This window comes from Gymnogyps californianus, chromosome 10 (genome assembly GCF_018139145.2).
Source record: "Gymnogyps californianus isolate 813 chromosome 10, ASM1813914v2, whole genome shotgun sequence".
Taxonomy (NCBI): domain Eukaryota; kingdom Metazoa; phylum Chordata; class Aves; order Accipitriformes; family Cathartidae; genus Gymnogyps; species Gymnogyps californianus.
In genome coordinates this window covers 14439827-14511915 of record NC_059480.1, presented here as the reverse complement: position 1 = coordinate 14511915, position 72089 = coordinate 14439827, and the positions used below count along the sequence as shown (strand labels likewise).

At 38.9% G+C, this 72089-nt stretch overlaps 1 long non-coding RNA gene across 1 annotated transcript; it reads left to right on the top strand.

Annotated features, from left to right (window-relative positions):
* Window positions 1–16173: 16173 nt before the first annotated feature.
* Window positions 16174–59791, top strand: LOC127020354 (uncharacterized). The gene is made up of 3 exons (XR_007767063.1): window positions 16174–16287; window positions 57583–57715; window positions 59664–59791. It is a non-coding gene; the product is annotated as an uncharacterized LOC127020354 (long non-coding RNA).
* The last annotated feature ends 12298 nt before the right edge of the window (window positions 59792–72089 follow it).

Genomic DNA, 72089 nt, shown 5'->3' with positions numbered 1-72089 from the left:
GTGTTTTGTGCATGAAGTAGTATACTATCTCTTGTCAGAGTAAAATATTGCCAGTATTTTCACACTGGGCCCAAATTGTAAAGATTTGAAAATACTGGGGAGAAAAGGCCATGAATGAAATAAACTTTTTTTTTTTTCTTTTTCCCCAGTGAATAAAATTTAGGTTGTGGTCTGAATAAGGTTCTGTTATTTTGGACAGAAAAAAATACTTTGGTAACTTCATGACATTAGATTACCAAAAAGAGTTTTTCTTTAAAAAGTTCCTGATATTTTTTCATCTTTCTGAAACTGATTATTAGTCAAGCAGTTTGTTCTTATTAAAGATTTTTATAAGGTCATATATTGTGATACTATCTGTACGTTCCTTGCTTTCACTGATCATGTAAATGAAAAGATATGAGTGCTGGCTTCTCCGATTGAAGCCCCATTGACTTCAAGGGGAGCAGCGCTGGGCCCCAGTCATTAACAGGGGTTTTTAAAGCCAGACGCTAGGATACTGGGCAGATTTTATTGCTGTTGAGAGATGCAATGTTCTTTGTTATTCTTAGCCTCTGACCATTGCTAAAGCTGAATGTTGCCCACAGTTGTCTGTTGTTTATCTTTTGATATCTTGTGAAGTCTGCTATGCCTCTAGGGTACCAGGCAACGGCTGGTACATTTATGGGACTTTTGTCTTTGTGTGAATGTCCCGTTCTGGTCTTGAGCACCATTTTGAGATTGCGTGTCTGCACATATTAGATTTTCATTCTGTAGTGTGATGTACCCATAGTCGTCTAAAAAGTAATTTATAACACAAAGAAGAATTTTGGTCTTGAACAAGTCTTTTCTTGTTAAAAGCATGTCTTACATCTTATGGCAGTGTTACAGTTCAGATCAAGTAATTAGGTTACCATTTTTGTTTTTATTACTTCCTTTAGGTCTAGAGCTGAGTTCATCACATACAGTAACACTTTTATGTAACTGACTGATAGCATAATTAATTTTTAATGCCTTTGTATTAAAAAACTAGATATTACCAGAGACTGAAAGAAATCGCATCTGCTGTGGTAAATGTTTTTTCTCTGTACTATTGCTGTGGTTTCCATTAAGGTGACACTATTCCATTTCATGCTAACAAAGTATTGTGGTTTCTTAGTATTATGCTGCAAACGGGACGCTCTTGGACAAACAAGAACGCAGATTTTGTAGAGTCTAGACTTGCCCTTTTCCTGGTAGTGATACATAGCACTGAACTGTTCCTCCTGAAGTTTGTTGTGTACGCAGCGATGAATGAACGTCTTTCAAATGGGTACTTGATACAGGAAAAGTAGTAAGCTAGATTGCATTATGTTTTCTTAATTGGATTAGATAAAGATGAACATGACTTGGCAGAAAAGCTGCCTTCTCGAAACAAGGATATCCATCAGTTACGTGATTCATCCACACACCCTCCTCCACAAACGCCAAGGAGACACATCTTTCAGTGTCCTCATCTTAAAGTTATACAAATCACTGTGATTGGCTGCCATTAATCTTATAACTTGCTTTCTTTTGAAATAATATTTATGACTTGAAAAACAAAATAACAAATTCCATATGCCTATCTATTTCACATTTCTGAATGTCAGCATAGTGGTCTAGTATTAGAAGCAGGTTGTCTGTGTAAAATGTGACTGATTTATGACATTATTAATTGATGCACTTAATTTCATAAGTGCATCAAAATGGCCATATAGAATCAGCCCACTGTCTGTCTAGTGCTGATATGCTGCCTCTGTGGCCAGGAGAGGAGACTTTGTAAAAGAAAGTAAGAAGATGGCTAGTGTATGGGTGACTGCCAGCTTCTGGCTGTCTGGTTCAGATGCTTCATTTTCAAATCGAGCAATGAAACTGTTACCTCACAATGTGCAGCTCAGACAGGGTACTACTTAAAAATTTGCCATCAGTAACAAAGTTGCATAATTTCAACTGACTTTCATCTGAGAAAAATATTAACAAAACAAGACCTGGATAAATAATGACTGTATGTAATCAGATATAAGCATTAATGAACAATCTGCACTTTTATTTATTATTGTTATTATTAGAAAAGTCAGGTAGAAATTCGTACAGGACTGACTGCATAAGTTCAGCATGGTATTTAAACAGCCCTTGTTGGTCCTATTGACATTAAATAGTCCTTGTTTCAAAATTTATGTGGTCATCACTGACTTTCTGGGAAGACTGCATCTCTGTGCCAAGGTTGTAATTCAGACTTATCTAATGCTTAAATGAATTAAGCGAGGCAAATGAAAATAGTAACACGGGAAAAATTAAGGATCATATTTGAACCTGAATTCCAAGAACAGTTTTTTTGAAAAATCTGTGTGTTTAATATTAACAAGGTTGAAGCTTTGAGTGTTTGACATGTGGAAGCATATTTCAATATTTGTCTTTAGCTCTTCAAATGTATCATTTTGCCTCTGTGAGCAAGTGGAATGATGGAAATCTCTATTTTTATTTGTGAGTATTAATGTACTTTAGGTTTACGTTTCTTCTTATTTTTTATTATAAAGTACACTCAGACATGTCGGGGATTACTGGCCTCTGCTGTGCTAGAAAAACAGAGAGCTGTGCTGTTTGGGTGTAGGTGAAGTGATTATTTAATTGCACTGTGATAATAGATGGTTACTATAGCTTGTAGCTATATACAACAGAACTGGATTCTGCAATGCCATAGACAATTGTATCCAGTTTAACTGAAGTTTTCATGTGGCAAAAAGGAAGAATAAACATCCCGTGTTTAAATTGGGTTAGAAGACAGAGTGAATTGTGAATTTTCTACAAAGGACTTAGATGACGTAGTAAGCAATTAAGCCTTGTGATTACTGCAGTAAACTTCATGGAAGATGATGTGTTAGGTGGGGTACAAGTGCTTGTGTGGCCTTTACTCTTTTTTGATGCAAATACAAAATTATTTTCGAGAAGTGGGATTCAAGTAGTTAACAAATACTAGAATACTGCATCTGTTTCTGGGGTCAACATCTTCAAAAGGTATGAAGAACTGGGCAACATCTGCAGAAGAGCTAGAAAGAAAGATTTGTGAGCTGGAGAAATGTTATTGTGTTGAGGGATATCAGAGTCAATACAAGTTTTTTAAAGGACAATGAAGCAAAGCAGTGAGTTTTTTTATAGAAAGATAAAAGCAACGTTAAAAGACTCTTTAAATCATGTGGAGGAATTCAGAACAATGCTTGGAAGCTGGACCCTGAAAAATTCAACTGAGAATAAAGGAAGAGGTTCTTGTTTTAAAACAAACAAGAGAACACTGCAGTTTTCATAGAAACCAGCACACAGTGAGAATGGTAGACTTTTGCTTTATGTCTTCAGACAGTATGCATTGCTTTGAGAGATACACCAGCAACAAACACAAACAACTGTAGCAGGACAATAGGATAAGACATTACTACCCATAGGTAATTTCTATGAATCCAAGGTATAGAGAAGCTGAGAATCAGGCCTAGTGATTGTGGTAACTACTGTAAATTTATATTAGCTTAGATTAAACGAAGACATGTCACATGTAATTGGAGAATCAATCCTTCACTCTCTAAGCATATATTTTCTTAAACAGATTAAACCAAAGAATGTATTTTTGAGTATTAATTAGCACAATATAAACAATAGCTGGCAGAGTAGTCTACTGGGAAAAGAGGCAAAATTTTTCAATTCTTTGAACAGTCCAGTAAAAAGAATTCTGTTTCTGTAAGGAGTTCTTGTAGTAAATCATTACAAGCAATAAACAGCTCTTTTTCTCTATATAGTTGACTAGTTAAGTATTACTCTGAGGGAGACTTTAAAGGACTCCAAGCTCTTATGTTACATCTGTATAGGAGTACAGATGTAGAGCTAAGGGAAGCACAGTGTCACAGAGAGCCTCTGGGGGCTACTTTGCCTGAGAAGAATGATGGGAATTTGTTAACTGTGTGTTACTAAGAATAAGCAGTTAGTGACTAGTAGGAAGTATCTCCCTAGGGAGGCAGATAACTTCCATCGCCTGTCGATCACAGCTTTTTCCTCTGTATTTAGTTTGAGTAGATGTGCTTGTAAGAGGTGCATATGTACCCTGGCAATTCGGTAGAAGAGAGCGGGCTTTTTGGAAGGGAACACTGTGTTTTCAGTCTTATCAGATAGAAAACCTCTATCCGTAAGGTTGCACCAAACCCAAGAGGGCCTTCAGAAAGGCATTTCTGTGAGTTTTTGCACAAGTATGCAGCATCATTGCTCTTTTGTTGCTAAAAGAAAGGCAAGTCTGTATGATGAAATTAAGAATTTTGTTTTCACAGATGTGAGTTTGGGAATGTTTTTTCTGTCAGGTAACATAACTGAGGTAGAAGCAGTGAGATGCTGTTTCACCACTTTTTAATAAGAGACTCCAATCTTAGCTGATTGTATGTGGAAATGGAGTGACTTTGTACTTGTTGAAGGTTACTAGGGAAAAAAACTGGCGAGAGGAAAATCATTAATTTTTAAAGATGAATGATACTAGTGAGATAAGGGAAAAAAGGAAGAGAGCAAACTTTGGAAGTACTTAAGACCGTAGAGAATTGGACTGTGACCTTTTATATAAACATGAGTATGATTTGTGAAGAGAATCTTGAGTAAAGTATTTCCTTCCCTTTTCAATTATTTCAATTAATCTACAAGAATATGCAGTGCGTTAAAACCATCGTGTGGCTAAGAAACACTGAGGAGCTCAGACTTCAGGCTGAAAAGAGGCCAAATTTTGAGGGCGTATGAGTAGTACTGGAACCTGTGGAAGCAATGCACAACATCATGTTGTTTGCTTGAGCACACTTGTAAAGACAGTGAATGGTCAGGGTAGAAAAAAAATCCTTCAGCAGAAGTTGCCAAGTCTAATGTCTGTTTTGTGTTAATGAGGGGGAAAGTATTCATTCCTGCAGCAAAATCAAGTGGTGTAGGAAGCATAAAAACCTCCAAGGTGCTTTCATCTCCTCTAAGGACAAACAGAGGGAAAGAGGAGGAGCCGTCAAGGGGTTCTTTACTCTCACAGGAGGAAACAGGTTTTGGTAAGATCATCCCTATTTCATTTTCCTCATGTTACTTCTCTTGGATGATGATGACTAGAGATTCAGAATATCAAACTCAATCTGAATTATTGGTTAAGTGATAGAAACCTTGCAACCTACCTTAAACCTTTGATTGAAAGGCTGAAAAAGGTGTACTTCCCCAGAGTTAAATGGGTAGTAGTTCCTGTTGCTTGACTCACTGTTTCTTTCTTATTCCAATCACCCACAACATTAAACGGCTTCAGCATGTAATAACTGGAACAACAAGAGGAGACAGAAAATATAAGACTCACGTAGTGAATTTTAAAAATAAATAGCTTCAGGAGGGCTTCTGAGCTGTCTGTCATAGCTGGAACATGCCTTTATCAGAATTGCAATGAAATACGTAATTTCTGTAAATACAACATGTTTAATTGTAATTCTCAGTGTAGACTCCTTGTCTCAATATCTTTACGCTGGGGTTATTGTTAGGCTGAAGTTGCCATGAAGTCTTTATTTTCTTGTTTGTAACATTCTCATCATTTCACATTTAGTTGTCACTCTAGTAACATCATAGTGTGGGGGTTTTTTTTAAGAGTGTTCACATATGCTTTTTTATCTTCAGGTTACAATGTTGACAGATTGTGAATACTTTAAATCTTGGCATATCACAATGTCTGTTTTGAAAGACAATTCCTTTTGGAGAAATAGAGAGACACTCAAATCCAGCATTGTGGAGCACATGAGTTTGTGGCCTCAGCCATTTACTTTAAGGGACTGCGTGTAGCCTGCACTCTTCTTGAAGATCAGGGATTTAGTTTCCAAAACACCTATATAAGTAAGCGAAGACCTTAAGCTAAATCATGAAATTATTTCAAAGCCAAATTCCCCATTAACAGGGTTGTTCTTTATTTGCTTTTACAGTTAGCTCTTTGCTCTTAGTAAATGAATGTGTACATTTTTGTAAGAAGGCTTTCAGAACTGTTTTATGTAGCATTATTCCTGCTGTCTAACAATAATTATTCATGGTCCTCTATCACAAGTGCTCTGTTGAGTAAAAGAGGTCCAAAATGTTCCTTCCCTTTAAAGGACTGTGTGTGCATAGTCTTGTTTTAAGTAGCTTTAGCTCTGTATTCATCAGAGCTCCATAAACGTAATGGGAATTCGTGTTTTCATAAGGCCAATCCACAAGCCTGCTACTTCTGCCAAAATCACTTTCAGAGAAAAGTAGTTATGTGCTCTAGAGACATAAATGGCTATCACAAATAGGTAGCAAGAAACAGTTCAGCATTTGCGTTAATTTAAATTCCTTTTCAAAATTTAGAGAGGTGGAGGGAAATATAAAAAAAAGGATGAATAATGTTAACTATATTACATATGATTTTCACAGGGACTACAAAATGTGATGAGGTAAACTTTCTGAAATTAAATTCTTATCATGATGCATTCTGCCCTGAAACAATTTAATATAAGCAAAAATATCTACAAATCAGTGTGAAAAGCAGCAGTCATGCCATGAAACAACTTATGATATAATTTAAAATACGTGGTTGGCAAAAGCTCCGATATGAATTTGGTATTTCACTTGGAGTTTCTCTTAGGAGTAATTTAGTTGCTTTTAAGTATGCTAACAGTGAAATTAAATGCCTACACTAAATAAAGTAAAAAGTAAAGTTTTTGGGTGTGGAAGGAGAGTTACTGGATTACTTAAACTTCTGTGTGCAATTCTTTTATGAAAAGAATTTGGACCTTAGCTTTAAAACTCTGAAGAAAAATACACACTTGGGGTATAGAACAGGTAATTAATGGTTGCCTGTAACACTGAGCCTGTTCAATCTGTGTAATTAGAGCAAATCAGGCAGAAACACTATTATCAGCTGTTAAATGCTATTGTACTACTTCATTTCTCTTTTTCCACTTGAGATGAGACGTGACACCTTAATTGAATACATCTTGATGTTGGTGTCGAATTTTAAAGCATATACAAGTGTGTCTTCCTCTTACTGATTCATGGTGAACAGTTTTAAAGTAGCTGACACCACCTTCCAGTGACTAAAAGGTATATAGACCATGCTGCTCAATGTATGAATCAACATTAGATAGTTACAGGTTAAGGTCACTGGTGGTCAATGTCCTTGTGGTACCATCATTGATCAGGCTTTTTCTCTAGGTTTGTTAGCAGATCTTGGTATTATTGAATATCAAATATTCATGGGGTTATGGATGTGCTGGTGGATCTTGGTGGGGAGAAACAGAGTCTGTCTGCAGTGGTCAATCCTTCTTCACAGGCAGGCTCTTGAGGATGCTGGTGACCTGTGTATATTAAGTAGGAGCTGTGTTACACACAGTCTCCTTTTCTTTCATCCTAGTCAGTCTATGAGGCAGCAAGGGTGAGGGATGGAGGGAGAAGGGGCTTTGGGCTGCAGTGTTGCAAATGACATAAAATTGTACAGATGTGCCAAAATATCCTTGTTTGGAAGACAAGGCATGCACTACAGCAAGGGGCTCAAATTTGGTCCACAGAAGATGGTGAAGAGATTTGTATGCTAGGTTACTATACTATATCCATGATATCTCATTAGAAAGAAATAATTACAATTTTCTACCTTCAGTGTGAAAATGTTTTCTCTCTTTACACTACTTGTATCAGTAATAATAAATATTACATTATAATGCAAGTCATCTTTAGCATAATTTATTTTTACATCAAGACTGCCCACGTTTACCAAAATAGACTCCAAACTGGCACCATTTTGTGTGTGTGTTTTGTTTTTTCAAACTCCTTTTTTGTGAAAGATCATATGAGAATTTGCAGTCAGTGTCTTGCAATGTGTTGAATTCTATGCTTGAAGATATTTGCTGTATGTTATTTTAGTCTAGTGCTGGATTTTCCCACAGCAACAGAATCCTTATATGTCTAAATTATAACATCTAATGACTGTCAGGATTTTCCTGTTTGCAGTGGTCAATTGCCATGACAGCAGCATTGAGCAGGATGATAAAATGTGAGCATAATGCTTCTGGGATACTCTTTGACCCATTGGGTCAGAGCTGAAGACTAGCTCCAGTTAGGAGCTCTTGTCTTCTCTGTAGCAATCTTAAAAATCTAACCTGCTTACATGAATGTTTAATAGGCAGAGAAAGTGTCAAGAGTGTGTGTAAGCAGGGAACGCATTCATGAGAGATTAGGCTTCAGAGAGCTAGAGTTTCTTCCATTAATGTCAGAAAAAACATCAGAGAAAAGGGGAACCCCTTTGCCTTCCTTAAGGCAGTTGGAAAAGAGATACACTTAGTCATCGTCTGCCAAAAAAGGCACACACACAAAAAGCTGTTGTTTGGGGGGGGGTTTTGTTTGTTTTGTTTTGTTTGTTTGTGTGTGTGTGTTTTTTTTTTTTTTTTTTTTTAAACCAATTGTCTAAAACCAGATAACAACAAAAAGGAATTGAAATTGAAGTAGGTCAGTACAGCAATCATCAAAAGGAAAGGTAACCACTGTAGGAACTTGCCAACACCTGTGTAGTTAGAAATACTCTTTGTAAGCTGATGCTGGAAATCAAGGAAAGGCCAGAGGAAAAACTGAACAGATATGGGCTACGAACCTTCATGGGTCTGTCTAAGTGATATGTACTGTCCTCCAAATCCATGATGCTATCTTCCACCATTGCAGAAAGGCTAAAACTAAGTTGATCAACTAAATTTTTTAAAGCACAAGATGGTGTTAGCAGCAAATGAAGATGAATAAATACATCCACTGTCAGCTTCTTTCCATGGTTTGTGGGAGAGAAAGTGTCTTGCAGCAGCAGCTCCCGAATTCCAGCATTACATGGCAAAATCCTCTGAAATTAGGGGAAACAACCATATGTTGGTTGTGCTTTGTGAAGATAAGGTGGAAAATTTGGATGAATAGGAGTATGCCATCCTATTTTTGTAAGATCCCTCAAGACCCCTCACTTTGGCTTGATTTTTCAGAGAGGACACTGCATGCTTCTGCATTACAGTACTTCAGAGTAGCTTTCCCTTCTCCAAAGGGCTGCAGGGCCTTAGAAAGAAGCAGTAGTTTCTCTTTGAAATACTGCCAGCAGAGAAATGCTATTGGTAGCCCTTCAAAAAGAGATGAATTCCTCTTCAAGCCTAGCTACGCTATTCCTCAGCAATGATAGAAGAGAATACTTTGAAAATAGCTGAGATCACCTGCAGATGCGTTGCTTGCCAGATGATAAATGGTATTTGTTAGTTGTGGAGTGGCAAAGCCTGCAATAGAAACACCACCAAAGATCAGAGTCATGTTGTGCTAATTGATGCTGAAATAGGCTCTGGTTCAGAGCTTTCTACTCGGGATGTTTGGTTTTTTCCCAGTCCTGTGGAGATAGTTTGGGTGTATCTGTTCCTGAGCTTCAGCACCTAGCAATGTAAATAGCGTTGTCTGGGTATGTTCCCCTGGCACAATTCAGTTTCTTTTCTTGAATGTTAGCATGCAGTTATAGTTATTTATTTAAACTCAAAATAGACAATGAAGCATTTTTCATCCTTAAATCACTTCTAAGATCCTGAACTATGAATGTGCCCCTATATCTTTCAAATGAATATAATAGATATTAATCTTGGTGGAAAAAATACTTTCACTCCAGATCCTATGAATATTCTAAGTAGGATCTTTAAAGCTATTCTGACATCTGAGGAGAATTCTGGTCATTGAATATCTGATTTTGCTGTCACGCATATTGATGCACATCTATTAACTTCGATTTATACCTTTAAGCCAGAGGACATTCAGGGTATTGACATTTTTTTCTTAGAGGAAAAAGCTACTAAAGAACCTAAATAAAAATAATTTAAGAAATTTTTTTTTGCTTCTCTGCCTATTTCTAGAATGAGTATGAATCTGTCATGTGTAATGATGAGCTACCAGCAATTAGCAGTTATTCACTGTTACAGTTTGAGGATTACTGGGTCCCAGTCAGGATCCCATTGTGGTATGCCTGCTTCAATTTGTAACCAAGAGGAGTTTCCCCAACACAGCCTTACACCTCATCATAAGATTACATACAATAAAGTGTTATGAAGGGCAGAGGGAATGTGACATAAACAGAGAGTTATAATATGATATTTTGGTGCTTCCTTCCAATCTGGATGTGCTCAGACACGTTTTCCTTAATTGGACATGTTTCTTGCAACACATTGTTACTAGCAGTTTACTATTTACCAAATTCATGGGGCGGGGTGGGGGGGTGTTGCAGCATACAGATTATGGTTTTTCCTTATTGCTTTGCTTCGAGGAGGGCTGCTTCTCAACTCTTCATGACTATTCTTCAAGCCACATCAAGGTGAACATACAGGGGAAGGTGAATCCACTCTATGCTGGAGCTCACACCAGGATGTTACCATCTTTTCATCTTTTTGAAATTCCCTTAATCTGATTTGCTAGTGATGACTGTGCATGGAAGTTGGGGCTCAGTGACTGCATAATCTCTGTAGTTTAGCAGAATGATTACTTTGCCCCCTTGCTCTGGCAGTGGCTTTCTTGCTTCTGCCATTTTCTACTCTTGGAGAGAAACCTCCTTGAACGAGCCATTAATTATTGTGTTGTTCTGCACAAAGCCTCCTGGTTTTGGATGTCTCATATTTTTTTTATTGTGAGAAGAAAAGAGTGGAAAAAAAAATACTAAAAGCATTAGCAAAAACATTGTGCATTGAGATTGAGGTCAATAATCTTGTTTTTTATATTTTTGGTTAAGAGTTTTCAGTGGTTGAGCATAAAAACAACCACAGGGGAAGTGAGTTTGCTCTCTGTGTTCCCTTGTTTTCTTCTGATTATGAAAAGCTTCTCTCTTTCCTTTCCTAGTTCTGTGAAAGAAACTATGAAAACCATATTTTTTTTAATTGAAACATGCAAAGAGATCATTGCTTATTTAACATATTTTTCTGGGGATGTAACAGGTTGTTAGGAAGCAGTAGGGTATTTTTGGAGATTGTTTTCTCTCTACCAATTCTGGCCGACAAAACAATCTTGTAAATATTTTGTTCCGGTTTGAGAATTCATCTTTTTTGTGTGTGTAGTTTGGGGGTTTTTGTGGTTTTTTGTGTGGGTTTTTTTGTTGGTTTGTTGTTGTTAGAACACAGAACCAATCTTGTAAATACTATTTGAAACTGATATTTCTAATTTTTATTTATTTAATTTGGTTTTTTTTTTTTTACATTTTTTACCTCTCAGGCAGATATCCAAAGAAGCGTGACAGTGGGTCTGGTTTTTTTCCTGTCTGTACAATTCTTTGCAAGCTGTATTGTGTAATGAATTTTTAAGCAGAACTCCCCTCAGAATTAATGGGGTAGTCTACTTAAAATCAATGTCACAGGATAGTCCTACGTATTTGCATACCTTAATTATATAATTGAATTGTGCATCTTAATTATTACATGATTACATGCCTTAAATGTGTAATTACAACTACTTATGCTAACTGCATGACCAAAAGCATGAAATTAGGGTGTGTAATTACAGTATATACAGTAGTTGAACAAGTGTGATTTAGCTTTGTGTGTACTAAATATAACTTTAAAATAAATAATAAATTCCACACTTTGCATAACATTCTCTCCAAAGATTATTACCAGGAAGCTGGTAACAACAAAGCCAACAAATGCTTCATCTTTGTTTATTTGGAACACACATGTCTTGACTTTTATACTGCATACCCTGCCAAGGCAAAAAACGATATCTGCCATAAGACAATGACCCCAAAGAGTGATCTTAAATGAAGTAGTCATGCAAAATTATAAATAAATCTTCAGTGGTCTTCACCTATAGTATAATTTTTTAGTCTGTTTCATGAAACTTTGTATCTATTGGGCATATGTTCTGATGCTGAAAGTCAGGGTTGCTAGGATCATATGGAATGACAGTAACATCAAGCCAAAATGAGTAATCTGCTTTAAGCAGAGCTGAAATGCATTGTACAGATCAAATAAAGTCACTATTTCCTACCATATATTTTAAGTAGTGGCTAAGTTAAAGAAAGCCACTTAAGCCCACCTTTCATTGCACAGTCACACCAAAATAACATGACTTATCTGCCCTGGTTATTCAGAGATGCTGGAGGTCATGCCTGACAATTCCTTTCAGCAGCTAGTGACTGTACATGTTACCCCAAATTACCATGGTGAATTACCAGACAACCTGGGGGAGAAGAGGAGGGGATCAGGAATTCCAGTTGAAAACCCTTTACTTTCTGGAAGCTGTTTGTCACCCTGGGTTTTTTCAGACAGGTTTTCATTTGTAAGAACCCCTTGTAACTTCTTACTCCATCCTCTGTCTTCCCCACTTCACACTGAGATACTGGTGCATTCACAGCTCTGTGTCTGCAGGAAGTGCTCTACAGGCTGGGATTTTCCCACCATGGAGCAGACTGAAGCTGTAGAAGAGTTTTGTCCAGGGATTTTTGTAGAGGAAGCTCAGTCTTAAAGTTCATCCTTGCTACCTGTCTGATCTATTGCAAGATGGCTGGCTGATTCTTCAGCTTAGCTTTACAAGTACTTTAAGATGAAGGCACAGATGATGTTGTTCTGCTACTATAGTGTCTGGAGAAGAGAGGTGTAGGAACCAGGGTTTTTTTGCAGACTGATCAACTTTGCTGTTACTGGCAATTTTCTGGGGAGTTTGTATAAACAGTAAGCTTTTTTAAGAGGTTTTCTCCAAATATGGCATGTCTCTTCTGGACTACAAACTTCTTGTTATCTTGAGCAACTCGATTTTTCTATGCCTCAATTTTTGATGTGCACAAAGATATGATATGCTTTTCTGTAATGCAGAAGTGTTGTAAGGACACTGGATATTGCATGGCCTCAGTAGGAGCTGTGTGAATACCTTTGACAGATAGGGATGAAATAGGGAGATTGCTAAGGGTGAAACAAGTGTTCCTTCTCTTTCTTCACACAATCGGAGGCGGCTGCTGTTCCTGTATGAGGCAGTAATAGGTTGTTGTATTCTCTCTCCAGGCAGCTGCCACCAGACTTACCTCCTGCTGTTGACCAAGAGAGCCACTCACAGCAGGGACAGGCCTTCCCAGGGAGAAAGGGATAGGTCTGGAGCCCCCAAACGGCAAAAATCAGTTTAACGAAAAAAGACCAAGATTGGTCATTTATTCACCAGGGCCATCACTTTGCTGCAAAGAAAAGGTCAGCAGGAAAATGGTGCCTGCTGTGCTTTAGATCTGAAATGTTCCTTCATTTCTCAGCCCTCTGTGAATGGATCTATTTGTGTCTGCTGTCTTCTGATCGTGAGAATTGTATGTTAAGAGTTATATAACACATTTCCTGTTTTTATCCAAAACCAAGATGATAACTGAGTAGCAAACAGTAGAGCCACTCCAAATCCCACATCTTCAGAATGCATTAGTGATGTGGTTTAGATATGATGACAATAATGGTGAGGTTAGATATCAAAATGATTACAGAACCATTTGTGCCATATTCAATACGATGATTGCTTAACTTCAAATAGAGCTGCAGGTTAAAAGATCTTTGGGTTGAAGATTCCTGATCTTTTTCTCATTGTTGTCCTGAGAACAGTTGTTTGCAGAGATTTTGTGCCCAAAGTAGGAGCTGTTTCTTTAAGGCATCTGTTGTAATTCATTGGTGACCTCAGGGAATGTTAAGCACGGGATTTCTGACAGAGCTCTTAACTGGCTTCAGCCAGTATTTCTGTGTTTACTACGCCGTTATTTTAGAGGTAGGAAAACAGAAGCAGAGGCAGCAGGAATGTCAAAAGCATCACAGGGAGTTAAGATTCCTTGGACTTGTTGAATTTTCTGTTTGGGGAATTTGCATTTTTCAATTTGGAAAAGTGATTTTCCTCGAGTATCACAGTGAGCCCCTGGGAAAACTAGGTGTAAAAGTTTTTTGAACTTTATAGGAAAAGTGTTGATGGTAAAACATGTGGAGCTACTGGAAGCACCACTGGTCTTGTCACTGCACAGGTATGTTTCAGGAGCTTTTTTACAAGACCCGTAGTCACATTTCATGTTCTGATAATGTCCACCAAGTTTCTCCTGGAACTCATCACATGCATGAAACTAACATGCCTTTGCATTTTTTGGGGGGGAGAAGCTTTGTCTAAAAAAGACTTGCAGTTATTGTTAAAAACTGTGCTTGTTTTGAGTTGGCAAATGTAAGGCCATATTGGGTTTTTTTCTGTTTAAAGAAACCAAGGTTGCCTAATCACCCTCAAACTTTAAAAGCTCTGTGTGGATTAATGGCCACATATGAGGGTCTTCTGATATAATGGAAATTTTTGCAACAAAGCTGGGGGCTTGCAAAGGGATGTCAGGATTAAAAAGGAAACTGTTCTATAACTTATGGACTCTTCACAGTTCCACAGATTTGATAACACACTTTACACTTTCAGGAGCTTGTTCTACTTCGTTCCTATTCTGTGTTCTAAAAACAGTTGGACATGAGAATATCAGATTACAATTTAATGACAAACATGCACAGAAGCTTTTTTTCTCCTTCTGTGGTATTTGTGTAAATATTTCCATGGTGATATTTAAATCCTCTTTGTCTATCATTATTATTCCTGTCATTCTTATGTTTACAAATAACTGTTAAACACCTTGTGGGGAATATGCTACAGTCTCCTGGCACAGGATTCCTCATTCTGCAGGTTCCCAAGATGGTTTACATACTTAAGGCATAAAAAACCCCACTGAAACATAGCTGTCTTAGGCTTGTAATAGAATTTCTACTTCATTTACACTGTAGCTTTGTAGGAGACCACAAGGTCCTTTCCCATCCTAACTGAAGCTGGCTTGTGACTGAGATTACAAAATGTGAAAAACTGCTGAATGGAAGTTAAGAAATAAATGAAAATAAGAGCAACAAAGCAAAAAAACAAGACTGGCAAAATGTTCTTGCCACACGCTAAGCTTTGTAGGAGGTATCTGAGTGGATTAAGACACTTCTAATTGCTTGACACTGGAAATCTCCATATCAGGTTTAAAAAAAGAAAAGAAGATTTGGAAATTTTTATAACATTGAATTTCTCCATTAATTAGGATGTAAGCCATGTGGTCCAGTAGTTAAAGCCAAGGGCTTGGCAATAAGAAGATCATGGTGTTCTAATTACACAGTTTGGATAATTTTCCATTGTCTTTATTATTTGTTTATTTTATTTACGTGTGTGCAGTGGATGCTTTAAAATGTGAAAATCAGATTTAAAACTTTGAGCTACCTATAATTCTACATGAAACCTCTATATGGAGAGCTTATGCAAATTTTCTTCCTTTGTTTTTTTCATTCTCCCTTTTTTTCCCTCACCTGCTCAGGTGTTTCAATAATAATGCACATATAGAGGTTTCTGTTCTCAACCTGCTGAACAGAGCTGATCTCCATCTATGCACAGGAAGAAATGCTCTTTGCTGTCATGGTTCTGAATTTCCCAATGGCCTGTTGCTGGCAGGGTTCATTTGGAGAATCCTACTTTCCTTGCGCGTTTTAGTCTCAGTATCTATGCCAATATTATCAGGAAGAGAAGGCTTTGGCATACTGTCTTGCATCTGAAGACTATGCAGTCTGTACCTAGTCCATATCTTGGTGTGCTCCCTCAACCCTATGTATCTGTTCTTTTCCACTGTACTTGGGGATAGGGAGAATATAAGCTCCCCACTGTCACAGTTGGCCAGAAGGTAAAAGGGAAGCAACCATTTAGATGATTATTTTAAAGACTTTCTGCAGAGTCAGAAGTTCTATGTCTTCCTGGCCTACTTAATGGATCACGAGAAATGGAGCTAGAATCTCCATGTATTGCAGATGGCCCTCCTGAGTTGTATTGAATTCTTAGAACTGCAGCCCCAAGAACGTTGTGCATCTTCTTGTTAGGATAAAGTGCAAAGTTTAGTCTGCTGTCTTTCTGTTGAGAGATTAATTGATATTAGTGAGCACAGAATTACATTTATACGAACCTACTCCCTATGGTCTTGAACCTTGGTCACTTTTTGCACATGTGAACTTTTCGTTCTTTTCCAATATGAGGCAGGATTGGGGACTTGTCTTTTTCCTGTTTTGAGAGAACCTCCTGTTTGTGAAGACCCTTCTTCATGGAAATTAAAATTGATAATAATTCTGCTCTGGCTCACAGGAGAGAACTTTGCCTGAATTCAGTGGCGCTTCAGTCTCCTTGTTCAGGATGTGCTGATGAACACAGTGGGAGGTGTGAATCAAGGGCAGCCAGAAGAAGAGGTGAAATAGACCAAAGTCATTTAAAAGTGTAAGTACTATGCTTGACATCAAGAATTGTGTAGGGACATTAATTATTATTATTATCATCAAATAATACAGGTCAAATAATAGGTCAGAGAAGCGCTATGTCCACAGATACTCTGTACGGAGTGCTGTGGTTAGCTGGCTCCAAGAACACACAGTACTGTTCCAATTAATTGAGAGAATAGCTTGATACTTCACAGGTTGGAGCAGCCAGATCATTCTAAAGCAGTGATTATCTTCCCTGCTACAAAGTGTGTTTAATTTCAAACTTAATTGTATCCACATTTCCGTTTCTAATTAATCCAGATATAGAAATGCTATAGTAACCGAACAGCGTGTTCTTTGAGGAAATAAAACATGGCACAATCCCGTGGCACCAGAGTAATCTGATTAAAGAGATGTTTATGTAACACAGGTCTCTAAAAGTTAACTAATTTTCCATATGCTTACTATTCTTGTGATGCACTTTAGTTTTAAAGGAGAGATGAGAAATGTTCATCTTGCTCATTTTATGCTTTGGGATTTCCACTGTCTCTAGTTTGTCATGGAATTTATGGAGGTGATTGAAAAGGTAGTCAGCTGCTTGGTAGCATACGCTTTTGAACAGGCAAGAATCCAATTTTTAGTAGGAGATTTCCACCACTGGTATCTGCACAAGGGATTAGATGCACTGATCTTATAGTTAACAAGGTGTACCTCTGTAATCTATAGCATGCTTTCTGAGAGGGTTCCTGCAGGTGGCCAGTATTCACAAGAAGGTCAGAATGGCCTGTAAGAGACTAGGAACTAGTTTTTTCACCTATGATTTTGCACGTACTGAGCTAAAGGGCTGCGAGTGCTCCAAGGCAGTGCAAAGGTTTCCATGTATCTGAACTCCACTGAACACCAAAGATTTATCAGAGTGGTGTCTGTGACTGACCTCTGTCACTGGTGTGTCGATTTTGTTGCTGCTGTGCAAATATATAACCTTAGAAAATTCAAACCCTGGGAGAAATGCATGGTTGAAATAGCTCTGAATATTTCTTTTCATCTAAAAGAAAACCTTTTGTAACAAGCAAGCTGAATTGCTTTGTTTTGTTCTGATTTTTCATCTGGAAGTGCTGCACATGCACTGGTTCTGATGGACAGTATTATGATTGGTATTTTGGGGGTTGATTTGGAAGTTCTGGCAATGAAGGCCTACCAGTGCTTTCCTAGGAGGGAAATGGAAAAACTGTGATGCTGATGCTTATTGTTAGTAACACCAATATGAAATGAACCGCAGGTGGATCTTTAATATGGTATCAGGCTTGGAGTTAAATCTAATGTTTAGACTCTCATTGGTGGAAACTGGGTGCGCTGAGGAAACCTTGTTCATAAACTCTCTCTGAGGGATCCTCTGTTACCACTTGATACAAAGCTAAGAAATAGATTTATTTGTTTTTTAGCAGTCTCAGAGAAAAGAGCTCGTGTATCTCCCTTCCACCTGAAAGCCTTAGTTCTGACGACATCTAGCTGGTGGGCTGGATGAGAGAGATCACCTAGAGAGACTGGATGATGGAATGGAAGACCTGGAGGCAGAGCTATGACAGGAGAATTGATAAATGTGGCGAGGGGTTTCATTTCATTCAGTAAAACATCTTTAGGAAAAAAAAGTGCTTTAGGACTTATTTAAATTTCTGACATCGAAATTCTGGTTCTTCTGGGGGGGGGGAAATTGCCTCTGAGGAGTTCTCGAAAAGATTCCCCTTTTCCTTTCAACATGTAAACCAGACTTAAAGCTGTTTACTAAGAAGAGAGCACCACCTTGTGTTAGTAAGTCACTACACCTTGTAACACCGTATGTGAACGTTTGTCGTACAGTTGAATTGAACTCGAAGAATAAACATGTACTTTTTTTTCCTCACGTAGTGGTCTTGTGTTTGTGCTGTAGAAAGCAAAGAGAGAAAAAAGTTGCCAGTGTAGCGATTAAGAGCTGGATACATGGTCTGAGGGTCAGAACTTACGCGTCAGCGCGTGCACTGACAGAACTCCAGGTTTATTCTGAATTCAGATTCTTACATAAAATGCAGATTCTTATACAAAATTCGAGTCTGTGGGATCTGATGCTCTTCAGAAAAGCTTTTTCATTAAATAAAATTAAAGTATATGCAGTACCCATTTTGAGAGGTAATAGAATGAATGCACATCTCTAGTAAGCAGTGAAGAGGATGACTACTGTACAGTGAGACTGTTGTTTGCTGCATACACATAGGGAGTAATATCTCCCATGGTCTAAGTGTTTTGCCATGTCTTCACCAAATCAGATATTTAAGAAGGTATCTCAAATCTATCCATAGTAATTAGGATGATTATCTCTTCAGATCCATAAATATTCATTTGAGATTATTTTACCATAAATTTCTACTGAAGCTTTTCTTTTCTTTATACTTTGTTAATTTATGGTTCAGGTAGTATATTCCAGGAGAACCTATTTCATAGATTGGACTGTTTGCAGTTAATATGTATGATGATTTTGTGCTTATGAAAAGTAAAACTTCCAAATAATTGATTATATGGATTCCCATAGGGGTGGGATAAATTTGAGACATTCCTTTCTTTAATGTATTAATACATTTCAGGTTGTGTAACTCACAATTATAATACAGCATAGAAGGTTGTTTTGCATCAAAGAAAAAAGAAGTTTTAAATATGTCAGTAAACCCGAGTTCTACATTGAGTTCTTCTGCAGTCTTCTTCGGTGACCTTAAGAAAAATATGTAGGAGGCAATTTTGTGGCACTGAAGTCAAAAGCTAAGCAGCTAGGAGTCACGTTTTCAGTATCTTTTAAATACTCTCTAAAAATGGAGATTTTGGGTGTATTTAACTTATCTTGATTGCAGAAAAAAACCCCAACCCTGGCTTTAATAGTTCTAATTTATTCTTTATTAACACCACAATAAACAAAACCAGTTAATCTCTGCTGATGCAGGAATATTACAGATATATTGCATATTATCTCAGTCCTAGTGAACAAGCTAGGGAAGCGTTCCCAGAAATGTTTTGTTAAGACATTGAATAAAGGCAATATACATGAGTATGTAAACTTAGGAAAACTTTCTGGTTGCTTGACCATGGATGCATTTCATCTTACTTACCGATCTTCAGTTAATCAATTTGAACGCAGGTGATGTTTTTGCATTGTTATTTAAGCTCTGTTTCCCTTATAGCTGTCTTGTTGTGAAGGAGACAGGGAAGAGTTTGAGATCTCATCTATTTTCTTTTATACAAAGCTAAATTGATCATGTTTCATTTTTTGTGAAGCAGAATATTCTCACAGCCAAATTATCAGGGCCAGGGTTTTTTGGTGGTTTTTGTGTGTGCGTGTGTGTCTGTGATGATGAACATTTCAGCAACTTCATTCACAATTTACCACAGGACCTTAATCCATAACATTCTCATTTTGTACAGATAATCTTTGCTTTTTGTGAAGTCCTTTTACAGATGGACCTGTGTTCTGATTAGGAGCTTTTCTGAAAGGAACTTAGCTCTTCTAGCATGGAAATGTGCCTGGAGAAAAGGATCACCATATGATGGAGCCAGTGGAAAACAAAGAATAAATCGCTGCATTTCTAAGTTTTAATACAAATGTCTGACTCTAAACTGAAATCGGATTGTAAGTGGGGAAACAGAAAAACAAGGGAAAAATAGGTCTCTGAAGAAAAAGAACTGAAAGAAGCAAAGAGGACTTTAATGTATTTGGATTAAAAATATTCCCCTATGAATGAAACATATATGTAGTGTGAATGAAAAACACACAAATCATCTACTTCCAAGAACTATGCTAGAGATGTAGATATTTAAGCTCTAACATACTTTTCAAATACTTTAAAAGGGTAGCTAAGCTTCAGAATTAATTATTAGATCTCAGAGACGGAGACATGATATATAACATGGTGCCCAGCAGTGAATACTGCATGCATACAGAGTCTGGATCTGTATATAGTTACGCAACTCTTGCTTTGAGTATTTGCCCTGAACCATATAAACTAACCACAGTGGTTGTCAGTCTACATGTGTGTTCCCTGCTGTTCCCAGAATCCCAGCATGTGTTCCCAACATGTGTTCCCAGAATATCCCAGCTGTATACTATCAGTTCTGCTCTGAATCCTTTCTAATACATCAGATAAAGCCTGTTTTCCCACCATGGAGGCACAGTAGATTGATGCTTTTGGTGAAAGGAGAGAGAGATGCTGCAGGTTTGACTGAGAGTTCATAGTCAGTTCTGGTGCCTGACTTAAAGATGCAGCCATGATAACTTTAAAAGTGCAGGAAATGCAAGTGTCTTTTACAAAACATCGTCTCAGACAAGTGCATTTGAATTTCCTGTGCAAAGGTGTCATAGATGCCTATTTTCAGAGAATTAATTGAAGCAGGTAGGCATTGACTTAGTAAAATTGGTTTAGGTCAGAAACTTGTGAAGAGCCAAGGTGTAAGAAAACATTCCATTCCAATATTTTAGAATCGTTTCAGATCAAAATTAATTGGTTTCCATAAAAAAAAAAGAAAAAAAATCTCATTTTGCTTGTTTGCTTTAGTACTAGAGTACCTCTAGTGCTCTAGAGTTTGCTATTGTTGATAGAGAAAGATGAGAAAATGCAAGAGTAATCTTGGTATAGAGGGGATCTTTCTTATTTTCAGGAACTGTTTACAGCTATATACTGTAAGAGTTCAAAGAAGAGGAGCATAAAAATCGCACCATAATTATGTAATGTTCAGACATTTGTTAGGATACTGAGACAGTATCCTGTTAGCAGGGAAGCCAGAACAGATGGATATAAAAGCTGATTAGCTTTGAATACTGTAAAAGGCCATGATATGAGTGTGTGTATAGTAAAAAAGGCTAAACAAAGCTCTACTGCCTTGGACTTAAAAGTAAAACAAAATCCAAACCAGAAAACCCCATATTTATATATACATCTGCATTGAAATAAAGATACTTTTCCTCCCAAGAAGCAAAATAAGTTATAATGCTGTCCTATATGTCCTGAAGCTTGTAATTAGCAGTTCTTCCCAGTATGAGAAATGTGAATAGTGTGTATGGAAGGTAAACTTTTCAATTAGAGCTGTTTGGATATTTATTGAGGGGGAAAAAAAGTTTTTCATTAGCTAAACCTATCTCAAGTTTCCTTTGTAAAATGTTTCTCAGGTCTAAGATGGTCAGAGTCCGAATGGGAGTGTAGCAAGGTGGCTATGGTATTTCCGTGGCATGTAGGAGACAGGGATTCATTTTCTGTTCGCAGCAGGAGGGAGCAGAGAGTGTGCTGACCTCCAGCCTCCCTGGGGAATGCCTCCTCTTTATCTCTTCTTGTCTCCCACCCTGCTTCGCTCTGGTGGTACATCTATTTCTTCAGGAAAAAGCACTGTGAAGACCCAGTATGGAGGAAGAAAACATTTCAAGAAAAAAGTGAAATTTAAGGGAGGGAAAAATCTACTTCCCATGCAACTCTGTGTAGGATGTCTTCCGCCACTCAATTTTATGTCATAAGTAAACCAGGAATGTAAGCAACAGGTAATGCCTTCCTCGTATGGAATTGCATATCTCCTGTTCCTTGCAGAGACATGCAAAACAGCACAGGAAACATGGAGCTTCTTCCCAGTGGTAACTGCCGTCTTTTTACAGTTGTCCCAGCATGTGTTCATGATATAGCGCAGCTAGGGAGATATCTGGAATTTCTGGAATTTATTTCTGATCAAAGCTGTGCACAGAGCTTAGTGAGCAAAGATGAGAAACATTACATTGTCCGCTGAACAATAGCGCGCTCGGAAGAGTATCCCCTGGGAGAGCTCGTGCTGACGGAGCACGTCGCCTGGGCTGCTCCCCCAGCTTGGCGTGCTCGCCATGTGGAGCTGTGAGGCTGGATCTCCCCGCTACGCTGCTCCGTGGAGGGAAGAGCTGTTTATGGCGTCCCCAGGCTGCGCTTACCCTGCAGAGCATGGGAGAACTCAGCCGTGTGCTCCCCAGGTCCCTCTGCCCACGTGCCTCGGTGGGGAGGGAGCTGTTGTGCTCCTCAGTGGCAGGCTAGGGCTGGTCAGGTTGGCTCTGAACTGCAGCACGTTTGTTCTTCCCCTCCTTTATCCTCTGCCTATTCTTACATTTTTGGGACAGGAAAGCAGTTCAATTCTGTGCTCCTTCCGCCCTCCACTGCAGTCCCTGTTCTGGCACTCATCTCACCTCTCCTGACTCTCAAAGTTTGCATTAAGGATGACATCTTGTAGCAGGGATTTGGTCCCAAAGGTCATCTTTCATTCCAGGCGTTTTATCCAACTGGCTCCTTCCCAGAAAGATAATCTTCCCTGTTTTAGCAGTACATGTTTTCGTACCTGTTGTTGCTTGCAATGCTAATGCTTCATTGTAACTGCAATTAGTATACCAAGGTTCACAGTGATGGGCTACCAATATTGGGCAAGAGCAGTAAATCCACATTTTTGATGTTATGTCAAACACTGTGTATAGATATCTCAGTGTTAATCTGGTTTAGTTTGTCCTGCTAAACAAGGATCTCTTTTGACTCTCCCAAATAATCAGAACTTCCCACTTGCTTTCAACGTTGCTTTCTTCTTGTTCCTGCCTACTATTTTCCTTTGTTTTCTCTGCCTTTACTTTCCAGTCCTGGATGCATCTGGTCTTATGTTGCTTCCCAGAGACCAGACCTGTGGTGGACCTTTATTTCCTTCCACCGAGGCACAACGGATCCAGGTTTTATGACTTAAAGTGCATCCTGGCTTCTGCTTCTGCAAGTTGCTGGAGTAAACAGCACCTGCTATATTTTATGATGCAGGTGATGAGGATTCATTTCTGGCTTGTCTGCCATAGTCTTTAGAGGAACAAAACCTGTTTGGATGTGGAAAAAGTGGGTGTTACTCCGCACTACAACAACTCAACACGCAAGCAGTTTATTAATGCTATTTACAGTATTCACAATCCTTCCTGCATTTTAGGCTCTTGTCCTGCTTGTGCCCAAGACTGTCAACAGCTAAACAGCTCAATGACCACCATCTTTCTTACCTTTGTAAAGGTTCCCTTTAAAAGTGTATCTATGTTTAACTATTTACTTGTCTGTAAGGATTAGTCTACACCTTTAACATCTCCTATTGTTCCTGTTCAAAATTTTGTGACAAATGTGCTTTCAGTCACTGCCTGCCTTCATGGGTTACACCCATTTTTGTATGATTTCAAGAGACACACAAGAAACAATAATTCGGAAATTCATTACAATGCCAGGGTTTATACGCTCTCATTAAGCATTAATTGGTAGTTGATGGCTATTGCTATTTTTAACACCATTAGTTCATAGCAATGTAATTAGTGATGCTAAGTACAGGATCCACATTAATAGCATTACTAATTGTAAATCTGGAGATAGAAACACAAGATGACTGGTTAATTTCTAGGCAATATCTCATGATAATTGGCTATAGGACATTTGTGCTGAAGTAGAAAGGTAAATAATTTAAAATCTTTTCTTGTAGTTTGTGCTGTACTTCGCAATACTAATCTAGTTTGTTGCCCACATTTTAGTCTTGTGAAATACAATGCCATTAGTATCTCACAGCTTCTGCAGTTATTAATTTCCATGCTTCTCAACTCTTTTATATATACTAGAAACTGTGAATTAAAAAAGAAGCAGAAGCAATAAACCAACAACTTTAAGGACATCTGCCTGAGAATCTTTGTTCTTACAAAGCAGTGTCATATAGGCAGAAAAGAGAGGAGATTTAAAATAGGTTTTTAATTATATAATGCTTAGATGGCAGATGCTTACCAATGCTGCCTTTTTTTTTTTTTTTTAATAAAATGAGATTTATATTAGCCAGCAAAAAGTTAGGTTTCACTGTGGGTGTTAATAATAATACAGTGATTGCAATATTTAAATCCTACTGAGCTAGGTTTTAAGCAATTTTTGCTTCAGCAACTACGTGATAGGTCTTTAGATGTAGAAGTTCCTGTGTACAGATGTCCAAAGTGCTTCTCAACATCACTGTACAGGCTTTCTTAGAGCCTATGTCCCCAGTGTAAGTGAGTACCTCCTAAATATTAAAAGAGAAGTAACAAATCAGCATGATCTTTTCAGCTCCCAGCAAGTAGGAGTACATGTCTTGATTAGATCCTGAGTTATATAAATAGTATAAGAACTGATATTAGAGAGGGAATGGATGTGTGTGAAAGCGAGGCTGAAAAAATTAATGATGCATCTTTACAGCCTTACTGAGACCTCATTGATTTCCATGGAAACCTTTTCATTGACTTCAGTGGGTCTCTTTAGTCTGACGCTAGAAAGGGTGGTTGACAGATAGTGAGGTGCATGCTCTGGTCTCTGTTCCATTGTGCTCGCCAGCGTTGCCTGCTGCTCAGCGATGCTTTACTTTCAGCGGATTTTAACTGCTTCCTGATTGAGAGAGGCTTTAATTTGGAGCCATTTTCTGTGGTTAGGTAATACTGATATATGCTTCCCAAACCAGAGCATGTACGGTGGTACTATTACTGTAAATACAGATCTGCTATAGGTAAACCAAGAAATCAAAAATACAGGGAAAAGGTTAAGCTATCAAGCTCTATCCCAGCAATTTTTCCCAGAGGTATCTTTGCCCCTTCTGACAACAGAGTGAAAGCCTAGGAGAGGGATATAAAGCCAACCTTCCCCCTCTAGAATTTCTTTTTCCCAAGATTCTTTCCCCCCAGCTGAAAAGAATTTGGTTTTCTGTGAATAGGAGAAACATTTTGTGTTTCTGGATTTGTTTCATACCTCTCCCCCGCTGTCTTGTCTCACCTGATTTGATGAATTCCAAGATGAAGTTCTGAGAAGAGGAGAGATGCCTTATCATGGTGATTTAGCAGGAGAATCCCTGTTTCTGCTCATTAGAAAAATGGTTTGCTTTCTCTGAGCAACATTATTTTCTGGAGAAAAATTTTTGAAAGAAAGAACAGTGAAGTAAAGTTCTTTTGTAAGCACAGACAATATAAAATGCTTCATTAGAGTTCCTGCTGCAGATGTGAACAGCATAGGAACTCTGGAGCTTGTTCTTGCTGTCATTTTTCTTACTTTATCAAGGCCTTTGTCTGTCTGTTTGTTTGTTCCTGATCTGTTTAACAGGTGACTGTTATTGATGGCACATATAAGGAAATATGGAGATAAATCATCTTATTTTCCCTGTCATTTGTTTCTAAAATCCTTTTGTGAGCGCATACTCATAGGAAGAAACTGTTCCACACTTGTATTCTGAGAACCACCTATTTTCCTCTATCCATATACTTGAATATATTGCTTTATAATTTTTTTCAGACTGCAAAGCCTACAGGTACTGGAAGGAGAGCTGGTTTCCATTACTGATAATACAAGGATTGCTAACTATGCTTTCATTATGGTGATGGCAAGCCCAGCTGACTTTCAGACCTAGACTGAGTTAGCAGAAAATACTCTTTTCCTTGTAAAACGAAGGCTTGGATCTGGATACACAGACACAGTAAGGAGCAAACTGTCGGTGCCTTTGCCACAGTCCTTAATCAGTCTGAACTGTCCATTCTCTGCCAGCCGGGTACAGCTCGTGAGCTGGGAAAGCCCCGGTCCCTCGTCCCATCATGGATGGTGATGGGTCTTCTGTCTGATGGGGTCTATATCCTGTGTGTGACAGTTGAACTCAGCTGCGTGGGACTGCAGGCAGACTTCTCAAATTAGACTTGTTGCTGTTCTAACATCTGTAGACAACAACATATGTAACTGATTTAGCATTCTATAGTGCATTTTTTTCATATGTTTACTTTAGGTTGTCTTTATTTCTGCAGCATTTATTTATTTTCATTTAATCTTCTTCTAGGTCTGTATTGCAGGCATATCCCAAAATTTTGTCGAAACAGCCATCTAAATATTTCTGTGCTAATTTCCTCTTTTTGAGTTATTGACCGATTGTGAAACTTTGCTTTACAGACTGCAGTCTAAGTGTCTGTTCTTTTTTCTAAGGTAGACCTGTTTTGTTTGGGGGTTTTTTGGGTGGTGTGAGGGAAGGGACAGACGGGAAAGATATGTTTTTCCCATGATTTAAAAAAAAGCAGTTTGCAAGTAAAAACCACCCAATTTCATCCGTTGCCTGAGAGTAAAATTTTTATTAAACTGAACCTCATATTTATGAGGAACTTCAGTGGTCTGGCAAACAGGTACCTCTCTTTTTTTTTTCTTTTTTTATTTCTCCCCCCCCCCCCCCCCCCCCCCCCCCCCCCCCCACCTAAGAGTGTTCATGTTTGGTTTTGCTGCCTCTTTTAGAAGAGCAGAGCAGCCAACTGAAAGTGATGAGTTTTAATGGGTTCTTACAAATTACTATTTGGAAAAACAAAACCATAACTTATGAGTTTAATGTTTTTTCTGAAAGGGTAAGATTAGATTGAACTCTCCCTCCTTCCCTGCCACATCAGATGGGAAGGCTTGTGCGTGTGCTCAGGTTTGCATGTGAGAGAGCGTATTATTGTGCAGCAGGGAGATAGGAGAGTTTCTGCAGAAAACAGATGACAGCGGAGATGTCTGCCTTGGAGGTTCTGAGCCGAGGAAGTTCACCAGGCTTTTCTCAGCTCCTGGGTTTAGTAAATACTGAGGTAGCTGGCTATAAACATTAATGTATGATAGCTGTAGGTGGCTAGAAAGCACATGTGTTTATATTTAAACTGACCATTTTTTAGTAGAGGTGTTACCTACACATTTAATCGCTATTTGTGATTAAAAGACGGTTTTCCTTAATCATAACTTCAATGATTATACTAGCTTTTGCTTCGTAGGGGCTAGGGAATAGCTGAAAACTAAACCAAAGACTAATTGGTTCTTGAGATTTTATAAACAGAGGTGGGGAAAATTAAAGTTGGTACAGATTGCTCTTATTTTTAGTTATTCTCTTCCAGTTGAACGGGTGGATTCAAACATGTTCTGCGTTGTTGAGGCAGGCAAGGAAACTAGCCAATTTGAGGTAGATCAATGTAGAAATTAGAACACTTTTATTTTCACAGGAAATTCTGCAAGTTTCAAATTAATCCTATCTTTTAAAATTTTTGTTTTTTCAAAAACGAATTTTGGGTCATTTGACACAATCTACTCTGAAAGAAATTGAAACCCCTTACACTGGTTTTGGTTCCCAAGAAAGGGTGTGTCAAGTTGCAGAGTTTGCAGAAGCGTATCAATATCGGGGGGAAAGAAAGGTCGTTTGGAAAAATTAGAAAGTACTCACTAAGATAGGCTCAACGTGAAATACTTTCACTGCTAACGAAGCCGTTTGCTCTGTAACAGCGGAGCAGAAGCCGCTACGCGCACTTCGCCGCAGCCGCCGGAGCGCCGCGCCCGAGGTGGGTGCGGTGTGACGGCAGGGGAGCCGCGGAGGGCGTGTCAGCGCGCCAAGCCCCAGCACGAGGCGGCGGGGCCGCTTCCCGCAGCGCTCCCGCGCTTCTCGGCGCTGACTTGCCATCGGCGGCGCGCGGGAAGGCGGCGGGCGCACGCGGCGGGGCGGGGCGGCGGCGTTCTGTCACCCTCGGACCCGCCGGTCTGTGACCCGGTGTGCGCTGCTGGCGGGGGGGGGTTGTCGCACCCCCCTGCCCCGGGCAGGGGGAGCCTGGCTGCTCCGCGCCGCCGCTGCCAGTAGATGTCTCTGCGAGGCAACAGTTTGGAGCTGAAGAAACACGGATCTCGCGTTAAATCGACACACGGCGTGTAAATACGGAAACTGCCATTTCTAGAGGCAGGCGGGCAGGCAACAGCACATGCACTTAACACTCGTCTATAGTATCGGAAATATTTTTGCTACTCAGTTTTTTATTTCTTTAGAAAGAGATAAAAGTGCTGTTTGGAGTGCTGTTCTTTCCTGATTGTGGAGATGACTGTAACAAGGACAAAGTGGCTTGCGAGGGGTTTGGTTGTGCTGTGGCTTGTGACTGATGAGAACTAGCTTCAGTGCCTTGCACTGTCCCTTCCAGCCCTGTTTTCCTGTAAAATCGTCACTGTGGCCCTGGAGGGTATTCCAAGCAAAACTAGGGTGAGACGCATCTTTAGGTGTGCAGTATTTAGGCAGTTAACATTACATAAACTTTCTCTGTGGGGAAAACAGCTAACTCTAACTGTGGCTCTTTCAGGTAACCCAGACGCTGGGTTAAATCACTCTCTGGAAATGCCTTAGTCCACTTCAAAAAGAGCTTGAACAACTTGGACTGGACAAGTGAACAGCTGAAATTAATAACTTTAAACAGCTGAAGTCAAGCGAGAGAAACACTAACTGTAGTGACTAGATTGTAAGATCTTTTGGGCAGAGACCTTGTAGCTGGACAGAGTTTCCTGCAGGACCCTGATCCATGGCCAGGCTTCCTAAATACTGTGTGGGTACAAATAGCAATTAACTGACTCAGGGTTACGGTTCTTGCTACACTGATAGAGTTTCTGCATTTTAATGTTTCTACATTTCAAGCCAGTCTAGAGAGTTTTCTCCTTTTCATGACGCTTGTAGTCTGATCCTAGTTCATCAAGTAATTTACCATGGGATTTTGAATTATTCAAACTTTTTGTACAGATTCCTAAATGATCATCATTACCTGATACTTAGGAAGTCTCTTGGATTTCCTGATGATGAATAACAAAATTGTAAAGCATTCTTTTTTTTTTTTTAATTAATGCCTTTACAGGGTATTATCCTAACAAAAATGTATGATAATTTTGTAATGTTTGTGTATTCTATGCATTTGCTTTATGTGCCAAAAGCTACAATAACTATTTAATTAGGAATGAGAACACTTTAGCAATGTTTCACAATTTCTGCCCTTTTTCCTTTTCCTAGTACAGTAACTTCTGTGCCTTATAACGAAGATACCAACTTGATCCATACTGAAGTAACATTTACTGTGAAATATTGTAGAAACCTGAATTGAAGACTAATCCTTTGAGGAAGTCTGGCTTGGTTTAAAAAAACAAAACAAAAACCTAACCCGCAGCTGGCTGGTTTTTGGTTGTTTTTTGGGGGGGAGAGGGGGTGGTGTTTGGGGTTTTTTGTTTGTTTGAATTTTTTTTTAGTAATGTAATATGGTGCCTTCTAAATAATATCACCTTAGAAGCTGCGTGATAGACAATATCATAACAGGAGTAAATTTGGATGTAAAGATACGTGTGCAGTAGTTATTGCCATCTAGTGTTCCCATACCTTTATGGCATCAAACACACTCACATTATGGGAACTGTCTTGCAGCTTCCATCCACCCTTCTTTTTGCTTAAGCAATGTTAGTAAAATGCTTATGTTTATATTTAAACTCAACATTGCTACCTCTTTCCAGTGAGTGAGACACTTATGATGAGACAGTAAATTTCAGACAAAAAGTTATAAGCAGTGCATATATGCATATCCTAATTCAAGATAATGCGGCTGAGAACATGAATGGATGATAGATGGATAGATTCTGTGTTTGAGAATTTTATCTGAAAATATCTTATGGAGAATATAAGTATGAAGTACTGATACTTATTAAAGTAAATATTCTATGAGTTTAGTGAATTCTCCTAAGAGTTCCCAAGAGGGCTCTGCCATTAAATCAATTTTGAAAAGTCCAGTGGGACTAAGTGGTGAATTTTTTGGTGTATAGGAAAGAACTGTAAATGAGTTAATGAAGTGGACTTTTTCAGTCCCCAGTTTCAGGAAGTATGCTTTTGCACAAACATATGTGTTTTAATTATAGTGTTATTGTAAGAGATGCTATTTATATCTCAGTGGCACTTAGCAGCCCCAGAGAAGACTTGAGCTCTGTAGCACGGGGTGTGAGGTAGGAGTGCAGGAGGCTGAGTGTATCGCTAATGAATCTTGGCACACGTTTGAGCTGTCACCAGTTGCTTCTAGTATAGAAGGGGGAAGGAAAAGAACATAATTCCCTATTACTGACATAGGCTGGGATAGAAAGTGATGCAGTGGCTTTTCCTAGGACAAAAGAAGCTTGTGTTTAAACTAGGAACCCAAACTAATCTTCTGGATCCAAGCCTTAAACCAAATGCAAAAGTCTGTGCAGACCCTTCTTACTTTTAATTATTGTGTCAGATCCAAACTATCATACAAATCTTAATACTGCCTCAAAGATGTTTTAGTGACTCATACATTCACTGACAAATAAGTGAATTTGGGGAGTTCTGTGCATAGTATTATGTCTTAAATTATTCACAGTTCTTGAAGTCTTTGTCTTTAAACCCTACTCTCTGGTATACTATCCGTATGGCTCAATTCACAGCTCTACCTGAACAGCTGTTAGTGAGACCTGTGGTACTACAAGGAGTATATATAGTTATGTTTAATTGTATGCTAAAAATGGCCATAGGGGAGATAGCTTCTCTGGCTACGTTAAAGATCTCATGTATTTCCTCTCTTTCTTATAAATCTCTTTATGGCTTATGTCCAGGTTTTTATTGTATTTTATTATGGGACTGAATTTTCAGAAGAGCTTAGCTGGTATATAGATAATAAAACAAGGACTTATTTTGTTGGAAGGCCTAAGTTTTTTTTGAAGGAATATTGTTGTCTACCACATGGAGCCTTTTCCGTGATGTCCTTTTCTTATACTTTTGCACCTTGTCTTTTCCTTTGTCTTCCTCATTTTTCATTTTCCTTTTTTCTCTGATAGAATCAGTTTCTCCTGGTAGACTGGTATCCGTCCTAGCAGGGATAGCTCTGAGAGTTAGCTCTGTTATTGTGAGCTTTTTGGTCATACTTTTTTGATGATTTTTTGAGTCCTGGAAAATTCCTGTAAATAAGACAGCTTTATACCACAGTTTGAAGAAGCAGCTCTTCCTACTGCAAAGCTTGGTGCAGTCTGTGTACAACTGCTTGTTTCAATTGTATGTGTATGTATACTTATGACTCCCATCAATGAATTCGCATCATCCAGTGGAATGCCAGACAGAAAAATGAGACCTGCACAGCATAGCTGTAAATGTTCGACAGTGTGAATGGGATGGGTGCCCACCACACATCCCATCTGCCCTTGTGAGAAAAGCTTAGAGGTATAAATACGAGGGCAGCTGGGGTTTGCAACCTGCAAGTGTGCTGTGCTCACACAGTGGGGATGTCAGCAGGTGGAGGCCTAGTTTCCCTGAAACAGTCAATGCATATGTGAGGGTGGGAGACACACCAGCTTTAGCCCCAGCTTCCCTGGCCTGGTCAGCTGAGGTACAGTGTCGTTATAACCCATACTTCCTTCTCAGCCCTTCAGTACTATGGCCATAGGTTGATTTCAGTTTTGTTCATTCTGACCCACAAATCTTCTGCCAGCCCTCTCCAACAAGAGCTATCCTGTGATCATGTTAATATGAGAAAATGTATTGCAATCTTAGTTCCTGACGGCGTTATGACCTGCCAAAGGGGGCTAGTTATGTGATCCTAAAAATAGGGACTGTACTGAAAGTCATCCTGGGAGAATCTGAAATCCTTGTGCTGTGCTGCAGGCTAAGTTCTAACTTTTCTGTAGCTGATAATCGTCCCTTAGGAACACTAAGAGGTTTTCACCCAGAGCAGGATTACATGCATTGTTCAGGGCTGAGAAAGGCACTCAGCTTGTTTTGATGCTTTACAGCTACTTCTTCAGATTTTTTTTCTGTAAGCCCCATTGCAGGAATGTAACAAAAATAGGTTGCCCATTTTTGCCACACCTAATGAAATAAGCACATTTCTTGTGCTTTGTGGTATAGGTTGATGAAATTATAGCCTTTGTTAAGGGAGTAGCCACTCGAGCACACATACACCGTCCTAGGAGTCACACACACACCACCCAAGTCTTTCCTGCTAGGACCAGAGTCCCTTCGCAGTGGGCAACTCCAGTGAGCTGACGGGTGCCCCTTTTGACTCCTTTCACACACACATTCTCACTCTTGAGTGCTTCTCTTTTCATCAGGTTCAGCCCCAGGTTTCCCATAACAGAGTCTCAGGCATCGAATCTTATAAAAATAATTTATTCAGATGCTACAGCGGAAAAAAACAGCTCGAGCTGGGTGCCTCCGGAGAGGGACCCCAAACAAAGAAATCCCTGGGCAATTATACCCTTACAATCTGTGCACCCGCCCCTCACGTGCTCTTCACGCACCTTTTGGTCCAGTGGTGATTTCTGGTCGGGATCTTCTAACACCTTATTGCATTCCTTCTCTGTCTCCAGGCGGGCCATTAACTGCTCTTACCTTGTCGAGTTGCAGGTTCTGCTGATGGCTGTAGCCTCCTTATCTTCTGGTTTGCACTGGCTCTGAATGCCCTCTTTTGCTTAACTAGATAGGAGTTCAGCATATCTAGGTGAAAGTTAACAGCTTGCGGCCTAAGGCTTCAGCAAATCTAACTACTCATGCTAAGTAAGTACTGCTAAACAAACAGTATACCAAATCGCACAATATTATGCTGGAACCCCTGTGTCCTAATGCTGAATGATTTGACTCTGAGCGATTCATTCTATTTAAAACTTACTTATTTAAGCTAAACGAGTAGTATTTCTTAACAGCCTTAAAACCAACAAGCTCTTGACACATCTCCGTTAATGGAAGGCTTGATTCTATAGGCCTCCTGCATAAAGAAAAAGCAGTTACTCCCTTACAAAAAATGAATGTGGATTCCCAACACTGCTTTTGAGGTAGGCAATATTAGCTAAACTGAGACAGAAACAAAGTGGTTTGTGTCCTTCTTTTCTGAATTCCTACTCAAGCGCTCCAAGCCCAGGGTCTGTCTTTACCATCCCCTCTGCAATACTCCTTGATATTCTAAATTCTTAAGTTCTATAGCCATAATAATATTTTGAAACATTTCTAAGTGTATGGTAGGTACTGGACTGTCTCAAAGTTCTCAGACTCTCACAGAGATAACCTTGCAAAAGTTGCAGGCAGAGGTACATTTGTAAGTGTTTTGGACTGAATAGCTTCTTTAGAGGAGATGAAGAACACGCATGCGATGGTAAGTCATCAAAGTCATCACTAAAGAGTATCTAGCAGCTACAAAAACAAATTAATCCATCCTACTCTTAGTCAATTTATAGCTATTTCTGTTGCCCCAAACCTCAGCTTTGTTCATATTGCAACCAAAAAAAAAAGTGAAGCAGAACCACAGTGGAAAATATACCACTATTGTAAAGGACTGTATTTTTGTCAACAGTAAGAAGCATTAGTTTTTGTTTGAGGATTTTTGTTTCCCCTCGAGCTAATTCTGCAGTGCTCAGCAGTTTCTCTGGCTGTTGATTTCAGAAAGAGTTAAGGGTACTTACAGTGCTCCGAAGTTAATAGAACAGTTAACAGAACAAATTACTTTGGAGGCAAATTTGTACTTGTCTATTAAGCATCATAGACCTGTTTATACTGCATGAAACACTCTGGTTTGAGTTACTCTCTTATTTTTGTAAAATCAGGTGTGCAGGCATACAAGTATTTCTTTCAGAAACTGGCTTTTTTTTAATAAATAAAAATAGATAACCTAGATTTTTAACCCATCATTCCTAGATAGTCGCAACTTGTCAAGTCAAAAATAAACTGCCAGTTTCGTGTACGTTTGCCTGCACACATTTTGTTAATATCTGAATAAATTCCTTCATGTATACACCAGTGTCTTCTGTTTTCCTGCGGCAAGTACTTTCTTTGATTGATGTACTTGGAAGCGATCCTTATCCTCATTCATTTTAATTGAGAGTAATGAATTTAGAGCTTTTATATGCACAGATTGGCTCCGTTCCATTTCTAACTTTCCTCACCTTTGCTACGAGCACAGCCTGCTCAGGGCTGCATTGGAAGAGGTTCAGGACTTAGTGCAGCGTTCCTGGAGAGGACAGTATCCCATGAGGAGTAGCCATCTGTTTATAGACAGGCTGATATTTCCAAACAGCTAAGACTTTGTAGGCAGGTTCTCCCTCCCCACCACTACCACTGAGGAATTGCTAATCAGGAAATAAGCTTCTTCCCTTCCCTGATTTGCACAAGATAGAAAGCAGAGTCCACAACTGTGTTTCAAGTCGTTTTGAATTCAGTGAGCAGGTTTGAAAGCACTGCTGCGTTGATGGCATTTGGGGAAAGCTTACAGAAGAAAAACTTGCCTTTCTGGTGGTTATGCCCTTTAAAGTGAACACTATTGGCATAAGATAGAACTGTTATACTGTGGTCTCTTACGGATGCAGAAACACTGAAATTGTCTAAGATTAAAATGTATTTTAATTTCACATTCCCTTATGTTCACTTAAATTTCTTATTTGCTAGAGCCTTAGAAAGAAGGGATGTAATTTTCCTGTTCCTTTTCAATTTTGAACGAACTTTAAAATGAACACCAAAAATTAGGTGTTTACCTTTCTCAGTTTTAAAGAAACTTTTCATTTTAATGTACACCTGCTATGGGAGAAGTCCCACTGACTATTTTATATTCGTATGTCATGTGCCTGTTTGCACACTAGTGATTTAATGGCTTTTTACCTGTGGAGAATGTGAGGCAGCATAGGGATAAACTGGCAAGCACTGGCAGCACCATGCTTGCAAGGAGCTGCCAAGCTGTACCTGCCATAGTAGGCTTTGTGATGAGCAACAAGGGAATTACTCCTTTTTGGAACAGTTTATCAAGTGTGAAGCAATCAGTAAAGTTACTGACATCAGTCCAAGCAACCTGTGTACCTGTGAAGGATACTTTATTTCTGAAATGTGCAAAAGTGAGGGCATGACTAGTAGTCCCCTCTGCTTCAGAAACTGGGTTTGTCTTAACGTGCGATCTGGAAAGGGTGGCATGGGGATAAGGTTAGTTGCAGTGACTGCTTGTCTCTGCAGTGCCATGGACTTATAGAAAATATACTGTGGCACGGAAGGTGTCTTCAGGGCAAACACCTTTGCTTGTTCCCATTTCAACAAGGGGGTTGGTTGGCTTTGGAAGACTAACGTGTTTGTCCCTAAGAGAAATGTAGTGACTGTGCCTAATCCCAGGTATTTGGGAATGGTTCTGCTGTGCTCCTGCATTGCATCTCTAGTGGAGATCTGGGCTATGTGCCACAGTCAGACCTGTGTCATGGTGAGACAAACTAGGATCCAGCCTCCCCTCTTAGAGCTGGATTAGTGCTGCCATGCTATCATTACTAACAACTTGTTTTGTCAGTAAATGTATCAGAGATGACTCAGAAAATGTAGAAGCAACTCTCTTAAGTAAGAAGGTATTCTTTTTACAGAGTCACTTTTCTGATTATAACAGCACTTAAATGCTGGGTGTTGAAGTCCAACAGCTGTGATAAGGCTGAATTGTTTATTCAGTCCCAGAAACAGCATTGTCAAACCGTTTATCCCACAATAATAACATAAACAGTTCTTCCCAAGTCTTCATTAAATAATCTTACTATTATTATTACTGTTATTAAGTTCACATGTGGTTTCCTCATACATGGGACCACTCACACAGAAAGGTTGCTGGCACTACCTCTTTAAATTCCTAGATTGTGCAAAAGGCAGAAGAGAGTTTGCTTCCATCCTGCAGTATGTTCTGTGCACTGCTGGCTTTCGTACTTAAATTCACAGTTAATAGTAGGGTTGATTGTCTCCTTTGCCTCTGTGGGGGAAGGGAGCAATGTTTTGTCACTGAAGCACAATGCCTCCCACGCTTACTCTTGGGTTCCTGCGGCTTAGCACACACCTCGTGTTCCTGGCTCTGCCTTAAGGTACAATCTATCTCCAAATTGGTAGGAAAAAAACCCTGAAGTCAAGCAAAGCACAATCAAGCCTCTTGGAAATTAGTTAAACACTCGGAAGGGTGTATTTAAAAGAAAACTTTCTGCAATCAACAAAGTACAGCTTTCATCATGTGTTCCTGGTCAGAGACTTCTTTTCCTCTTGATGGCCATTTAGCTTTTTCTGAGCAAGCTGTCTCATGTGAATTCCCCTCCTGTAAGTCGGTGCTTATTAACTCTTCAGCTATGCTTTTCTTTGATTTTGTTTACCCTGTCAAAGCTTACTGGCTTTTGTACATAGCTGCCATTCAGCTAGTTCAGATTTTGCAAATGCATATATGCGATGTTACACGCAATGTACAAATACATTCTTCAAAGAAGATGTCAAAACAAGTTTCAGCTCATTTTCAGCAGTATCTAATTATAGATACATAATTAATGAGCCTGACATTTATCTTTCTTAACACAAAAGACCATACTTACAAATAAAAGCATTTCCTACAGTACATGTAATAGGTTGAGCGTTAGTCTAAGGGAAATGAGAATGTACTTTAGAACATGCTATATTCTGAGGAAATAGAAGAAATATTTCTTGGCAAATAAAAAATAGGCTGTTACTGTGGTTGCTTACAACTGAGAAGTGTTACACCTCAATATCTAGAATCATAGAATGAATTACTGGTATCCAGTTACTGAAAACAAATGGTAAATCTCTTGTAGAAAGGATAGAAACTTCATTAATGTAAAGCCATCTTTCTCAGAAAGCATTTAGGTACTGTGTCTGCAACTGTTCTACATGAAAGAGGTGGTATTTTCTCTTTCTTGTTTACTCAGTGCATTTGACATTAGGTATAGACAGTGGCAGTCTTTTTGTCGGTGTTGAATAGTATCTATTTATATGTTCCTTTAATATATTTTACATACTCAAAGCAACATATAAATCAACTAGTGGTTTAGGGTAAACTCCTCCAAAAATCTTTATCTGCCATTTGCATAACAGAGTGGCCTTGTTGCATACCAGTATGCTTCACCTACTTCAAGAAGTGAGTACCTCAAGAACTTATCTTCCCTGATTTCTTACAGTGTCCAGCCATCTCATTTGGGACACCAGGATTCTCATAAGTCTTTAAAGTACATTTCTGCTCTATGATTTTGGCTTTCTTCCGTGGGAAATTAGTTGTAAGTGAACCACAGTCAGCCTTTTGCCTTACAATAGTACCTGGTCGTTAAAGAGACATAGAGAGAGAGATTTTGTGATTTACAAAAAGGATGAGTTAGTATGTCTATGGAACCTTATATTTTCTATCCTGTTTCTTTTTTTAATTATAAGCTGGCATACATGAAGTGGCAATAACACAACATCTGCATTTTTTTTATTTTTATGAAGAAGTAAGGGAAAGGTTGGATTTAATAATGTTTCAATTGGTTTTGCTTAGGCTTTGAAACTGATACTTCAGTGAAGTGGATGGGAGGTGGGGAGAGAAGCGAGTTCATATTTTTCACTGCTATTGTCTAGGCAGGGACACTTTCCCTGATTGAAAAGGTCTCATGAGACAATGGATATATCTTAACACTTTTTACAGAAATCTTATTGTTTGCTCTTATTCCCTAGTACTACTCAAGTGAGTCATAGGAAAAGCAGCTGGTGAATATTATTTGTCTGACATACCTTTTGCAGTGACAGTGTAAAAGTTCGAGGCTCACTGTTTCATACTTTCTTAATTTGAATTAGTTTGTTAATTGCTTTTCATATCCAAACATAGTAACTAATAAGCATATTATCTTCTTGCATGGTGGAATGATAATATACCTTTTGGTAAGATTTAGAAACTTCAGTTATATAAATTTGTGACTTGCATTTGCAAGTAATTTGTAGCTTGGAGTAATGGACATTTAAATCCAGCTATATAAAAAAATGATACTGGGAGCAGGATCCTGAGGATGGTTTCTTCGCTATAAGCAGAGGAAAGAACAAGTCAGCATCCAGAAGAAAATGGCTCTGTTCTGCACAGCACAGCATGTATGATGACAGTGTGTTTACGTGAGGTACTGCTGAAGTGAGGCAGAAACTTTTCCAGGTAGTATTTTGTCCTCTGTGTGTGTTACAGGTATTTGGGCCTGAAGGTGTTTCAACAACATGCAAATTGGTCTGTTATATTGCAATGGCATGAAAAGCCCTGGGTATCCCTGAGGGCTTATTTGCGAACATATCGAAAACATGTCCTTGCCCTGAAGAGCTGGCCATCTGAGCAATTATAACAGGCAACAGGAAGAAAAAAGCAAAATGCAGAGTTGAAACAACTTTCCTGAGTCTAAGTATGACTTGGCACAATAACCCACCTCCCCTGAGCTGTTGTCTAAGGAGAAGGGTGTAGACTTTCTCTCTTCACCCTGGCTTCCCCTCTGTAGCTCAGGTTTTAGTGTCCTGTTTCTTCAGCTGCTCCTACAAACAGAGCCCAAAACAGGAGTTGCAGCATGAAGGAACGTACATATGGCAGCCTGGAAGGGGCTCTGCAAAAGGAAACCAAACAAAAATCTTCACCTTGGACAGTCTCGCAGGCTGACTCTGTGAGTTATCAGGAAAATAACAGGCACAAATGCTGTTCCCCTCCTCATCCCCTCTGCAAGTTGCTCCAGGCTTGATTTCAATCTTTTTGGTGTTTTCCTTCTGTCATCTCTCCATAGTGCAACACCTGATACAAAACCACCCCTTAGTTTTCATTAAGAGTTACTATAAAGAAACAAATTTTGTCCATTTACTTTTAGCTGTAGACATTATGGTATGGTTTGTCTTGTTTGCATGTGCAGATTTCCAGCTCTTCCTACAAGCTGGCATTTTAGGTTTTGCTTAGTCCTTATCTGTCGTTCTTTTCAATTGTAGGTGGCTCTTTCTTTCTTTTTGATTCTGGATGAAGGCTTAGTTAAATGCCTATTTAAGAACTGATGAGTAATTTAAAGGATTTAGGGGAACATTCTGTGCTATTATATGCAAATACATGCCATGCATGGCTCCCTGTGTCATTAACCTGGCAGTCATTTCATGCATGACTCCCCATCTTATTAAGCTAGCAGTATGGAATATTTGATTTACTAAACTGCTATGAACTACTTAGTGTGCTAATATAGGAATATAACTTTTAAGTTTCTCTGGAATAACTATCTTTGAAACAGATTCAGGAAAACAATAACATTATTTTGACAGCTGTGCTCAGTTTCTAAGGTCTATTTTAGTAAGCTTCACAGAACTGGTGGAGAAGTACCTGTGATTTGAATAAGCCGTACAATGACTGAAAATGAAAGCCACCAGATTAATGAGAGCCCTTCAGAATTCTGCAGGCATTGGAAGCCCAGGTCTGTGGTGTGCACCTAAGTGTTCAGTGTGCAGAGCTTGTGGGAGTTACCTATAGGCGTGTGCAGTTCTGAATCTAAAACTCTTCTCCAACATTTTGAAAACTCTGCTTATATCCAAGCTCTTCACCCTTCCCAGGCTTTCGTTACCATAGCAGCATTCCCTGGCCATGGGATTTACTGGGGGGGGGGGGGGGGAAGGAATGTATATTTGTTGACTTGGTTCAATGCCAAATGGAGTAGGAATTATATATGCAGGATGTTGGATTCTTCCTTTAGTGTCCATTTCAGCTGGCATCTAATGTCATCCAGATAATTGCAAGCCACTCTGTCATCATTCAGCCAGCTGCATAGAACAAAACAAAGAGAAATTTAGGATCAAAAGGAAGGAATAGCAATTTAAAAGGCTTTTAAATGTTGTTTTCTCTCTTTCTCAATCAGTAATACTTAAAAGCCTTTAATTTACCCCACCCCTTATCCCCCTTCAGAGACATACACATACACTCACATTTGTATGACTTTGAGTGCTGCTGGCTTGAATAATAATATGTGAGCGCTGAGCTGCCCAAGAAAATGTCACAAGCAAGAAATGAGGTCAGATAATGACATCCAAAACCAGAGCAGAGGGAATCATTCAGCATCCTCTGGTAGTTTGATTGCAGCTAAGAGTGTGAATCAGCTCCACTTTTATACCTCCTTTATGTTGAAAGTTCTCTAGTACAGTATGTGTGCTTTAGATTTGGAGCAGGCATCTGAATTGCAAATGCAGCATAATGCCATACATATAGTATGGGTCGTCAGAGACTTATTTACCTAGAAGGCTCGTGATTTCAGAGGGCTGTGTAAGTCTCCTCTGAAATGTGCCTGTGCTCTGTGGTACTTTTAGCATTGGCACAAGCTGTGAATATGCATTCAAGTGGGAGCTGTGTGGAAAGTGAGCCCATTACATGTGGAGGAAGGAGGGTATGAAAGTACTACTAGGACCGACTGGGGAAGTGTGTGTACACAGCTGTATCAGGCAGAGCTAGCTGCAGACGAGTGTGCATGCATGTCGGGGGATGCATGGATGACTTTGCTTAGCAGACCATGGTTATAGAAAATAAAGGCTGGGTAACATGCCCTATTCAGCATGTTCAGTACCCTGTTCAGTACCCCGCTCAGCAGAGACCATGATTGGTGAGGGGCTGTGAAACTAGCTTCTGGACAGGCTGAGATGTGGAAGCATTGGCAAAACACGCTTGGTGGTGTGGCCAAGAGGCCAAGGAAAGATTAAGGAGTGGTTCAAGTCCCTGTCATTTGAACTTTGGAGAAAAAAATCTCGAATTTTGGCAGGAAATTGTGTAAGTGTCTTGTGTGACTCAGGTCTGTCAAAGGAGAGTCAGTAGTCCTGTAATAAATCTGTACATATTTTAGAACAAGATTGTTTAATCTTATTGTCTTCTTGGCAAGATCCATCTGCTTAGCTCCTGTCCCTCACTATGCTCGTCAATCTTTTCTTTCTGTATTAAAAGTTGTTTCTTGTTTCTATAGATGCCTGCCTTCCTTCCCTCCCTCCCTCCCTCCCTCCCTCTTGAGGGCAAAACTGATTTCTGGTTGCTTTAAAGTATCAATATCTTTTTTCCTTTTGTTTGCTATGGTGGCAGGTTATCTCTTGTTGAAAGTACTCTTTTCATCAAAGCTGGACTCTGCTTACCTTGCTGATCTCTTCTGGTCTGTTTTATTTTCATTTGGATGATTAGGTGTCTGGTTTGTAAATGCTTTTCGCTTTTTTCTTCGTGCAGTAGTGTGTCCCTCATTTTTTGCCTGTTGTCAGCTGACCCTAGCTAATGAATTGGAAACGTGAGATGAAATGACCTCTGTGAGTTAGTCCTGTGGGCAGTTGGGATAAGGAAAAGGGATTGTTTTGTTTTGTTGGATAGCCACAGGCCTCATCATTATCATTTCCCGGTCACTCCATTCCTCATATGGGGAATCTTTAATCCATGTTATACTCTAGCAAGTACCAGAGGCAGCTTCTAGTGTGTTGGCCACACACACAGAAGTGGGTACCAGAGGGGTGGGCAAGCACAGATTTTTAGTTAGCCATTTGTGATCAAGCTAACCCTATTAATTCCCCAGAAGACAGGTTGGCTAAGTGTTTCTGAATCATCCAAGCTCACAGAGAAGCAAACTAATGGCCCTGAGCAGCACAGAATTACTACTTACGTCTTTGTCAAAGTCAAGCTCTACACCCCGATGTTGATTATTTAAGAAACCTCACACTGACTGTAAACTAGGAAATATCATCTACTTTACCTCTATACACAAGTAAGTCAAGTCAAGTCCTGCCAAGTGTTGTCAGTAGTTATCAAGGCAAGGTCAATCACAATAAATATCCTCTGTTAATTTATCTGAGCGAATAAAATAATACAAAGCTACCATTTCAGGCAGAATTCCTGTGTAAAGAATACAGTCAAGTGTCTCAGTTGATAGCCTACTCCTTTTTTTGCTGTGGGTAGACTGATGTTTGAAGAACAAAGTAGCCAAAGGTGAATAGTGTCCCTGACTAGAGGCAGCTACTCAGGGTAGGAAAATAGGAGTCAGTGATGCAGTATATGATGGAATAATTGTGGGTGAGCAGAACAACAAAAAAGAGGCAATGTGAACCTGAGTGTCGAAAGCTTTAATGGCAAGCATTATAACTGCTTCTAACCTGGAACATATCCCTAACAACTGCAGTTTTACAGTCAGGTTTTGTTGTTACAAAAAAATTTTTTTTCCTGTTCCTGTGTGAATAGCCTATTCAAACGTGAGGCACTTACTGGCTACTGTGTTAACTAAGCATGAAACAGAGCAGATTTAGTCAGAAAACTTCCAATGGTGGGTCTGCTAATTCATCTGAGTAGTCCGTGCAAATAGTTCAATTTGACAAACTTCTTGCTGGAAACATGTGAAGTTTCAGCCTGGTTTCCTGCTGGTTCACCCATGCAGCTCGCTGGAAGCATGGCAGCTACAAAGTGAGATGCAAAGGATGGGGAGGTTTTTTGGCTGTTCTGCCAGGTGGGCTACCCTGGGTCTGGGGCTTCCGGACTTCCAGGCTACTGCCTGCGAGCAAGGGCAGGTGGGCTACTAAAGGTGTGAGACAGCCCACCAGGCAGCCTGGGCTGGAGCTGCAGTCACCTCCTCTTTTGGAGAGTATTTCAGAATTATGAGCAGAATAAATTCATCTCAGAAACAGCAAAGTTCTCTTTGAATGCGTTCTCCTTTCCTGCTTTAAAAGTGAATGAGGCAAGGGCAGGAAAACAAACTGAAGGACGGAGAAGGAAGCATTGCATCTTTCAATTAATATACATTTCCTGTACTTATTAATAAAGTTAAAGCTGGAGAAATATTTTTGAACAAAGCTGTGATGCTTACTCTCCTTGTACAGAATTTTAGGCCCAGAAGCCAAAGGAAGGTAAGACAAAGCTAAAGGCTTTTCAGACATTAGAAAATTGCACAGATTCAGTTAAATATGTGCTTTTAAATCAGGTTAGTGAATCCAGAGGAGGAATTATGATGAACATATTTTTATAGGTTTAAACCCTAATTTTAGTAACTCAAATCAAAGGGACCAAGATGGCAAGCCATACAGTCTGAAACATGGAAATGTCTTCCCGGGAAGCCTCCCGCTGGTTCAACAATTAGTCAGTATGCAACGGCCAGCCATCACTATCAGCAAGCAGCTGTCACACCCTTTGGCTGAACTGGTGCTGTTTCTGGCCGTACAGTGCAGTACACAGCTTGCTGTTTTATTCGCTGCTTGCATTTGCTAGGTTTTGTGGATTGAATTATTCATATGGTAGCAATTGTCAAATGATCTAGGCCAGAGAAATTCATTTTCTTGCAGGACCCAACCTGATGTGGCAGCGTGCTGTTATGTACCACACCAGAATTAGCAGCTGCTGCTTTTTAGAGAGGCAATGCTTCACTGGTGTACCGCTAGAAAGGCTGCTGCCAAGAGACGGCTCTGAATGTTTCAGAGGCAGCTGTTTGCCTGGAGAAGGTGGTGACATTGGTTTGCAGATACAAACCAAAGTTGATAACAAAAACAGAACCACGCCAAATGAATGAGGAAATGGGGACTGTCTTAATTCTGACTATTGTAGCAGATTCTTCCTGTACTCGTACTTTCCCATTTTCCTCTTTTCTGCCTACTATAGGCCACCACTACTGGACTAAGGTTACAGCTATGTAAGGGTGGATTCCTCTAGTCAAGTCACAGATGTGACTGGGCACAACTGCAGTTTCCTCGTAATGGCAAAATGCACGGTTAGTTAGAGCCTGCCCTTCACCTCAATTTGGTGGTTGCCTTGCGAGTAATCAGAGAAGCTGTGAATGTGGGAACTCGGGTCATGTTGCAGAGGAAGCCCTGCCTCCTGTGCACAGCAAAATGTGCATGTTTACTAACACTCTCCACTTATCACTGGAGGCATGAAAACATTAATTCAAAACATCATGTCCCTTTAACTTCTTCAGAGCTGCTGCTGCTTTTCTCCTCCTCCTCCTCCCCTCCCTATCACCACATACTTTGTCAGAAGAAAAATTTCTAAAACTTAAGGCCAAGTGAAAAGTAGATTTTGCTCTGAAACCAGCAGACTGTACTTTATGCATCAAAAGGATGTATTCAGACTTTGGAACTCGGTCATACTCAAAATTGAAGTCAAGCTCCCATTCATTGCAAGAAGAGTCAGCCCCTTGGCTGTTGAGGTTGTACAGGCTGCAGAAATGCTTTAGGGCCCATAGGCTCTTGCTAGTCTGATGCACCCAGGAGGAAGCCTATGGGAGAATCCCAGAGCAGGGCTGGAATTTGCATTTGGGATCAATCATAGGAGGAATTGTTCATCTAAACTGATATATGTAACGTATCGTTATTCCTGTAGAAGAAAGCTCTCTAATACTAGATAGACGCTTTAATCTAGCAGAGAAAGGCATAACAAAACTATGTTGCTAGAAACTGAAGGCAGACATAATTGGTTTGTACAGTGAGAGTAAGTAATCACTGGAACCAAAGGAGGTTAAGATTCTCTATTGCTTGTAATCAGTGGAATGTCTTTCTATACCTCAGCCACAAGTAAGGGGCTTGAGATAGAAATCATTGTGTTACACCTTTAGCCTATGCTATTCTGAAAGCCCTAAACAACATGGTTCCTACTGAACTAGGCATATGTGAATAATTGCTATTAATTTTTGCCCTTTTTCTGCACTAGCGGTTATTTGGAAAGCAAAATGGGAGGGAAATCCTACAGTTCAGTTTGACATCACAGATGAGATTTTGGTCTGTTACGACTTTTTTTTTAAAGTTGATTTCAGCGTAGTCAAAAAAATAGATTTTTTTTTTTTCTTTCCCCTCCAAGAAAACATACTCTTTCTAGACTTCTGAGCAAGTGTCACCCATAATGGAATAAGGAGAAACAAAGCAGATCACAAAAAACACCCTTCACAACATTTCCTCTCTCTCATTCATGAGACACTATTTGCAGTCCATGTAATCTAAAACAAATGTAATGGTTTAGGTGCTGTTGCGTTGCATTCCTTATGATCAGAAGAAACTATAATCAGCAGTTCTGCTTTTCCTCGCATTTTAATAATAAATAGTAAAAACTAGCAATTCCATTTAAAATAGCTCCAAGTGGCACTACAGATCAGACCAGTGCAACATTGTTTGCCTTTCAGATTATGAACTTGTGGAGGGTTTCTTGATTATCCCTTTTCTTGGTAATATCATATAATTAACTTAGCAACATTCTGAGTTTTAATACAGATTTGTGTATTACTGAATTATACAAACAAGTTTCTTTTTTCCAGGTCCGCATGTAGGAGAAGTGTTAGCAAAAATAAATATTCTAATCACTTTTGTCAAAACAAATTGCTAACAATGTCTTTACTATTCTGCATGTAAGAGCTACTTGTAGCATTCATTAATCTAACAGTTTATGATTTTGATTTCCAGATGGAATGATTAGCATTTCTAAGCTTTTTATATTCAAACTGCAAAAATAAGCCTTTTTCAGGGGTCACTGGAGGCAAATAATTTAAGTCTAATACTTTGCTCAGTTAAACATGATGGTTCCTAAGTAACTCATTTAACATATTCTTTCTGATGCCTTTGTTTTGAATATTATTTTAAAACTTTATTTGTCATATAAAACACTGGGGTCAACTGCTGTTATCCCAAATATCTACAAAGGTCACTTCTACAGTTTTAATCTTTTCTTTTGTTTTCCTACCTCCCTTCCTGCTCAAGAATACCACATCTCACAATTCTGCAAAACTATGAAAGAAACTCCTGAAAGGAGTATATTGCATTTTTTTAATAAATGTAAAACAACCATTCTTTGAAAAGTAGCACTGAAATATCTTTGAATAGCACTGGAGATTTATAACAGTGATTGGATTTCCTCAAGTAAATTCTAAAGCGATATCACTGGGAAAAAATTTTTATTTTTCGAGGTTTTCTTGTGTGAATGGAGCACCAACATATTGTGACTGATCACAAAGTAGCATCACTTTGTTTTTGTCAGTTGTAAGAGCAGAGAGAAATGGGTGAAGCTAACTGTACGCTTTTATATTTAAATGGCGGGTATTAAATAAGTCTAGTGGGTATCTCCTGGCATACCTTGTAGAAACTTAGGCTTAGCTTCATTGTTCTTAGCCTAATTCTTGTATGTATTTTCCTTCGGATCATCTGCCAGAGGGAATGGTGACACCTCTGCGAGGTATCTTGCTCTACTGGCTTTCCTTTCTCCTACAAGTAATGTCAAGTCTTTCCTTCAGTTTGAAAAAATAGAGATCTTTTAGCCTTCTATTTGCAACACCATTTGATTATTTTTTGTTATTTCCTAGTTTTAAATTCCCATCCTTATTCTGCTTAATTGAAAAACTGGGTAGTGATGCTGGTGACCACATGCCTATTGCCATGTCGGTTGTCTGACAAAAGAAATTCCTTCCTTATCCCAAACGGTTCCTTTGAACAGGCAGTTGTGCTTGAAACCCCCTTGAGATACCAGCCAGTTGCCGTTCTGCCATGAGAGATTTGTTTCTCTTGGATTTGCAGCAGTTTGCTGTAGTTTAAACTGAAATTAAATGCTTCAAACTAAGTGACATGTTATTACACCAAATCTGAGTCTGACACACACTAAACTGTTGCATGCTGACTAGTGCTGCAAACACTGTTGAACAAGCCTGTTAAAATCCAGAGACTCTGGTATTTTGGCAACCTGAACAGCAATTTTTGATCTTGGTTGCGGCCAACAGCCTGAGGATTGATAACAAACCAGCCTAGGCAAAATACTGAGTGATGTTGCTGAGGCAGTGGGAATGCAAACCTTTCCCCTTCCAGGAGTCAGCAATGAAGTTAGTAGCGAAGTTGCAGCAAGTGGTCAAGTTCACAACTGAATTGCTACAGGAATACACTGTTGAAAGGAATACAGATTTTTATTTTCCCTGTACAAAAGAGTTAGCTGTCTGAGGTGGTAAAAAACTGTGACATTTCCACAGCCCTGTAGATGCCCTGTAGTTTCCAAAGGAAGGATGCTGACTTGATGGCTCAAGAGAGGGACCGATAGGGAGGAGAGCCTGCTGCTGCAGGTTTTATGTAAAATTTTGAGCATCTGTGCCTTTCTTTTCCCATTTTTTTAAAATGCATCTAACTCCCATTTTTACAGAAAGCTTCTCAGAATTTAGTGAGTTCATGTCAGAAAAGTGCTTTCAGTCTTTGCTAGGTGATTGATAAATGTCTGACAATGCCTGAAAGCTTTTGAATGTGGACTGAGTAATGCTCCAAAGTACGTAAAGTGAAGAAGAAATATAACAAGAAAATAATGAGTTGATAAGTTAAGAACCTGATTACTCCCTATTATGTATCAATAAATATTCAGTGCCTATCAGTGGACTTATAGGCAGTTTTATCAGCGTTAAATTTCTATAGCAAAGAAGAGAATTGGCTCCCAGATGTTCATAACTTGTAAATTCTGCATAAAAGGAATAGTCAAATAGGCTGTCAAAATAGTGAAATGAATCTGGGGAGGACTCATTTTTTTCTTTTAAGTCTTCAGAAGGGCATGGCAGCAATCATTGTTTTGTTCAAATGGGCAAAATTCTGTATCAGTTTTAGCACCATAAATACAGCATAACTTTATTGATTTAGGTGGGGTCTGTACATGATACACAAAGCTCAGAATCCATCCCAGCATGCTGTAGGCTGAAGGCTTACATTTGCAAAACTGTCCCACAGGCACTGATAACTGATCAGTTCATATCTTGTTTTGCACAAATTTTATTACTTAATTTTTTTGTACTTTCCCTTCCTCTTTATTGACTTTAATTAAGTTTTCCTTAGGGTTTGCGTGCCTGGCAAACTTTGACTGCTTAAACGAGTAATCCTGTTTACTCATCACATTATCGCAGCTCCACTTTCGGGCTGAAGTGTATATTTTCTTAAATTCTGTTGGAACTATTGCTATTCAGCATTATAATGATACTAAGAACTGGTCTTGTAAAAAAGAGGCAGCAGCTTTGTGTGGCCAGTTTGAAGAACTACATTCAAGATTCTACAGCTATGAAAAGAATATCTTTTGAGGGGAAACTTTGTAAATGGTGTAAGAGCCAACAATCTTCCCTCATGTTTCATTTGAAAATTTTTAAGTTTTTAAAGCGTGAAGGTTTTAATAACTGGGTCACTTGCATTGGAAGTTGCGTAAGAAAATAAGAAAGATGTGTAGTTCTACATACAAACAGTGGAACAGCTAATGGAACTACTTGTGTTTTAAGTTTAATTCATTTGTATAATTCTATGCATTATGTTTTAGGCATCTTTTTGTAGTTTTTTTGTAAGTAATATTGAAATGATGGTGAATTTTTAGAAGGCCTGGTAAAGCATTTAGTAGCTCTGATATTTTCAGTTTAATGAGGGAAGTTTTAGCAACTGCTTTTTAAATGCTTGTAAGTTTAGGGATTTTTTCCTTTATTGTGGGACCCTAAAAAAACCAGTGAAAAGTCAAATGAAATTAATAGAAAAACTGTTAATGTTATTAACTTTTCAGAGAGAACTCTAATGGGAATAGAGGCTGTGAAGAACTATTTCTGAATTCTCACATTCTGTAAAATTAGCATTCTAAATTAAAAATGATGAAGAGCACACCCTTCTGGCACAACAGATGAGCTTTAAAGACAAAACATTTGTTTGTGCTTATCTGTGTGTATGTTCACAATTATTCTTAAAAGTCTTAAGAAAGAGAATGAGTTTTTTCCTGAGGAAAAATGTTGATAACTGAATCTTAAAATAAAAGCAAAATAAATTCATTGTTAAGACCAAAGGGAAAACACTTTTTTCCAGTGCACGGATATATATCTGATTTGGTTGTCTGGTTCTAACACAGGCAAACTCATTAAGTTAGGAGACAGGAAAGTAAAAATACATCTTTAATAAATGCAGTTATTAATTTTGTGGAATTCAAATGAGTATGAGAATTAAATACAGAGCTTGATACCTCTGTGTATACAGTTGCAGCTAATTTGCAGGATAAAGTTCTGAAAATTAGTTTGCTGACGAATGAGGAGTAATTTCATGATATAATGGCAGTTACTTTGAGTTCTTGGCCATTATTCGTGTAAGAAAAAGAAGTTTGCTTTTTTAATGCTTTATTAGAAAAAACTATGTTAATAACATTAGAGTTGTGGAGTTCAGCTGTTGAGTTCTAGAAAATATTTTTGTCTTTCTAGTCTTTAAATTTTTTTTATATTCTGTTGTGGGTCTAAAAGTCTAGATCCATACTTCTAAAATGTTTGCCCTGCTATCAATACCTGCCATAAATGTAAATGCAGAATGAACTACTGTTGATCAGAAATCCCTTGGTAATCATGAGGCATAGTCCTAATAAGTGCAGAAAGAGGTGATGGACGTGAGCGTGAAAACTGACGCTGTGACTTAAGTGACCTCTTCAAGTGGTGGACACTTTTACTCTTGGGAGTTATTTCTGTGCTTGGGGAAGACCAGTAGGAATTACTCATAATGGCAAAATCAAGCATATATGTAAATGTTTGCAAAATCAGAACTATATTGATGCAGGCTTAGAAAGTTGTGGTAGGAATGGGAGACGTGTCTTTCTGAACAGGATGACTTTGGCCAGAAGTTTCAATTCAGCTGGCACTTGTATGGGTTTACTAGAGAATAAGTTAATTTCCATTGTCACTTTCTGTAATGCATATTTCCTTTTTGGGGTTACTCCTGAAAATTATCAGGTAAACTAGGATTTTTCATTCTACCCTGTTTTAGTCTTGGAAACTGTTAGTTTCAAACAGAGAACTTCAAGCTGCTGCCCTTGGGAATATTCCAGGTACCTGTACATGTACATGTGCATGAAACCTTACAGGAATGAGGGACTATGAATTGGAGACATAATTATCTGAAAGATCCAGGCAAGTAAGTAACCAAGTTTCTATGTAATTTTAGTTTCTCTAGTAAGGTGTTTAGTTGTTATTGAAAGTTACAGACATGGGAACAACCATACCATAATATTATTCAGAATATGGGAGCTGTCAGATTAGAAAGAGCTTTTTTAGAATAGAGTTCTCTGAACTCAGGTGATAGCAATGAATGACTGGAAAACTTCTGTTCACGTAAACTGCATTCTTCTGTAGACACTGCAAGACACAGACATTTTTGTAGACAAATATTCCTCAGCATAATTCCTTTCTCATATAATATCAAATTGCATTGTATTTGATGGAGCTTCTACTCACTTCTTCCTCTGTTAGCAAATGGATCACCTGGTAAATGTTTTCTTGAGCTTGAATCTAGTTGGTGTATTTTAATTTCTGTTGTTAAATATGTGTGTGGAAAGTATACAATATCAGATTAAAAAAAATCAAATATCAGAATTGCCTTCTTCCAAATCAGATAAATAGCAAATCCTATTGAAACTACTCACCATTTTGAGATTGTCATGGTCAGACTTGCAGAAAGAAACAGGAATAAAATAGCAGCTTGTTTAATGCTGGCCTGCATCATTTACAGGGCTTTCATGAGATCTCCTGTCAGCTCACGTTAACCAGAAGTCATTGTTTCCATTGGAAACATTGACAACTAGAAGTGTTTGGTTGCACTGGGCCTCATTACTTATGTTTTGTTACCTTGTGATAATACTGTAATAGGTCATTACTGTTCTTGTTATAGAGAAAAGGATTTAGTTAGGTGATGCATAGTGGCTGTTTCTGTTGAAAATGTTTGCACCTTGAAGTTGCAATGTCTCGTCACATCATTAAAGTACAGTTCTAGGAAGAGGAAAAGCATATTTACAGGAAACAATCAGGATGGAATGACATCTGTGCGTTTGTGAGCTGGTCTTTAATACGTTAATGGCAATATGAAAAATGGGCAGTTGCTGGCTCCATTGATGGTGGTGAGGGGGACTCTGTCCAGCCTGGACCCTGCTATTTTTGTGGAGGGCATGAATTTTCATTACTGTTGCTGCAGTATTTGTAAAAACATGGGAAGAGGCTGAGGTGACAACAGTGACTTGAATTTTGTTTATTTCCATCTCAGCATTTAACAATGCTTAAACACGTGGTTAATCTCTCTCTAGTTTTAAAATCATAGTTTAAAGAAATCTCTCATAAAAGTGTCTGAATACACACCATAAAAGCTCTTTAGAAAAGAGATTTTTAATGGAAACACTGCTGCAAGATTTATTATAGTGGTTCTGAAATTGCACCCTTATAATAAGGGTTAAGGCTCAATTGTTCACTCTCCAGCAGCAATAACTTTCACATTGGAATCTGAAAATAAACCCCTGTGAATAAACTGACACCAAAGACTTAAGCTGTTTTCTTGAGACAGCTAGCCTTTTTGTAGAGAAGCTATTCTGAGGTCTTGTACTGTAGTTCTGCTGAAAAATTACACTGGCTTGCCAAATATCTTAATGACTTTTCTCTCAGCAGTTGGTAATGGTGAAATGTTATTCTAGTAACCATAATGCCTCTCATAAAACAATTGCATACAATATGTACTGTACTTCTATTTTAGTGAGCACTTCCATCGGGCTTGTACTGCCAGTAGCCATTTAACATTTCATAGCAAACTGCTTACCAGTCCTTCAAGTGTAATATTGCAGAAACAGTGAAGAAATGCGTGATTAAAAGCATTCACTGAGAGTGGACCATTTAGTACTACCCTATCTTGCAAGATAAACCAGCCTTCACATATGTAGGCGCTCATCATATAAATGACAGTTCTATGTGGTCATTTAATTTTACGATCTCAATTCTCGCATATATTGCTAACATAAATATAGTGTTTTCCTGCAGGGAGGTCTGCTGGGTGTTATAAAATCAGTAAGACCTCAATGGGTTCAAATGGACATCTTTTATAATTATTGCTATAAAATTTCTTGACAATGCATTTTGTTGTCCAATGGGTAAAGAAAATTATTTTCTGAAAGAATGGGTTTTGACAAAGAGAGCAACAGAGCTTAGGCATTTGTTCCTGTGTTCAAGTGTATTTAAATTACCTCTGTTACTCTTACCTTTTGGACAGAAGCCAATATCCTGGAATAACTTTTTACAATAAGACTCCAGTCAGTGTGTGGCTATATTTTCAGTTGTTTTCTGGTGTGGCGAGACAATGTAGGATATCTAGGGGGAAAAGATTAATTTGCTATTTAATGCAATTAAATTCTATTTGCCAAGCAATTCTTTTTACATGCCCTTGAAGAGACTGGGGAATCTGAAAGAGGTTGAGGGCAATAAATGTATTCCCAGAAGTGGTTTTGAGGGAAGGAACAGACTCATGCATGCTGGAATTCAGGACAGTACTATTGGCTGCAGATCATCAGGAGGGACTCTGTTACGTCTTTCTTGCATTTCTCAAAAACGTTTCTCTTTGACCTGTGCCTGGAAAGGAATTTCCATCCCATTTATTCACATTTCCATAATAAAAAGGATATTACGTTTCTCTTAGAAGGCTGAATAGCAAAGTTTCTCTGTCTGTGCTTGAACTGCCTCTGGAATCATTGGCTTTGCCTGTGGAGTGGGTGCGTTGTACAGCAGCACAGCCGTGTGGCTCTGCGTGCTGGCCCTGGGGACCACCAGCAGACTGCAGAGAACATGGTCTGCATGCTGTCGGTCAGGAGCTGAAGTTAGGAGGCTCAGTGCTGGTGTCTCTTTGGAGGTGGAGACACTCAGAAGTGATTCAGCTGTTCAGTGCCTCAATTTACTTAGCTATTGATTCAATTTTAGGTAAAACATCTGTAGCAGTTGTTTTGGACTAGTAGTGAATTTTGCATACATCAAAATAGAACGGCATCTGTACCTGTATGGATAGACTGTATCAGTATCTCTCTCCTATTACTCTCCATATTGAGGTTCTACTTTTTTTTTTTTTTTTTTTAAATGTAGATCATATGTTATGGAAAGAGAGGCAGTTTTCTTGTGGGTTGGTGATACTTCATGGATTTAATTGAAATTACAGTGATTGATGCTAGCTTATGATCTAGTTCCTCTTGTCCGTCTTGGAATGGGCAGGGAAAGTCTACAGCACACAGGGGTTCTCTGTCTTGCTCCCTTTGATTTTGTTTTACAATAAATGTATCTCTCACATAGCAACAACAACTTCTTAAAGCTATGCATGCATTCTTATGTTATTTGATTGACCAGTGTCAGTAACAGTGGGATTCTGATCTCTAAACAGTCTTGTAAGTGCTGCAGTGTCACATATATAGTACCGACAGAAAGTTAAAGCTAAATGTGTATTGGAACAGGAAGTGCAAGAGCAATATGCATTTACCCCAGGAGTTAATTGGATGGTTACTACATAATTATAGTAATGAAATTGTAGGTTTGCAGTTGATAAATAACTGCACAGTAACCTTTGATAAGATTTAGGTAGCAAATAATTAACTTGTTGCCACTACTGTGTTCATTAGAGAAAGGTCTAGGCAAAGGCAAAGCAAACAATATATTTATTAATGTATATGTTTTTTGAGTGTTGGCAGCTCATATTTTTGACATTTTTTTCTATGCAGTTCTAAAACAGTTATATTAATTGTTTTTCTTACCTGAAATGAGCGCCAAATGTCTTCAAATACATTTACCTTTGAAGTAATTAAAGTGTCTGCTGACCATAGCAAATAAGCAAACATGCTCTGCATGAAAATGAGCAATGATAAGGAAAAAATTGTTATGCAAGAAAACAGTAAGGGAAGGGGGAAAAAAAGAGATTGGAGTTGCAGTTTCTTAACTGGAACCTTAGCAAACCTAATCAATTATTCTGAGCCATCTCGCACATAAATATGTTAGCTGCTGTAGCTTGGAGATATTTGTTAAGAAGATTGTCAGACTTTTGTACAAAGGGTCAAAGCCATCTTCTTCCATCCATGTTCCAGGAAGAAATAATTTACAGGAATTCCAAGCATTTGGGGAAGTTTCTCATTGTATAAAAGGGTTTTTATGCCTCTCACAAGTATTACCAGTTTTCTCATATTCTTGCTTGGGTGGGTGGGCAAAAGTAGGGGTGGGCAAATGTGTAATTCCTAAACAGATACAATATAGAAAGAATTAGATAAGGAATGGGGAACTTGGACCTAGAGCTAGCTGAGAAAACGTAAATAGTTTGACTGAGATCTAAACTGATGTCTTTTTTTCAGATGAGAAATGTTCTTCTGCTCTTTAAAAGTGTACACTGCAGGTATACAGATAAAAGGTTTCCAAATATTTAATGCTGAGCTTAGAACACCTAGGTTCAATCTTCAAACTACATAGACTGATTCTGTTGTAAGGCAACAGCTCAGCTTGTGCTTCTTGGGTAAGGGTGGTAGTTCGCTATACACAACACCCAGGACAGGAGTTCTCAAGCCCAGTTTGCTCATGTAACCTCAGCTGTGCAAGCAGCAGCTTCTGGCGGTGAGTGTATCTGTGGCACGTGTTTAACTCTTCCAGACTATGTTCACCTACCTTTGCTGCTGTGCCTAAGGGAGGTGTACGTCCTCTTGGTACGTGTCCCCCAGCCACTCTAAATATACCTTGGTAAACCACTCGTGTCCAGTTGTAATATTCATGAATATTTGCACAGGGATTCACAATGCATCCTACCTTTAGAAGACCTCGTGAACAAAAGTGTGTATGCTGAATGTTTACAGAAATCAGTAATATAGTTAAGCAATTTATATTTTTTATTATTCAAGTATGGAGATTATCCAGCATTTGTCTGCACCAAAAATACATGTAAGTGTAAAATGAAGTTAACTAACAGCCAAAACATTAGGTCAGTTTTCAGACCACATGGTACTTCTGCTTAATGTTTTCTGGTTTTTTAAAAAAAATTGTGTTTATGGCAATGCCTGTATGAACAAGCTTAATTTAAATTATGTAAAAACATGCAACTGATTTTCCCTATACAGAGTAAACATGCATCGGATGCTACAGAAGTTTCTGTAACAAGCTATTTACACTTTTCTGACAATGCTGACACTGCTTGGTAGGAAAATGGGTTTTGCTGCTTTGCTCTGAAGATAGAGAGGTCCAGACTCCAGGGAAACAAAATACATTCTCCATGGATTTTAGAATTATTTTTAGCAATCTTTTTATTTTTCATTTCAGCGAAGGTAATTCTGCAATGGAGACTTCTACAGATGTCAGCTGTGGCAATCTGGTTTCAGGCGTTGGGTCCCAAACCTGGGAGCCTTGGTTGCACAGACTTAATATTCTGGAAACTTTTTGATATTCAGTGAAAATTCCCAGAGTATTTCTGGTCTACATTCCCAGTGTCAAACTCCACTTAATATATACTAAATACTTCTGTTTGTTGGCTTAAACCTGGCTTTGGTGTTATTTCACAGTAAAGAATCTCCTTTTAGTGTAGTGGCTGCTCTCAGATCTTCGATGTGTCAGTGCTCAACACTTCTCCATCTACGCAATTTATTCCAGTTGCTGCAGTGCATACGTGTGGCAGCTCTCATGGTCAGCAGCGTGGAAAGAACATGGGATCGGACAGTCTATAGGGCAGTACAGCATCAACCTTTAGTTGTACGTTGTTCTGGGAGTTTCTTGAGTCTGTTAAAGCACAGGCGGTAACAGGGGGATTTTGGAAGGCCTAATGATTCTTTAGATTTAGAAAATGCGCATTGAGGACTATCACTGAAACTCTCTGAAGTCAGTAGACAGACTCCAGTGGATTTTGGTGGGCTCAGATTGGTCTCACATGGCATTATGATGATTTTCTGCACACACACTGCTTTTCAAATGACTTGCCTTTTGGGTCTCTGGGGACATAGAATATTCCCAAAATATTGAAACATCCCAGCAGAGGACAATTAACCATTTCTATTTACATTTCAGTGACCTTATTTGGATTTTAATGCAATTTCTTAAAGAATATTGACGATAATAGAGAGGCAGGCATTCTTCCAAAACATCATAAAAAATAAAAAAGGTATAAAGTAATCTGTAATGCAATGGCAGCAATTTTCATGTAAACTTTTATATGCAAGGAAAATGAACTATACCTTTACATTGAGTCTATCTTCAAGTCTAAATTAAACCCACAGAAGCAAAAGCCAAAAGAAAAGAGATCCATACAGGTTCCACAGGACTCCTGTATACGTTTTTGCTCAGTTCAGTGTCTCTTATTTATATAATGTATCTTAAGCATGCCTAAGCTTATATGAAAGACTCAGGACGTGATTCTCAGACTTCTGGAGTACAACTTGGAGTAATTGTACTGAAGTCAATGGCCCATATCTTGCCACCAGTTCTTAAATAGAACTTCCAGTGGATTTCAATAAAGGCTTTTGCTTAAAAGTCAACAACACAGCATGATTCAGGGAAATTACAAGGCTGCAACAAAAATGTTAGTTTATTTTACCTTTTCTTTTCAGAATACCTTGTGTTTGATTCTATAAAATAAGATTATTGCAAGTGATTCAAATCAATATGGCATCAGAGTTGGCTCTTAGAGGTTTCAGTAACGTGCCTGAGCTTCACTGACAGTAAAACTAAATAACTTCTAATTAACACAGATTGAGAGCATGTGAGGGATATATCCCTGTGTTTCTTTCAAAAAATCTTCCTTACTTTTTGTCAGCATGGAGATAAGCCATATTGCTGCCAAGGCAATCTTTATATTCATTATGAATTACAACCGCCTTTTTTTCTATCCCAACAGAAGAAGCAGCTACTTTACGGTGTACAGCTTGCCAAGTCATAATTGAACTCTATTCACCAGCGCTGCTACCTATGTGCATGAATAGAAAGTAGGAGTGTTTTTTGAGGAGGAGGTCCGTGTTTCAAAGGAGATGGTCAGTACCTGGGCTGTGAGATAGAACTGAGGGCAGACTTTGTCTAATGTGCTGGGGAAGTGGTTATGAAGAAGCAAGTGAAACTAATTACTGGCATACCTTACCAGAACTAAAGAAAACTTAGAAGAAAAAAAAATTGCTCTTTCTTCTTTGCTTAATTTTAAGGCTGTATGTGAAATGAGTGCCAGAAGCTTGCTATAAACCCTAAGGTATGAGTCACCATTTATGATGGGAGGTAGAACTGGATGATGTGATCCAGTGATGTGCTGCATGCTGTTGTGCACGCATGTGAATGTGATTGTGTTCTGCTGGCATATACTATTGTAACCACGCAGAAAACAATGGAGTTGCTTCAGTGGAAAGCTAGTGTAAGTGGCACCATAAGCAAGGACAGGAGTTTAGGCATTTCTCTCTCGTTTTCCTTGGTATCTCTCAGCTGCATGCCCTACTTGTGACTGGTAGCAACTAGGACAGAATGGCAGCTACTTTTAGAGCTCAGGTTTCTCCATCATCATGTAATACAGACCAAAATGTGATTTCCTTAGTGTAGGTGAGATAAAACAGAGAAAGCAGAGCTCCTTTCCCTTGCTAGGAAAATGATACAAAGGCAACCCTGGTCCTGGAAAAGGGCATTGTGTGCATGCAAGGATGCCACCTGATGAGATGGGGTGCAGTGTATATGGTGAGGAACAGGTGGTCAATGGCCAGTTCTAGCTGCATAAAAATAGTATTCATTTGTAACCTGTAGGAAATGCCGTTTTCTCATTCCTTTTAGACATTAGACCTAATCCTGGTTTTGCTAATTTAATAGACAGTATTCTTGAGGGACCTTGTAAGCAGTTTCCTGTGCTCAGACTATGAAGAAGAGATGTAACCGAGCTGCAAATGCTCACTGAGGAGTCCTCCTGTGGTAGGAGAACTCTCTGCTGGCTATTATCAAGCCAAATGTGGGTCTACACTTCTGGTACCCTCTTACAGCTTTGCAGAGACAACGTAACGATGATGTGAGAAGAAAGAAGATCCCTGCCTACCACACTGCACTTATCATCTGTCAAAATGGGGCCAACTGAAGATGTTATATTCCAGGAGCAATGAGCATAGGCACTTGAGAGTAAGTTATACTGTAATTTCAGTGTCCCAGCTGTCCTACTGCAGCTGCCAGTGATATACATTTCTGCTGTGGTAAAAGTGAGGTAGCCTGAAGCTGTAAGCTGCCTTAGATAAACCATGTGGTAAGAGGGTGTCCCAGCTTTTCCCCACGATATACTTAAGGAAGATCACACGTTACCTGCAGTATGGCACCAGCTCCAAACTGTGCCAAGAATCCCACAGAACTGGAGACTTCCCTCACAGCCCTTTCCCACTTTCTGCAGCAAATAGAGGCTGGGAGCTAGGGAGTTTTTACCTGCACCTATCCCTGCCCTGGCATACTGTTTGGAGATGAAGGAAGCAACAGTGTGAAAAATGTTCCCACTCTCTCATTTTGATGTTTGTTTGTTTCTCTCTTGTTCAGTAGGGTAGTTATTTGATAACACAACTGTCCTGAATCCACCTAATGGAACTGCTTAAAGATGAACCACTTCAAATACTGGACATAGGAGGAATGCACATTTTATAATGACAAATATCTATATAGACAGATCATCAGTTAATGTAAAGCTATTGGTGGAATAAGGCAAGATCTTAGCACTTCTGTTTCAGTCAAATGTATTTTAGATTGTTGCGATACTTCATTTCTGAGAGAATTTTCTGTAGATGTAAATGAACACTTCATAAATAAATCTGTAACACACGTTCCCAAGCATAAGTCTGATCCCCAAGGCTCTAGTAAGCGCATTAAGCAGTACAATGTACAGTAAAGTGCATTTCACTGAAAATAAGGTAAAGATACATAATGGTCCAGGATAAATATGGGTAAAAGGGCTCTGTGTGTCCAACAGGTTTTAAAGCTACTCAAAATTACATGCTTTCAGATGTCACAAAGATATTTTTCCATAGCTGTCGTACAAGAGATGAATTAAAGTTATGTCTAAAAAAAAATTAAGAAAAATATTGGTGGAAATGTTCTTTACTAGTATTTTTGCTTCATTTTTTCTGAAGTTTGGAGTGCCAGAATGAATTTACACTTGCAAAGGTGCTTCACTGCCCATGCTTATAGCAGGCCAGGAGCTATCTGTTCAAATCGAGTCCAGAAGCTGAGCATTTCTGTTAGCCCTGAAAGACAAGGTTTATTAGTTTAGGTGCTGCCCCTTAGGTATGTGGCTGATGAAATGAAACTGCATTGGAATCCACCAGCTTGGAGTGCAGGCAGAGCAAGCACGTGCCTTTCAAAATACATAATTTCAAAACACCCTGCAAAAGCCTCTGGCCCCTTTACAGTCTGTAGAAAATGGATGGTGTGTAGTTCTCCACTGTTATATAGGCTGCCCTAATTCAGTGAAGCATCTCTGCTCCCATGTGGAGGCACTCTTATTCCTCCAAACTGTAATCGCATTTTTGTCCTGAATATTATTTATGTTCTCTCTACATAGATTTAAGTCAGTAATATGAACAGAGAGAGAGAGCCATCTTGTGGAAGATTGCTTTAATATCTTCCAGTTTTAGATGCCAGGCAGTTCAGAGGCTCTTAATTCTGTAGACCTTCTTTTTGCGACGAGGGACCTCAATTACAAGCAAGTGTCCTATAATATTTATACAGATGTGTCAGTTTCTGCACAAAGGCACATTAAGTGGGCAGGGAATGATACTGCTCCAACATTTGGCTGCTCGCACTTGATATGTGTGAACAGCATGTTCTTTCGCCCCATCTTGAACTACATAATCAGCAGTTTCTTCTCTTCTTTCCATATTGCTGCTGTGCACAATTTAGATATTAAATATATGTTTTGATTTGCTTTGTAACAGACTGCAAATGAAGCTTCACTGCCTCATCTTGGAAATGTGCAGTGGAAGTAGATTTGAAAATAATATTTTTCCCTTCATCATTACTGCTTTCAGTTGAATAAAAGCACAATTCTTCCAGACTACAGCGAACATTAAAAAGCTGTTCTCATCTACAGGTTCCAGCCTGAGATGTGCAAAATGCTTCTAATGAAGCTCCAAACCATGTGAAAACAGAGTGACAAGATCTTCTGTGTAGCAGAGAGGGGGTCCTGCTTCAAGCAGAAGAAAAAGAGCGGAGGGCATCTTTCTGGTAAGAGCAGATGATGGGGGTCTAGGAAGGCCTGGGCTCTTGAAAAAGGGAAAACAAAAATGGTGCCTAATGTTCTAGCTTCCCCTCCTGAGTTAAGGGGATGAGTTATACTTTTCAGCCCCTGTATGAGGCAAGGAAGAGTGGTGCCATGTCACTGAAATGCCCTGTGAAAGCAGATGGGACAGGCTGAACGTATGCAAGTTGGCCTATTGCATATTCTTCTGGTCAGTCATCTATCTAAACATTTATGCAGTGATTAGCACAAGGCTAGTACCTTAAATGCTGTAGTCAACAGGTGCTCTGAGGGTATTGAAATTCCTGTTAATCAAAGATGTCGATCCCTTTCAATGTGCTTGATTTCGCTACCAATGGGAAACTTAGCCTTGATCTAACTGAGTTCTTTAAAGATGTCAATTTTTTTTTTTTCTGCCTTATTTTGGAAAGGATTCATGAGCTATGAAATAGGGAGAGATCAAATTTAAATTCAGTGTAATGTGATCTTTTGATAGATCAATAATAAATACACATTTAGAGAAATCTTATGCAGAATCACAGCATACCTTTAATTTTGATGAAGAAATGAACATAGTGCTTGGGGTTTTGATCTCTTTTGGTTTTCCCCATCAGCAGTCTATTTGTTGTATTTTAGTATTTACAATACTCAATTCAAAGTCAATTTTATATGGAAGGTATGTATCTACGATGTGCCACATTCAAGGTTTTGGAAACTAGACTGAATTGCGTGAAATGCTTATAAGTATTAGCAAGAATGTAAGTTTGTGAAGCGTGGGATCTGAAATAATCAACTGAATAATTGTTGCATAGAGCTGGCAAATCTGTAACGATGTGATAATGCTGATTTTAAAGTGAAATCAGCCATAACATTGGCAGACTATTACTCTTCTATCTCAAAACACAGATTAGCCATTCAGTTGAAAGAAACTTTCTCTACCAAATGATATAACATTTTCCTTTCTTAGAAAAGCCAAACTGAAAAAAAACATATCAAATGGAAAGGAGGGTTAAGTATTTACCAATATATGATAATTGATGAGTCAGCCCTGAGTGGACCTGCTCCGTCAGTAGCACTGTTCTAGGAAAGAGCTCTCCCTTCCACTTGATGGGCTACTGCTCTGTAACAGTTGCTCAGCAATGCTAAAGGACCCCCTGTCCTTTAGCCACAGATCTCCTCCCAGATGATGACTGCTATAACTGGAAATACCCCAACTCTGCTAGCTGTTTTCCTATGTAGAATGACTGTTTCAGAATAGTCGAAAACAAAGGATAATGCTATATTACACTCTGGCTTTTTCTGGTCTTTCATTAGAAGCCCAAAGTGTGTGTGTGAGTGTGTGTGTTAAGCTGTAAATGTCATTACCTATTTCTCATGAATATTTCAGATTCAGAAATTTACAGGCTATTGTTCTCATAAGCAAAACATGTTGTTTCTGGATACCTCAGTGATGAGTGATACAGAAACCCTCAGTAAGATGAAATAAATCTATTCTGAGTGTGAAGTACTGTATAGCCTGCTTTTGCTTTATTTTGTTTTTTACTTGACTAGTCAGAGATGAAAAACAATGTAACATGATGTAACATTTGATTTAAGTTTGGTTATTTACCTGTGCAACATACAGATGCCGTAATATTTCCTTAGTTTTTGTCAGATGTCAAGGTACCTGAACCACCGGTAAATGTTAACGTCTTAAAGATAACTGTTTTACTGTGGCATACATTTTCAGTTGACACACTAGTAGGTGATCCAAGCAGAAGCATAGCAAAGATGGGGGGAAGAGGGGTCTCTGCCTCACTTGCACACACCAACGATACAGCAATTCAGAGCAAATAGGGTCCATCTCCCTCCCTTTTGCCATCTTGAAGAGGGGCTGGAAGTCCATGATGCTGTGATGAGCTAGTGGCTGTGACTAAGGGGGCCCAGGGAGGTTGAAAGGAGCGCTTGGCGGGGTGCCTGCTGCCTGGAGGCTGAGGATGGGGGACTGGTGCTGGGTGGGCCTGGGGAAAGGAACTGGATGGATACTGCTCTGCTCTGAATATAAGTCCGACAAATTGGCAATGGTAAGTTTTGTCACCCAGAGAAGGCACTCGGGTACTGTTCAGTGGTATCCTGCAGTTCACAAATGTAAAACTGCTTTCAATGAATACGGAGACAGTAAGAATGAGTCATGATGAGCTCTCTGCATTATTCTGATGTGTATTGTGGGTTTCTTCAAACTTGCGCATTGCTGCCTGAGTGAATGCAGCTTTGTGTCAAGGAAGTCTTTAAAATAGTTTTTAAAGTTAGAAGAGGGAAAAGGAAAGTGCGGCTGCAGGTAAGATACCTTCGGATGCACAGCTTTAAATTGTCACGGCAACAGTCCAGAGTAGGATGGTTTACTTTTTCCAGGGCTCACTTGATGGCCAGGGAGAATTGCTATTCTTCTGTCCTGAGGAAAGATAAGGGGGTTTTAGAGAGATGAGGGAGAGGGAAAGAGAGAGGGAGAGAGAAAGTGCGGCACAGACCCTGGGAAGAATTAGGGCACCAAGAAATTGCAGGCTGAGGGCTTGCTGTTTATCCCAAGCTGGACAGGTACGCCAAGTTGTCTCGAGCACTGGAGGAAGAGGTTGTGCTTAGGTAGGAGAATATATGTATGGAACTCTCCTTTGGCTTTCTACCATGACACTGGTGTTTTCCATCACTGGGTGAAAGAATAGCGAATGCTTTCTTTTGTTTGTGAATTGCTTAAAATGGTTGCTGTCATGGTGCAGGGCAGGATAAATCCTGTGAGAAGTCCATCGTAGCTTGCATGGCTAGGGAATAGCTAACCATGGCTGGTATGCAGGGATGTGCAATCTAGGTGCTGATATGGGAGCTGGTGAGTTGTCCAATTTCATTTCAGGAGAGGTAAAATCCCCAAGGCCTTGTCAATGCCACACTGTAAATATCAGATCCTGAGAAAGGGCTGCAGAGCAGAGCTATCTGGTCCAGTAATGGTACCATGAGCTGTACCAGGAGAATAGGGAGGACAAATGCTCAGTTTTCAATAATGTGGAATACACTGTTGGAGGGAGTGCCTTTCAGTAATGTAAAATAAATTATAATCCAACATTTTGTTTTCTGTAGCATTTCAGTTGTATATTAAAAACAGTAAATTACCCTGATAGAGTGAGTGTAATATTCAAAGGTCTAAGCAGTCTTTTTGAATCTCTGTTTCTAATTGATATGTGGGAATGATACATATCCTGCGCAGTGGGTATTGTTATATTGTTAGATTATCTAAGTATGAGTAGTTTATATCCTGAAAAAATACTGAGGATTCAGCTTATTTTTGCTTCCACCCCAGTGTCTCTGTGCTTTGATTTTATGACTGGTGTGTCATTTGGTAATTAGTATTCTTCAGCTTTCTGTAACATTTGTAATAATGGTGGTGCCTTCACCTGCCGATGACATTAGTATAAATAAGTCAATTTAATTTTTTATGCGCCTGTCAAATTGGCACATTGTAACCAAAGAATTTGATAACCATAGAACAAACTATTACATTTATAATGCTCTTATTCCATAAAGGGTGCTGTAATTTCCCCAGGATAATTAGGGAAACAGATCACAAAAGCTCAGGGATGTTTGCATCACATTACTAAGTTTCTCATATGCCATTGGTTCACCATCACTGTCTGACATCCTGACTGTGGCAGAAGTGAATGGAAAAATCCCATTGTCTTCTTAAGGCCAAGATTTCCAAATGAAAGCCTAGCACAGAAATAATTGCAGACAAATCTAGGAGTCTTTCTGCATCTGTTAGTCCTACAGGATCATGTGTATCATCCAGAATGCCTTGGTCTCATGCTTTGAGTTATAAACTGCTACCTCAGAGCTCTCTATGCTCACATGCAGCTGCTCTTTCCAAGGTCACTTCTGCTTCCTCTTATGGACTTGTCCAAGAGAGATTGCTCAGCCGTGGCAGAGGTGATATCACTGCTGCGGACACATTCAGGGCTTTTCTAGCACCCTCAGGATCTTCTACCGTCAAACTGAAGGGAAGCTGGAAACGCCCCCCCCCCCCATCTCTCCAGGTACTCCCAAGTCACTCCTAAAGAGCACCTGTGTAAGAGAAGAAATTCCCCAAATGGCAGGTATTTTCCAAACATTTTCAGAGGGGTGGGTTAGAAGAAGAAATGCTCCCATCCCACTGTGTCTCTTCTCCCTGTGCCTGCAGAAGGTCTTCTGCTCACTGTCACATTGCCAATGTGACAAACGGGTCTGCTAGAGGCAGGGTAGACCTGCTCATTATGTACATTTCAACCCAATAGTTCACTGAGCCATGCTGTCTCTCTCTTGCATATGATTGAGGGAACTGTTTTACAATAAAGTAAAACAGTTGATTTAATTCCCTTGTTCCTCACTCTGCCTCTCTGCAGAAATCCAATGATACCGGCTAATGACACGCTAAGGGGAAACAGTATGTAGGAATGATCTGTGCAAACGCTGCTGTGCATTTTTGCAGGCCACCGCATCTTGTGAGTGAGGAAAAGATGTTGCCTAGAGTAGGCAATTATTGCATCTCAAGTGTTACAGGATAGAGGTTTCTTTGGGCCAAAATGAGTGTGCACTGCAGTTTTCTGACAGTCTTACAGCATCCTTCACCCCAGCAGTAAAGTCCTCTATAAAGAGCTTTGTATGCAAGCCAAGATGAGATCAGCACTATCTTGCACTAATGACGGAGGTTTTACAGTTTTACGCAAGTTCTGTCAGCGTGCAAACTGCAGAAAATCCTAAGATGAGTTACCAATATTTTTTGGTATTGCAGGTGCGTGGATATGCTCCTCTGTATTTGTACACACTTATCAATTAGCCATATGATTCTCAAAGTTGTCTAGCCAGAAACAACTGCATGTATTTGAAACTGGGGCAAGTTCATTACATTGGTGATACTGGACAAGTAACTCTGTTATTTATGTAGTTGAATAGATAGATTTAATAAATCTCCAACTTCTTAGCTCTTCTACTTTGATCGTTTAAACTCTTGAGCCTGGACCACAAATGTTACTCCCAAAGTGCCAATAGCTAACATGACTACTAACCTTGTTGTCACCATTGAAAGTATATTGACAGGTATCTTTCTTCTGAAAGAATCATATATAGTGCTGTAGCTGTGAAGTGGTTGCAGAATAGCTGCCTACCACAGGAAAAATGCAAGTTAGACAACCTTCAGACCTTTGGTATACACTAATTACAATATGAATTGTGTGAATTTCATTTGTACTCGCGTATTTATATATATCTCATTAATTTGTTACAAAGAGGGAAAAAATCATTACTGTAGAGTCAAATTGCCTGTAAATGACTTAAGGAATATGTTAATGATCCTGCTCCAAATGAATAATTATAAAGCAGGTGCACTTGAGATGTGATCATTTAACTGACAGCAAGCAGCTTCTAGTGTCTTGAATATCCATGATAATGGTGATGTCATAGCAGCCAGTTAAAATCATCGCTCACATTCTCCATTTAATACACAGGAGAACTGTGGATATAATTCCCATATAGAGCTATTGCCCTGCTTATTTAAAGAATGGTTAATTTATAAACAAATCAAGAAGTCACTCTGCATTGATTTTAATGCAGTATGTTTCCAGTAAAATCTCATGCTATTGTCTCAAGTAGAAAATAAACATTGATGACAGAAGGCATTACTGCATCAAATTGACATTACAGTTTAAATGAACTTGGCTCAAAATGTCCCAGTTTAATAGAGATGTGAATTGTGTTTCACCTGCTTTGCTACTAACATCCAGCTAAACTTTTCCCTTTTATTGTTTTAAAGGTGCCTGTAGTTTAGTTCCCTCTGAAGTTAATGTCTGTGAGAGTCAGGGATGTATACTCTGCAGTGCACAAAATAGCCCCTGCCTACAGATGAGTTGTCTCATTAAGAAAAGATTTGAACTCTTCAAAGGCTAGTCTTCTTTTGGGGTTATGTCCCATTTCATTTTACATAGCTGTGTAACATGTTAAGCTTTTCAGTTTTCTTTGTGGTCAAGATCAGATTTTAAGTGTCTGTCATTCCAAAATTTAAATACTCTGCCTTGAATGTGCATGAGTTCACAGAAGGCAGCAGCGTGCTGCCTAGGGGTTATCTCCATGATAATAGCAATGAAACTAGAGCAGTAGCTAAATATAGAACAGTTTTTCTGCATCTATTTCATGTGTTGTCATGTAATTACAAATAGATGAAGAATTAAATCTCTAAGCTGCAATGAGGTTTATGAGGAAAACCTACAGAATTCCTAATGTAAAAGGGGTTGCTTCCAGTTAAGGTCAGCACTGTATGCCTTGAGAAGAACACTACCACCTTATTTAGAATAATAGTACTTTATTGATGCAGGTTATTTTAGCAGCAAGAGTCTGTACTAGGAGGGGAGAACTCTTGTGAAGATATCAGTTCCAAAGCATAATAAAACAGGTGCATCTTAATAGGTCTACCAGGAATGTTTTAGCTGTTAGCATCTTTTAAATGCTTCTGCTGAGAAACCCTGTTTTCATAACAAGGTTGGTGAGTATTAAACCTGTGATAGTTCTTTCTGGGATTACTATAATTTACAAAAACAATAAAAACCTGCTAAAAAACATCTATGTATTTATAAATGTTGTAATCCAGGGGTCCCACTGATATTTGTGGTGAAAGATATGCCTAAGGGCACATAACCCTGCTTGTACATTGCCAGGACTGCAATCTGGTTTATGACAAAACAGATTCATTTATCTCCAAATAAATAAATTACTTTTGTGAACATTTAGAAACATTTGCATAATTAGGCTGTAAGATCTTAGCAGTCTTTTTCATAATAATTAAACTAATCTAATCTTGGACAGGGTAAACAGACTTACTAGGCTGAGAGCAGCCTTCAGGCAAGGAACTTACTACATTCTACAGGAACTGTAAGGCTCATGATGTTTGTTAATTATGCAGAGCTTTTACTCCCCAGTAATAGCAGCGTTTGTATTGCCTGAAGCTCAGATAGCTACTCCCAGGCACATAAAATTAGGCTCTGGGTTTTTTTGTCGTTCTTTAAAAAAAAAAAAAAAAACCCAAACAACAAAACCACAAAACAAAACAAAGAAGATACTTCAAAATTATTATATGTTTTCAACAAGGAGGCATTAACCTTACAGTGTTGGATCCTAGATCCACATACAATTGGCTCACTCCAGTCATGTGGTCTTGATTATCTTTAGGTCTGGAGTCTTTCATGCCATATAGATATACAGAGTGGTAATGTTTGGTAAAAGAACAGCAAAAGGCATCGCTTCATTTTCTGGGGAATTCAGGAAGAAAAGATTGAGAATATCAAGTAGGTCTTACCCAGGACAGTTCTCAGTCAAGCAGTCAATCAAAATTTATTACCATAAATAAAAAAATGAAGACCAGAAACAGTACCTGGCAAATTCTGAAAAGATTTGCTTTCTTTAAAGAATCTGTCATCTTTATCTAGTTCTATATGAGTCATCTGTCCGTGAAGACTTCAGCTGACAAGTAAACTCAAGAAGAAGGATTTTTCTGCCTACAAACAGGATATGGCATTAAGAAGGATGATATTGAAACTCTACAAAATTTTTAAAAAACATCTCTTAGTAAAATTGTTTTGTAGACAAGAATTTAATTTCTGAATATTATTTTCCTAGAAATAGAGTATGAAAGGAAATCCTCCTGATGTTTTCTTGTGCTCTGTTTCATTTAGAATATTTTTATAAAATCAAATTCATGTGACTAGCCCTTAAAAATCTGATTTATAGTTTATCAATATTTTTTTCTCAGAATTTGCATACAAACTCACTATGCATTTCCTCATTTCAGTAAAGATGTAATTACATCTGGATGGGAATAGTGATGCCTGACTCCTGCAAAAGAAATGGTTAAACCATATGAAAGTGGTATAGCATGAAGGATTACCACTAATAATCAAGGGCTGGATTTTATTCACACCAAGAAGTAGCTTGCTTTATGAATTTCTCCTGTTAATGTCAAGGAGATTGTTCCCTGAGTAAATGCTGCTAGACAAAGTTCTCAGAATTTAGCTCTTAAAACAAGTTACATCAGGATTTGCTGATGAAAAGGTGACTCATGGATCTGAATAACCATCACTCTTTTAAGGCCTTGAGGTCCAGAAGATCTGGAACAGGTGATGTATCTATGGATGTTTTTTCCAGAATAAATGAGTGGGTAGAGGCAAGAAATTGGCAGGAATTAATTTTCGGCTTTTGCCTCTTTTGGCCTGTACAGCTGAACCATCAAAGTGTGGTGTAATGTATGTATAATAAGCAAGCATCCCATTACCACCTACCTTCTGCACAAGAAAGAAGAAGAATATCAACTCTCCCACTGCAGTTTGAATTACCCTGCTTCAGGTGTTATTCTTTCTTACTGTACTCTTCATTCTTGGACCCATTAGTTCACCAAATTTAGTAAGTCCAGTGTGTCTGCCAGTCATTGCTATAAGCTAGTGGGTTGTTGCTGTTTCAATTAACATTTTGTGGTATTGCCAGTGGCATGAATTCAAGTACCATGTGTTGCTCTTTATTAACTTTTACGGGGGGGAATAATACAAGTAGCTTGTATCAATAAAATTAATCAGAAAGAAAAATCCTCTTTTAAAGTGATGAATTGTGTAAATAAATAATGGCTTTCTCTAGTCTCTAGATGGCCTTCCAAAAAGTTTCCATTGTCAGCCCAGGCTGTAAAACTCTGAGCTAGAACAGTTTATCCCAGTGCTGCACATAGCATGGAAATAGGGCTAGAAGGGACTGGTATGGGTTCCCTGGTCACTGAAGCTGCTGCTGGTTTCTGTGTGGAGCACATCCCTGCCCGAAGCCCTCTTCTTCCTCTGCAGTGCAATGCATAGCTATATACTAGTTATTTGCCTGTAACACAGAAGAGCACATTTAGGATAGAGTAGTTGCCAAGGCTAATTCAACATCTGTAGGCTGGACTACCAGATTTACAATGTGAAAATGTGGCACAGTTGCTGTTGTAACTCCTGCCCTTAGTGCCTTTTCCCACAAGGTCGTTGCTGAGCCCTTGGACCAGTGGTGGCCAGAAGAGGCCGGAGGAGTGTGCGGAGAGCAACTCTAAGCATCTTGTCCTGGTGACAGCAGGAAATCTAGGAAAAGTCACATTGCCTATGTTCTTAACAAAGAACACAGATTTTAGATTATAATATAGAAAAGCTGCATTATGTATAATATCTGGTGTCTCTGGTTATTAATTGCCTTTGATAGTTTACAGCTTGAACATGAAGCAAATTTTCATCAGAATAGTTTTACTAGGCACGTCACTGTTAAAATTTTAACACCACTGATTTGCACATTACTGTGTAGTGTATTTGACTATACGTTGTGCAATGTAATATGCACTTTCATCTGTATCGTTTAGCAATGGAGGTAAATGAGCACCCTCTTTTTTTTTTTCTGCCCTTCTTTAATTGCGAGTCAAATTATAAGGAGAATATATATGGGATTGGCTTCTGTTTTTCTCTGTGGGGATGAAATAAGACCAAGTAAAAATAAAGCTGGTGCCATTGCCTCTGCTTACCAAACTTTCTTGGTGTTAAAGTCAAATTTTCCCTCCCCTCCCCCTTGTCTCTTCAGAAGAATGAGAAAATGGTACATAAGTTGTTACTTTCAGTCACCGTTGATTCTTGGGTGTTGTCTGAGTAGATGCAGTTATGTGCTGCTGCTCTTTCAGGCCAAGATGTAAGATTTGGGACAAATTGGCCCATCAAACACGTGTACCGCCTTCCATTTGCAGAATGGCACAGCATGTTGAGAACATTAGCTGCATCCCAAGACGGGGTTAAGTTGAATGCATGTATATGATTACAGATAATTTAAAGAATAGGTTTTTTATAATTATAGGTTTGTGAGAAATACAGATATTTGCATTGTTATTAGGTGATCTGCAAATTGTGGACAGGCAATAGCTTGTCTTATGAAGATAATCCATATTTTTCAATCCCTATGTAGTGGTTTACAGTAATTGCATTCATATCTGTAGCTTTTTCTCTTTTCTAGCTCTGCCTTGATGTTAGAATGTCAATTGGGTGAAATCATTTCAGGTCTTGAACCCTGAATAGTTGAAGTGCTGAATATTTTTGTTAGTATAAAGCTCATTTTCAACAATCACTTGTGATCAAGGTGTTCTAAATTATGTTTACCCTGTGAACTCTTTGAAAATTGTATTTTAGGAAAACTTGGTATATACAGATATTGTTCCCTTATGAGTTAGAGGGGGGAGGAAATTAAAAATTGCCAGCTTTCTCATTTCTGACACTTCAAAGCATATTTACTAAAGATATGTTGACTGGATTTCAGTACAATTTTGTATGAATGATTTATCTTGTCTGGTCCAGAATGTAAACTTGCTAAACATTGTAAATTAATCATTTTTTATGGGAGGAAAAAATGCTTACTAATTTGCATTATAAACAGCAGCCCAATTCCAGGCAAGCTATGCTTTTATTTCGGTAATGTTAGAGACAGGGAGCACTAATAACTTGTTAGTACAGAGCAGGGATTTTCAAAGGTGGCTAAATAACAAGAGCATAAGTCAATGGCATAGACGCTCTTAAATTACTTAGATTGTTTTGAAAAGTTGAGGTGGTTTAATTCTCTCCTTATTCCTTCACTATAACCTTTACAGAGTATAAGGATCAATCCTTGGTCCCTCTTGCTCTTAAAATCACTATTATTGGATAGTTTTGGATTTTTTTTTCTTAGATTGTATTATGCACTGAAAATTCTCACACTTTCATGTTTGGTCTAAAAGAAATTGCACTTACTTCAAGTTAAGAGCTTGGGATCACTTCCAAGTGAAGGGAATCCAAACCTTGGTAACTCCATCAAAAGCAGTTGAATAAAAGTGTCAAAAGCAATAACAACCCCTCAAAACCCAGAACTCAATGGATGCAGATCTAAGAGATTGACTCATGCTCCAGTTTTGTAGTACATCACATCTCTTGCTCTTTGTGCTGTTACTTGTGTAGCAATGCCAAAAGATGATACAGATACTTGGAAATCCTGGGAATGATGTATTACCAAAGCTACGATATTGACCAGAATGACTTCAAGGAAAAAGATTGAATGGGTTGGAGGCAAGGATACCCAAGAAAAGTGGGACTGGAATCATTAGACTAGCATCTCAAGAAAAATAAGATGCATAGCTTTCACCTGTAAGTATCTGCATATTATTTTTACTGGAGGTCATGACTAGTGACTACTTGAATCCTTCACTTGTTAATGAATTCCGTATCAATCAGTTTAAAATCGTTGGAAGAAAATCTGCTGTTCAGAAGATGTGGAAGAGTGTAGATTAATTCAGCCACTCCTGGGTGAAGTGAAAAATCTGTTTATCCAACAGTTCAGTAACTGTCTGAAATAAAAAATAATAGTAGCACAAACATGATTTTTGTGATCCTTAATGCCCTTATTAGGAATAATATTAGTCTAAATATGTCTACTGTATGCACAGTAGAGATAGGATTGTTAGGAGGCTGGTCTAAGTGAGTAGGTAAGAAGGGACCTGGCAGTTCCTTAAGGAAATGCTACTAAGGGCACAGTGCAAATTATCCCATTGAGGAGGAAAGACAGGAAATACAGTAAGAGCCTGAGTTGGCTAAATCAAGAGCTCTTCACATACTTCAAACATAAGAAGGAAGATTGCACAAAGTGGAAACTAGGTTAGCTCGCTAAGGCCAACTGCAAGCATATGAATCAGAGAAGCTATTCAAGAGAGAGAGAAGGCTATTTGAGGGTGACAGTGGAAGGGCTCAAGTGTCATGCCTTTTGTGTCAGATTTCAATATAAAGGTCAGCTGCAATAAGGTGGCCTAATACCAGCACCAACAGGAAAGAATAAGGAAGAAACAGGTTACATAGTATGTATAAAATTTAGATGTTTTCATGCCAGCTGGACAGGTGAACTTTGTCCTTGATACTTAATGGGCTGGTTGATGAACTCTCAGAGCCTCTAACAGTTATCTGTAGGAACTTCTGAAGGACAGACAAGTTACCTAGATGCTAGAAAATGCAAATGTAGTGGTTATGTATAAAGAGTGGGAAAAGTGAGGAATTTATAGAACACCCAGCTTTATTCCAATTGCTGGAAAGACACTAAAATACATAGAGAAGTGTACAGAGCAAGTAGTTAACAATGGTTCACTACCAAAATATATGTTAGGTGAGCATCCAAAGGTTTCTCTTCTGGATCTGATATTATTCTTGCTTTCATTAATGGCCTAACTGA